Source organism: Phacochoerus africanus, chromosome 2 (assembly GCF_016906955.1).
Source record: "Phacochoerus africanus isolate WHEZ1 chromosome 2, ROS_Pafr_v1, whole genome shotgun sequence".
In the NCBI taxonomy this organism is placed as follows: Eukaryota; Metazoa; Chordata; class Mammalia; order Artiodactyla; family Suidae; genus Phacochoerus; species Phacochoerus africanus.
The window spans coordinates 205,895,153-205,956,100 of NC_062545.1; the positions used below are offsets into that span (position 1 = coordinate 205,895,153).

The 60,948-nt window shown below is 40.9% G+C and overlaps 1 protein-coding gene across 1 annotated transcript; it reads left to right on the forward strand.

The window, feature by feature from the left end:
* Window positions 1-29,440: 29,440 nt before the first annotated feature.
* SAXO1 (stabilizer of axonemal microtubules 1) lies at window positions 29,441-60,416 on the forward strand. The gene is made up of 3 exons (XM_047769537.1): window positions 29,441-29,614; window positions 49,378-49,580; window positions 59,324-60,416. Exons 1-3 carry the CDS (start codon window positions 29,592-29,594, stop codon window positions 60,325-60,327), a joined length of 1,230 nt encoding a protein of 409 aa, XP_047625493.1. The 5' UTR covers window positions 29,441-29,591; the 3' UTR covers window positions 60,328-60,416.
* Window positions 60,417-60,948: the final 532 nt, after the last annotated feature.

Consider the following 60,948-nt stretch of genomic DNA (forward strand, 5'->3'; position numbering starts at 1 on the left):
CTGCTGGTTCAGGCCACAGTGGACACAACTTAGCCACGCATGGTACTTGCCCTGGTTCTTTCATCGATTATTGGATGCCCACCATGTGCCATGCACTGAGGTAGTGGTACCAAAGGCCCACCTGCCAGGATGTCAGGATGAGCAGGGGGCTGTGAGCATTTGGTGTGTGAATAGAGCATGTGGTGTGTGAATAGGGAAAGAGTAGAGTGAAGGTGATCTGTTCAGGGGTCTGGGAAGGCCTCCTGGCAGGAAGGATTTTTGAGCTGAAATCTGAAGGAAGGAAAGCGGGCTGGGTTGGAATAGGGTTCTGGGTAGAGTATCACCAGGGTTGGTGGGGAGCAGACATGAAAAGGTGGAAACTGTCTTTCCCCGGAGGATTGATGGTCTCAGAGATGCAAAGAGAAGGTGCCTTGGTGATTGGCCTGGTTCTTTCTGCATCTCTAAGACTAAATGGCACCATTGCCAGAATGATTGCCCTACCTCTCCTAGAGATGCCTCAATCAACTGCACCTTCTTGAAGAGGATTCCTCAATTCATCTTTTTTTTTTTCATAGAAGAAACCTTGCTTCCTTTTGACTGCTGAGGAGGAGGGGGTGAGGAGAGCCCCTGGGGTGCTGATTCCCAGCTCTGAGCATATTCTCTGTTGCTCCCCAGGTTCTCAGCTTCTCTGAGGACTGTAAGCTCTTGCCCACTTCCCTCCTGTTCACTCATCCTGATTGCTGCACATCCCAACAGCATGCTTCTCATCAGTGCCTGTTGTCTCACTAGTCCCTCAACCTCACTTTCTGCTGAACCAGAGTATCTTTATCCAGAGATGCTGAGCACAAAGTCCCAGTTGTGTCCCTCTTCCTCTATATCACTACACCTTAGAAGTAAGTCTTCACTATTTTTTTTGTTGAACTCAATGACTTTTATTTATTTTTTTAACTCAATGAATTTTATTACATTTATAACTGTATAACAATGATCACAATTCAGTTTTAAAGCATTTCCATCCCAAACCCCAGCCCATCCTTCCACCCTCCAACCATCTCTTTTGAAAACCAAACTGTCTCCTTTGAAAAGTTTTGCACAGTCAGTGAGTCACTATGTGTTCTGCAAAGAAATTCGTCATATCCTTTTTTTAGATTTTACATATAAGTGATAGCATATGTTTGTGTTTCACAGTGTAACGTCACTTAGCATGATAATTTCTAGGTCCATCCATGTTGCTGCAAATGCCATTATTTCTTTCCTTTTAATGGCTGAGTAGTATTCTACTGTGTATATATACCACATCTTTTTTTTTTATTATTCAATGACTTTATTACATTTGTAGTTGTACAATGATCATCACAATCCAATTCTGTAGGTTTTCCCATACCACAACCCCAGTGCATCCCCCCACCCCACAAACTGTCTCCTTTGGAAACCTTAAGTTTTTCAAAGTCTGTGAGTCAGCATCTGTTCTGCAAAGAAGTTCATTGTGTCCTTTTTTCAGATTCCACATGTCAGTGAAAGCATTTGATGTTGGTGTCTCATTGTATGGCTGACTTCACTTAGCATGGTAATTTCTAGGCCCATCCATGTTGCTAAAAATGCCAGTATTTCCGTTCCTTTTAATGGCTGAGTAATATTCCATTGTGTACCGCATCTTCTTGATCCACTCCTCTGTCGATGGACATTTAGGTTGTTTCCATGTCTTGGCTATTGCAAATAGTGTTGTAGTGAACATTAGGGTACACGTGTGTTTGCGAGTCATGGTTTTCTCTGGATAGATGCCTAGGAGTGGGATTGCTGGATCCAATGGTAATTATATTTTTAGTCTTCTGAGGCATCTCCATACTGTTTTCCACAGTGGTTGAGCCAATTTACATTCCCACCAACAGTGTACTAGTGTTCCCCTTTCTCCACGCCCTCTCCAGGATTTATTGTTTATAGACTTTTTGATGAAGGCCACTGTGGCTGGCGTCAGGTGGTACCTCATAGTGGTTTTGATTTGCATTTCTTTAATAAGGAGTGATGTTGAACATCTTTTCATGTGTTTTTTTTTTTTTGGCCATCTGTATGTCTTCTTTGGGGGATTGTCTGTTTGGCTCTTCTTCTCATTTTTTGATGGGGTTGTTTGTTGTTTTTTGGTATTGAGCTGCAGGAGTTGTTTACAAATTTTGGAGATTAATCCCTTGTCAGTTGATTCACTTGCAAAGATTTTCTTCCATTCTGTGGGTTGTCTTTTCGTTTTGTTTAGGGTTTCCTTTGCTGTGCAGAAACTTTGAAGTTTGATTAGGTCCCATTTGTTTGTTTTTGTTTTTATTGTCATTACTCTAAGAGGTGGATCTGAGAAGATGTTGCTGTGGTTTATGTCAGAGAGTGTTTGGCCTATGTTTTCCTCTAGGAGTTTGATAGTATCTGGTCTTTAGTTCTTTAATCCATTTGGAGTTTATTTTTGTGTATGGTGTTAGGGAGTGTTCTAATTTCATTCTTTTACATGTGGCTGTCCAGTTTTCCCAGCACCACTTATTGAACAAGCTGTTTTTTCTCCATTGTGTATTCTTGCCTCCTTTGTCATAGATGAGTTGGCTGTGGGTGTGTGGATTTAATTCCAGGCTTTCTGTCCTGTCTCACTGATCTGTATGTCTGTCTTTGTGCCAGTACCATACTGTTTTGATGATCGTTTCTTTGTAGTATTGTCTGAAGTCCAGGAGCCTGATTCCTCCAGCTCCATTTTTCTTTTTCAGGATGTCTTTGGCTATCCTGGGGCTTTTTTTTTGCTTCCAAGCAAGCTTTAACATATTTAGTTCTAGTTCTGTGAATCTTTCTTCACAGATCTTGTTTATTTGATAGGGATTGTGTTGAATCTGTAGAATACCTTGTGTAGTATAGTCGTTTTGACAACGTTGATTCTTCCAATCCAAGAGTATGGTATGTCTTTCCATCTGTTTTTATCATCTTTGATCTCTTTGATCAGTGTCTTATAGTTTTCAGAGTACAGGTCTTTCGTCTCTTTAGGTAGGTTTATTCCTAGGTATTGTATTCTTTTTGATGTCATGGTAAATGCAATGGTTTCTCTAATTTCTCTTTTTCATTTTTCATTGTTAGCATGTAGAAATGCATTCAATTTCTGTGTATTAATTTTGTTTCCAGAACCTTTAGCAAATGTATGGATGAGCTCTAACAGTTTTCTGGTAGTGTCTTTAGGATATTCTAGATATAGTATCATGACATTTGCAAAGAACGATCATTTTACTTCTTTCTCTCCAATTTAGATTCCTTTTATTTCTTTTTCTTCTCTGATTGCTGTGGCTAGGACTTCCAAAACCATATTGAATAGTAGTGGTGGTAGTGGACATCCTTGTCTTACTACTGATGTTAGCGGGAATTCTTTCAGCTTTTCACCATTGAGAATGATATTCGCTGCGGGTTTGTCATATATAGCCTTTATTATGTTGAGGTAGGTTCCCTCTATGCCCACTTTCTGGAGAGTTTTATCAGAAATGGGTGTTTGGGTGTTCCTGTCGTGACGCAGTGGTTAACGAATCTGACTAGGAACAGTGGTTAACGAATCCGACTAGGAACCATGAGGTTGCGGGTTCGGTCCCTGTCCTTGCTCAGTGGGTTAACGATCCGGCGTTGCCGTGAGCTGTGGTGTAGGTCGCAGACGCGGCTCGAATCCCACGTTGCTGTGGCTCTGGCGTAGGCTGGTGGGTACAGCTCCGATTCGACCCCTAGCCTGGGAACCTCCATATGCCTCAGGAGCGGCCCAAGAAATAGCAAAAAGACAAAAAAAAAAATCCTTGCATCCCTGGGATAAATTCCACTTGATCACATGGTATATGATCCTTTTAGTGTATTGTTGGATGCAGTTGGCTAGTATTTTGTTGAGTTTTGCATCTGTGTTCATCAGTGATATTGGCGTATAATTTTCTCTCTCTCTTTTTTTGGTGGTATATTTATTTGGTTTTGGTATCAGGGTGATGGTGGCATCATAGAATGAGTTTGGGAGTGTTCCTTCCTATGCAATATTTTGAAATAATTTCAGAAGTATAGGTTTTAGTTCATCTCTAAATGTTTGATAAAATTTGCCTGTGAAGCCATCTGGACCTGGACTTTTGTTTGTTGGAAGTTTTTAAATCACAGTTTTAATTTCAGTACTTGTGATTGGTCTGTTCATCTTTTCTATTTTGTCTGGTTTAGTCTTAGTGGATTGTGCTTTTCTAAGAATTTTTCCATTTCTTCTAGGTTTTCCATTTTTTTTGTCTTTTTGCCTTTTCTAGGGCCGCTCCCACATCATATGGAGATTCCCAGGCTAAGGGTCTAATCGGAGCTGTAACCACCAGCCTACTCCAGAGCCACAGCAATGTGGGATCCGAGCCACGTCTGCGACCTACACCACAGCTCACGGCAATGCCTGATCGTTAACCCACTGAGCAAGGCCAGGGATTGAACCCGCAACCTCATGGTTCCTAGTCAGATTTGTTAACCACTGCTCCACTTTGGGAACTCCTAGGTTTTCCATTTTATAGGCATGTAGTTACTTATGGTAGTCTCTTTTTTTTTTGTCTTTTTGTCTTTTTTTTGTTGTTGTTGTTGTTAAAGTCTCTTATGACCCTTTGTATTTCTGTGATGTCCATTGTTACTTCTCCTTTTTCATTTCTAATTTTATGGGTTTGATTCCTCTCTCTTTTTTTTGATGAGTCTGGCTAAGGGGTCATCAATTTTGCTGATCTTTTAAAAAACCAGCTTTTAGTTTCATTGATCTTTTCTATGATTTTCTTCATTTCTATTTCATTTATTTCAGCTCTAATCTTTATGATTTCTTTCCTTCTGCTAACTTTAGGTCTTTTCTGTTCTTCTCTCTCTAGTTTCTTTAGGTGTAAAGTTAGGTTGTTTATTTGAGATTTTGTTTTCTTAGTTTTGATGATGATGTTGAGTCTCCACATGTTTGTGTTTTTGCAGTTTTTTGCTTGTTGTTGATTTCCAGTCACATAGCATTGTGGTTGGAAAATATGCTTGATATGATTTCAATTTTCTTAAATTTACCAAGACTTGATTTGTGGCATAGAATGTGATAAATTCTAGAGAATGTTCCATGTGCACTTGAGAAAAATGTGTATTCTGCTGCTTTTAGATGGAATGTTCTGTAAATATGTATTAAGTCTATCTTGTCTAATGCATCATTTAAAGCCTGTGTTCCCTTGTTGATTTTCTGTCTGGATTATCTGTCTGTTGCTGTAAGTGGGGTATTAAAGTCCCCCACTATTAATGTGTTTTTGTCAATTTCTCCTTTTAAGGTTGTTAGCAGTTGCATTATATGTTGAGGTGATCCTATGTTGGGTGGAATATATTTACATTTGTTATATCTTCTTCTTGGATCGATCCTCTGATCATTATGTAATGTCCTTCCTTATCTAATACTGTTTATTTTAAGATATAAAAAAAAAGAATGATGGAGTTTCCATCATGGCTCAGTGAATAAAAAATTGACTGGCATCCATGAGGATGCAGATTTGATCCCTGGCCTTGCTCAGTGGGTTGGGGATCTGGTGTTGCTGTGAGCTGTGGTGTAGATCACAGATGCAGCTTGGATCCTGCATTGCTGTGGCTGTGGTGTAGGTCAGCGACTACAGCTCTGATTGGAACCCTATCCTTGGAACCTCCATATGCCACATGTACAGCCCTAAAAAGTCAAAAAAAAAAAAAAAAGAGATCTACTTTGTCTGATATGAGTATTGCTTCTCTAGGTTTCTTTTGATTTTCTGTTTAGACTCTAGAGTATTTTCTTCCATCCTCTCATTTTCAGTTTGTATGTGTCTGTAGAACTAAAGTGGGTGTCTTATAGACAGCATATATATGGGTCTTATTTTTGTATCCATTCAGCCACTCTGTCTTTTGGTTGGGGCATTTAGTCCATTTACGTTTGAGGTAATTATTGATATGTACGTTTGTATTGCAATTTTATTAACTGTTTTGGATTTCTTTTCTTCTTTTTTTTTTTTAGGGCCACACGTGTAGTATATGGAAGTTCCTAGGCTAGGAGTTGAATTGGAGCAGCAGCTGCTGGCCTATACCACAGCCACAAAAACACCATATCTGAGCTGCTTCTGTGACCTACACCACAGCTCATGGCAACACAGGATCCTTAACCCACTGAGCACGGCCAGGGATTGAACCTGTGTCCTCATGTCCTCTAGTCAGGTTCGTTACTGTTGAGCCACAACTGGAACTCCCTGGATTTGTTTTTGTTGGTCTTTTTTCTTCCCTTCTCTATTCTCTGTAGTTTGATGACTATCTTGTGTTGTATTTGGATTGGTTTTTCTTATTTGTGTGTCTTATCTATTATGATTGTAATGCTGTAAACTTCCCTCTTAGAACTGCTTTTGCTGCACCCCATAGGTTTTTGATTATTGTGTCTTTGTTGTCATTTGCTTCTAGGTATTTTTAATTTCCTCTTTGATTTATTCAGTGATGCATTGGTTGTTTAGAAGCATGTTGATTTTTGATTTGCAGTTACCATGACATTTTGATATAGGAGTGTATGTGTGTATACACAAGATTGTTTTAAGCTGTTGGTCTCTTAATTTCAAGTGCATCTCCAGTGTCTTGCATTTCTACCCTCCTCTTCTCATGATTTCTGATTTTTGTAGCATATTTGTGTGTAGATGATTTCTTACATTCCTGTACAATATGTATGCCTTTACTGGTGAGGCTTGTCATTTATAATATTTTTATTTCTAGTTGTGGCTTTTTCTTTTCCACCTAGAAAAGTTCTGTTGTTATTTTTTGTAAAACTGGTTTAGTGGTACTGAATTCTCTTAGCTTTTGCTTGTCTGTAAAGCTTTTGATTTCTCCTTCACATCTGAAAGAGAGTCTTGCTGGGTAGAGTAGTCTTGGTTGGAGGTTTTTTCCTTTCATTATTTTAAGCATATCATGCCATTCCCTCTGGCCTGCAGAATTTCTGCTAAAAAGTCTGCTGATCACCTTATTGGGATTCCCTTGTATGTTGTTCATTTCTTTTCAATAGCTGCTTTCAATATTTTCTCTTTGTTTTAATTTTGGTTAGTTCTATTACTATGTGTCTTGGGGCATTACTTCTTGGGTTTATTTTATTATATTTTTTTAAATTATTTTTTTTTTGCTCTTTAGGGCTGCACCTGTGGCATATGGAGGTTCCCAGGCTAAGAGGTTGAACTAGAGCTGTAGCTGCTGGCCTACACTACAACCACAGCAATGCAGGATCTGAGCCACATCTGTGACCTACACCACATCTCATGGCAATGCCAGATCCTTAACCCACTGAGCAAAGCCAGGGCTTGAACCTGCATCCCCATGGATGCTGGTCAGATTCATTAACTGCTGAGCCATGACGGGAATTCCTCTTGGGTTTATTTTATACTGTCCTCATTGTGCTTCCTGGATTTGAGTGAGTGATTCCTCTCCCATGTTAGGGATATTTTTGGCTATTATCTCTTAAAATGTTTTTTTCTGGCCCATTCTTTCTCTCTTCTCCTTCTGGCATCCCTATAATATGGAAGTTGGTGCATTTAACATCCCAAAGTTCTCGTAGACTGTATTTTTTTTCAATATGTTTTACTCTATTCTGTTCCACATCAGTGATTTCCACTAGTCTCTCCTCGACCTCACTTATTCATTCTTCTGTCCCTTTATTCTGCTGTTGGTTGCTTGTAATGATTTTTTTATTTATTGTATTTTACATCTATGCTTGCTTAGTCCTTAAATCTTGCATTTCTTTGCTCAGTATTTTTTAATTTATCAATCTTTTCCTCTTTTTATTTCCAAGGTCTTGAATCATCTTCACTATCATCAATCTAATGTCTTTTTCATGGAGGTTGATAATCTCTAGATCAGTTAGCTGTTTTCTGGGATTTTTTCATGTTCCCTTATCTGAATCATAATTTGCTGCCTTTTCATTTTGTATAGATTTTTGGTGTGGTCTCCTTTTTTCAGACAATAAAGTTGTAGCCTCTCTTCTTTTTTTTTTTCATTTTTTTATTGCTCAAATGAATTTATCACATCTGTAGTTGTATAATGATCATAACAATCTGATTTCACAGGATTTCCATCCAACAGCCCAAGCACATCCCCTCACCCCCCAAACTGTCTCCTCTGGAGACCATAAGTTTTTCAATGTCTGTGAGTCAGCATCTGTTCTGCAAAGAAGTTCTGTCTGTCCTTTTTTCATTTTTTTTCTTTTCTTTTTTCTTCCTTTCCTTCCTTTCTTTTAGGTTTAGAGAAGCCCTTTCAATATTTCCTTTAACCTGGGTTTTGTGTTGCTGTATTCTTTAAGTTTTTGTTTGTTGGAAAAAATTTTTATTTCCCCTTCTACTTTAAATGATATTCTTGCTGGATAGAGTATTCTAGGTTGCATATTTTTTCCTTTTAGCACTTTAAATATCTCTTGCCATTCCCTCCTGGCCTGTAGTGTTTCTGTAGAGAAGTCAGCTGATATTCTTATGGGGGTTCCCTTGTAGGTAACATTCTGTTTTTCTCTTGCTGCCTTTAGGATCCTCTCTTTATCACTAACTTTTACCATTTTTATTATGATGTGTCTTGGTGTGGGTCTGTTTGGGTTCAGTTTGTTTGGGGCCCTCTGTGCTTCTTGTATCTTGAACCCAGTATCCTTTAGATTTGGAAAGTTTCCATCGATAATTTCTTCAAATATATTTTCCATCCCCTTATCTTTTTCTACTCCTTCTAGAATTCCTATTACGCGTAGATTGGCCCGCTTTATATTATCCCATAGGTCTCTTATATTGCTTTCCAGTTTTTTGATTCGGTTTTCTGTCTGTTGACCGGATTGAGTGATTTCCATTATTCTATCTTCCATATCACTGATTCGTTCTTCTGCATTATTCATTCTGGTTTTTACCGCCCTTAGTTCAGTTTGCATCTCTGCAAATGAATGTTGTAGTTTTTCTTGGCTCCTCCTTATATGTTCTAGTTCCTTTCTGAAGGTATCTGCATTACTGTTCATATCTTCTCTTGATTCCTTCAGTATTTTCACTATTTCTCTTTTGAACTCCAGGTCTGTCAGACTGCAGAGATCTGTTTCATTGTTGACTGTTTTAGGTGAGTTCTCCTGTTGGTTTGACTGGGGGTGGTTTCTCAGCTTCTTTATCTTGCTTGTTGTTTTCTTTCTCCTGAGGGAGTTGTACTCTCCGTTATCAGGCAGTGTTTGCCTTGTCACTGCCGTGGAATATTTCCTGAGGGCTGGCATTGTTGGTCAATCTTTTTTGAGGCAGTGTGGCTTTTCTGGAGTGTTGATGGGGCTAACAGTGTTTCTTTGAAGCAAAGGAGGGCTTCCTGAGGGCAGACAGGACTGGGAGGTCCACACCACGATGGTAGCAGATTTCACTTGGTCATGCAGAGCTTGCTCTGGTGTTTTTAGGCTGTGGGGTTCTTGCAGGGGGTTGGCGGTGTTGGGCAGCTGTTCCTCAGGAGTGCAGTACCCCCTGGGGGCTGGAGCAGCTATCTGGGTCACTGAGAACCTAAGAGGCTCTTCCCTAGGGCAGCCCAACTCAGAAGGATGGCCTGAGAATGTAGGCAGATCTTTTCACAGTCTGGCCAAGTTTGTTGCAGCTTTTCTGGGCTGCAGGGGCTCTTCTAGGGGGCTGGTGGTGCTGAGCAGCTATTCCATGGGAGTGGGGCACCCCCTGGGGGCTTGGGCGGGTAGCAGGGCTGCTGGAAACCCGAGAGGCTCCTCCCCAGGGCAGCCCAACTCAGAAAGACCGTCTGAGATCTTTTCCCAGCTTGGCCAGGCTTGTTGCAGCTTTTCTGGGCTGCAGGGGGTCCTTCCTGGAGCTGGCAGTCCTATGCAGCTGATCCACTAGGTCTCAGCACCCCCTGGGGGCTTGGGCGGGTAGCAGGGCTGCTGGAAACCTGAAGAGGCTCCTCCCCAGGGCAGCCCAACTCAGAAAGACCGGCTGAGATCTTTTCCCAGCTTGGCCAGGCTTGTTGCAGCTTTTCTGGGCTGCAGGGGGTCCTGCCTGGAGCTGGCAGTCCTATGCAGCTGATCCACTAGGGCACCCCCTGGGGGCTTGGGCGGGTAGCAGGGCCGTTGGAAACTGAAGAGGCTCCTCCCCGGGGCAGCCTCTAATTCCATCCGGGAATTAGGCAGATCTATTCACTGCCTGGCTAGGCTTGTTCTAGCTTTTCTGGGCTGCAGGCCTTTTCTCGGGGGCTGGTGGTGTTTGGTGCTACTGTGCAGAAGTGTAGCCCCTCCAAAGGGCAAGCAGGCCTCTGCAGGGACAGTCCCTGTGGTGGTAGGCTTCAGGCAATTGTTGAGGCCAGCCCTCCTGGATGGCAGGCAGCCCCAGGTTCAGCGAGAGCATAGGGGGTGGTGGGGGTGGGGGGAGGGGATGCACTGGGAAGCTAGCTAGCGGGCCTGTAAGCTTGCTGTGGAGTGGGGGGTATTCTATGGGGACCCACCCCTTCTTCTCTCCCCTCCCCAGCATGGGCGCAGACCAGGCTCTTCTCCCAGGTTCTCTCTGATGCGGCTTTTCACTTCCCCGCCCCTAAAGTATTGCTCCCTTCCTCTGCAACAGCTTTGTTTTCTAGTCTCCCAGGCAGTCTCTGCCCCGTTAAATGGTTTCTAGACCTCCCAAGCAGTTTCCGCTCTGCCCCGCCCCCCCCAGTCTGGGGACTAACCTCTGGAGCCGAGGTCTCAGTGCCCAGCCCCCACCCAGGCGTCCCAGGGCCCTTTCTCGGGGACTAACCTTCCAAGGCGAGGTCTCGGTGCCCAGCCTCAACCCAGGCGTCTCAATTTTTGGTGACTGTGCCCATAGTTCAGATGGTCCGTTCGGTTCTTGATCGGCTTCTCCGTACTCCAACTTACTGCTACACTCTTCTCTGCATCTGGAGATTCCTCCGGTTCCTTCGATCTTTCCCCCATGTAGGTGACTTTCCAGGGTGTGGGATCCCTTTCTCCTCCGCAGTTCCCTTTTGGGAGCGCCCGTTCCCCTCGGATTCACCTTCTCTCACTCTCCTCTCTTCTCCTGTTCTGCCCAGTAATGTCACGAACTTCTTGCCGTTATTGGAGTTTAGGTTCCTCTGCCAGCAATTGGTTGCTGTTCTGTGCGAGTCATTTATTCTGTAGATGTGCTTTTTTTGTTGTGTTTGTGGGAGAGGGCGAGTGTGTCCCCCTACTCCTCTGCCATCTTGTCCTCTCTGTCCTTTTTTCAAATTCCACATGTCAGTGAAAGCATTGGATGTTGGGGTCTCATTGTATGGCTGACTTCACTTAGCATGGTAGTTTCTAGGTCCATCCATGTTGCTAAAAATGCCAGTATTTCGTTCTTTTAAATGGCTGAGTAATATTCCATTGTGTATATGTACCACATCTTCTTGATCCACTGCTCTGTCGATGGACATTTAGGTTGTTTCAATGTCTTGGCTCTTGTATATAGTGCTGTAGTGAACATTGGAGTACCTGTGTCTTTGCGAGTCGTGGTTTTCTCTGGATAGATGCCCAGGAGTGGGATTGCTGGCTCAAATGGTAGTTCTATGTTTAGTTTTCTGAGGGATCTCCATACTGTTTTCCACAGTGGTTGCACCAATTTACTCTCTTTCTTCTGATGTCTGCCCCTCTTGTGGCTGAAATTGGTATGGGGGCTTCCTGTAGACTTCCTGATGGGAGGGACTGGTGCCTGCCCACTGGTAGGTGGGGCTGATTCCTATCTCTCTGGTGGGTGGGATTTTGTCTCTGGGGGACATTAGAGGCAGCTTTGTGCCTGGGGGGTCTTTAGGCAGCCTGTTTACTGATGGGTGGGGCTGCGATCCCACCTGGATTATTGTTTGGCCTGGGGCTTCTCAGCACTGATGGGTGGGGCCAGATTTTCCCACAATGTTCACCTCTAGAGGCACCCACATTCACGATTATTCCTGAGACCTTTGTCTCCAATGCCCTTCCCCCACAAGGAGCTATCTCCTGTTTTCCCTGGAGATCCTCTAATAACTGCAGTCAGGTCTGACTTAGATTCCTGTGGAGTTTCTTCTTTGCCTTGGGACCCAGTGCACATGAAAGCCTGTGTGCACCTTTCAAAAATGGGTTCTCTGTTTCCCTAGTTCCATGGAGCTTATGTGCACAAGTTCCACTGGCCTTCAGTGCCAAATGCTCTAGGGGCTCCTTCTCTCAATGACAGATCCTCAGGTGTGGGGACCTGATGTGGGTCTCAGAACTCTCATTCCCGTAGGTGAGTCTCTGTGATAAAGTTACTTTCTAGTCTGTGGGCTTCCCACCCATTGTTTATGGGGTTGCTTATATCATGTAATCACTTTTCCTACTGTTTTGATGTGGCCTCCTCTTTGTCTTCTGGAGTAGGGTATCTTTTTTTGATAGTTTGCAGTCTATTTGGTTGGAGGTTGTTCAGCAGTTGGTTGTAATTTTGTTGCTTTTATGAGAGAAAATGAGCTCCTTTCTTTCTACTCCACCATCCTAACCCCATCTTCCCACACTCTTTTCTTTTTTTTTTCATGGTTTCTTTATTTGTAATCCACTTAGTCTCATTGCTTTGCTCTGTCTTTAACTGGGTTCAAGCAAATTTGTCATATCATTTGCATGTTTTGTTATAACACTCCTCTTTGTTTCATATTTTTCTATTGTTTTCCAAATATCTGCCGAGTTGATTGCTTTTCCCCAAAACAACATTATTTAGAAAACTTATCATTCAATTTTTCTCAAGCATGTCACCCATATTTCATGTAAATTATTTCAAATAACTTTTACAACATGCATAAAATAATTCATATGGAATGTTTTTCAAAGAAGATTCTCAGCAAATTGGAGGATAGGGAAAATGAAAGCATGAGCATAAATTACCGATATGACTACAGCTTTATCATTGCATATCATTTAGGGGAAATTCTTGACCAAAAATCAGGGAACAGGGTTGTTCTTCTTCTTCCCAGCCCTAAACTGATTGGTTCATTTTGAAAAGCAGAGAATGAAAAAAACTCCAAGAGATAATAAGCATTAGTCACAGGATTTTTGACAAAGTTTTTCTAAAATTTAAGATAATATTAACTAATAATCAGGTATTAACCACCCTGTTTTCTGAGCCCTCTGCTCACATGTTTTTTTATTTTAGGTATAAAATACATACATTTACAATTACATTCACACAGATTATTATAACATGGATCTTAAGAAACAGATTGACTCCCACTGGAGAAGTGGAATGGAAAATATGCTGAGACAAATAGGAAATTTATTCTATACTTTATCTCAATTTTATGGCTTTCATCTTTACTACTTAGTTTTATCTATTGCAGTTCAATTTTTTTTTAAAAATTAGCATTATATGAAATTGTTATATTATGCAACTAAAATTTATAAAGAAGAAAGCCTTATATACCATTAAAAATTTTATATAGCATAGTAAAAAGAATAACTTAACTGGTAAGCATAACAAAAATAATACACCCTCTGAAAATAAGTAAAATATAAAATGCATAAGTTGGTTAAAAAACATTGTGACTGTATAAATATGTCCTCACAATTTGTTACATCTTATTGATTCTTCAATATAGGCATTACACCACTTTAGGTGATGTGATAAACAAGACATTATAGACCTTACATTGTGCCATGGAGAGAAATGGTTATTAATAATACAATTATAGAACTGTATTATTTAATTGTACAGTGGCATTATTTAACTATAATTATGCATTCTTTGATGGAGAGGAAATCAGAATCAGATGTAAGAAGACTTCAGCATTCCAAGAATGATGTCAAATGACCCCCTTCATGGTGGATTATGCACTTATTTACTATGAGATATATTTCTTCTCCAGAGATTCCTTGTTTGTGTATCGATTGTAGATTTTTGGTTTGCAGTTCTTCTGAAGTTTTGATATACGAGTCTATATGTATATGAGATTGTTTAAAGTTGTTGTTCTCTTAATTGCAAGTTCATCTCCGGTGTCCCGCATTTGTACCCACCTCTTCTCATGATTTCTGATTTTGGTGGTATAATTGTGCATGGATGCTTTCGTATCTTTACTGTATATGAGCCTTTCCTGGTGAGCCTTGTCATTTGTGGCATTTTTGTTTCCTGTTGCTGTCTTTTCTGCCTAGAGAAGTTCCTTTAGTATTTGTTGTAAGGCTGGTTTAGTGTTGCTGAATTCTCTCAGCTTTTGCTTATCTGTGAAGGTTTTGATTTCTCCTTCAAATCTGAATGAGAGCCTTGCTGGGTAGTGTAGTCTTTGTTGGAGGTTTTTTCCTTTCATCACATTAAGTATATCATGCCACTCCCTTCTGGCCTGCAGAGTTGCTGCTGAAAAATCTGCCAATAACCTTATTGGGGTTCCCTTGTATGTTACTTGTTTCTTTTCCCTAGCTGCTTTCAAGATTTTCTCTTTGTCTTTAATTTTGGTCAGTTTGATTAATATGTGTCTCAGGGTGTTCCTCCTTGGGTTTATTTTATATGGTACTCGTTGCACTTGCTGGATTTGAGTGAGTGGTTCCTTTCCTATGTTAGGAAAGTTTTCGGCTATTATCTCTTGGAATATGTTTTCTGTCTCCTTCTCTCTCTCTCCTCCTTCTGGCACCCCTATGATACGGATGTTGGTGCATTTAACATTGTCCCAGAGTTCTCTGAGACTCTCTTCATTTGTTTTCAAACTTTTTTCTCTTTTCTGTTCTGCATCCGTAATTTCTTCTAATCTGTCCTCCACCTCACTTATTCGTTCTTCTGCCTCCTGTATTCTGCTGTTAGCTGCTTCTAGTGAATTTTTTATTTGTTATTGTATTTTGCATCTCTTCTTGTTTAAGTTTTATGTCTTGTATCTCTTTGCTCAGTGTTTCCTGTAAGTTATCCGTCTTTGCCTCCAGTTTATTTCCAATGTCTTGCATCATTTTCAGCATCAAGATTCTAGTGTCTTTTTCCTGGAGGCTGAGAATCTCATTGCTTAGCTGATTTTCTGGGGATTTTCCTTTCTCCCTCATGTGAGTTATAGTTCTCTGTCTTTTCATGTTTGTAGGTTTTTGGTGTAGTGACCTTTTTACAGATAATAGAGTTGTAGCCTCTCTTACTTCTGGTGTCTGCCCCCTTGTGGCTGAAGTTGGTATGGGGGGCTAGCTGTAGGCTTCCTGATGGGAGGGGCTGATGCCTGCCCACTGGTAGGAGGAGCCGATTCTAATCCCTGTGGTGGGTGGGGCATAGTCTCTGGATGGGATTAGGGGCTGCTGTGTGCCTGAGGGGTCTTTAGGTAGCCTGTTTTCTGAGGGGCAGGACTGTGATCCCACCTGGATTGTTGTTTGCCCTGGGGCTTCTCAGCGCTGAGTGACAGGTGGGGCCAGATTTTCCCAAAATGGCCACCTCCAGAGAAAGTCAACTGCTGAATATTCCCAAGAGCTTTGCCTTCAACATCTATCCCTCACAACAAGCCACATTCACCCAGGTTTTCCCAGGATGTCCTCCAAGAACTGCAGTCAGGTTTGACCTAGGTTCCTGTGGAGACCTTGCTCTGCCCTGGGACCTAGTGCATGTGAAAGTCTGTGTGTGCCTTTTAAGAATGGGGTCTCCATTTCCCCCAGTCTGGTGGAGCTCCTTCACACAAGCCCCACTGGCCTTCAATGCCAGATGCTCCAGGGGCTCTTTCTCCCAGTGCCAGATCCCCGCATGTGAGGGTTTGATGTGAGGCTCAGAACTCTCACTCCTGTAAGTGAGTCTCTGTGAACCAGTTAGTTTTCAGTCTGTGGAGCTTCCCACCCCAGAGGTATGGGGTTGTTTATATCACGAAATCACCCCTCCTACCTGTGGATGTGGCCTCCTCTTTTTCTTCTGGAGTAGGGTGTGGGTTTCCGGTCCCTTTGGGTGGAGATTGCTCAGCCTTTAGTTATGAATTTTGTTGTTTTTAGGAGAGAAGTTGAGCTCCAGTCCTTCTATTCCACCATCTTAATCCCGTCCCCCACACTCTTTTCTAATTGCCCTTTCAATCCCCTCCCTAGAGTTCCCCATGAATGCCTTGAACCTCTCCACTTCATCTGCTTTCTTTCTCTTGATGCCTTTGAGCCCTAGGTCAAGGCGATCAGACTGGTGTTGCTCAGATTCCCATCTCTCCTCTCAAATTATTTTCTGTAGCCTCACCTACCTTTCCTCCTTAATCATATCTCCTTTGTAGTCCAGGCTCTGGCCCCATTAATTATTTTTGCTCATCAAAGAATCCTTTTCAGCTACTCTGTTCCTCTACCTCCAATGATGACCTGTTTTCACTTCTTTTATCCATACCCTAGGATGGTAATCATAAAGTTTACAATTCCTGTGAAATCCTGGATATTTTCTTGATCTCCCACTGAACTTTGCTTGGTGGTTTTGTCACCAAATTTTTGGCATGGTCTCTCTTTCCCCTCCACTTCCTCTGCAGCATCTATTCCTTGGTTCTAGCCCAGCCACTGTACTAAAGCTGCTTTCTAGTCACCATAGGAGTCTTTCCTGCTAACTGTAGAACATTTAAAAACCTAGTTTTGACCTGTCACTGAATTTTCTTCTTTTTGTAAGTTTTTTTCCTTCCAAAACTTCTTTATTCTGCTTCTTAAATATGATGTTCTTCAAGATTTTGGCCTTGTTTTTATTTCTCTTTTCTTTCTTTTTTTCTTTCTTTTTTTTTTTCCTTTTTAGCTATTTCTTGGGCCACTTCCGCGGCACATGGAGGTTCCCAGGCTAGGGGTTGAATCGGAGCTGTAGCCACGGGCCTACGCCAGAGCCACAGCAACGCGGGATCCGAGCCGTGTCTGCAACCTACACCACAGCTCATGGCAACGCTGAATCGTCAACCCACTGAGCAAGGGCAGGGACCGAACCCGCAACCTCATGGTTCCTAGTTGGATTCGTTAGCCACTGCACCACGAAGGGAACTCCTTATTCCTCTTTTCTTGTCTTGGCAACTTCATTCGTATTTCTGTGGCTTTGTTATTTCTAGATGTCTTCCAAATGTGTGATTCTTATAAGTCACCATGTTCAACAGTCTGAACATTTCTGTTAGAGTTCCCTGCCCTTTCATTGATGCATTCTTTCATGTATGTATTGCCCATCCCCACTACACTAGCCCAGAACCCTTGACAGACATAGCTCATCACTCAAGATGGTCAATCTCACTAAACTTGGCTGTGACCTATGAATTTTTCAGTGTGGCCCCCAGGCAGCTGCTGCTAGTTGGTATGTCAGTTGCATCTATTTGTCGTATTTGTATTGGTTGGTCTCTAAGATTGTTTGTTCTTCTTCACATATTCAAGGGTTTGTTTCTGCTTTCTGTTACCCAATATCTGGTCCTCTGAAGGATTAGTCACTACCAAAGTGTTTAGTTGATAATCCTTGCTCAGTTCCCTAGCATCATGGGCAGAATATAAACTGGAATTATTCACATCTCACACTGCTGTGTTTCTTTAAAAATCTATGTGCAAAAGGTCAGTAGGGAGAATGTGAGTTGTCTTATCTCAATATTAGTATGAAATATATTCATGTATGTTCAACAGTGGTCTTATTTTACAGTTCACAAAAGCATTCTCACTGTCCCTTTGCCTTGGGGAATATTAGAAATATGAGAGAATAAATTTTAATAACTATTTAAAATTTATAAGCCACTGCAAGTAGATACATGAGCACTGTGGGGAAAGCTCTGGCTTTGTCCATTCCCAGAGGCTAATTTGGTTGGCTTTGTGAGCTTTTGAGGGAGAAGACCATTCCAGAGCCATGGATCCTCTAAGGAGACCCTGCCTCTGGGATCTCACAGTTCTTATTACTCCAAACACCCTGGAACCTTTCTAACCATTGGCATAGAACGGTGGCTCTTTGATTTGAGGTTTGGTGATTGTTGGCACCTTCCAGAATCCTAGACCAGGAATTCATTTTTTCTTTTCTTTCTTTTTTTATTGCCAAACTCATGACATGAGGAAGTTCCTGGGCAGGAGATCGAACCACGTCTCTGCAGTGACCTGAGCCATTGCAGTCAGATTCTTAACCCACTGTGCCACAGTTGGAACTCCCAGGAATGCATTTTCTGTTCTTAAATGTTTTCCTCCCTTGTATACCAGCTGTTACAGGTCACAAATGGTCTGCAAATCCTTTAAGAGTATGTACTTGGAGTTTCAAATCAGGTTGTAAATGAAAGTCAGAATTATGTGGAAGGTGATATTGGGCCTGTGTGGATGGATGCTGCTGGTGACCAGCCATGTAGCACTGGCCAGGACCTTGACATATAGGGTTCAGTGTCCACATCTGCCTGATGAAGCCAAAGTGTTGGCTAATATCAGGGGTCCTTCTAGACAGAGGATTCTGTGTTGTATTCCTGGTTATTACTGATATTACTTTATCTAATGAGCTTGTCTTGTTTAAACAGTAAAGGAGCTTCTGTGGAAAGATCAGTTTTGAAGAGCATTGGGAATTGTATCTGTTTGTTGGTTTATATTAGAATGGTTTTGGGGTCCCTGGGCAAGGGGAGCAAATCTTGTTTTAGAAGACTGAGGGTAGTGAAGAACTGCCCGTTAGGAATTCTCATTGTGGCTCAGCAGGTTAAGAACCTAACTAGTATCCATGAGGATGTGGGTTCAATTCCTGGCCTCGCTCAGGGGGTTAAGGATCCAGCATTGCTGCAAGCTATAGTGTAGGTTGATGTGGCTCGAGTTCTGCAGGTGCAGCTCCGATGCTACCCCTAGCCTGGGAACTTCCATATGCCACAGGTGCAGCCTTAAAAACAAAAACAAAATAAAAAAGAACTGCCTATTAATTGACAGCCCTTGGGTTTATCAGAGCAGCAGGAAACAGGCGTTTGGTATAGGCTGGTCTCCCATTAAGCCACACAGTATATGGTTGTGATTAACAGCACAGGCTTTGGAATGAGGCAGAAAGCCTGTGGTGCTAGTTTTGACTTCATTACTATCTGACTGTGTGACCTCAGTTTTCATGTTTGTAAGAAGGCGGTAATAAGAGAGCTTCCATCAGAGTACTACTATGAGGATCAGATGGGATGATATATGGAACTCAGCCCAGGTGGTGTATAGTAAGTGCTTAATAAAAATAGTCTCTTAATCACAGAGTGCTTGCCTTAGACCAGACTGGGCATTTTTCCTCCAGCATCTGATTTAATCCACACAGTCCTAATAAATAGTAGAAGCTGTATTTCACCAACTACAGAGGAGGCAATTGAAGTTCAGAAGAATTAAGTAATGTTCTCAGTGTTATACATAAGCAGTCAGTGATAGAGTGAGGACTAGGAAACCACATCTTCTTGCCTCCAAAGTCTCTTCCTGCCATACCCTCCTCCCTGCCTATATCAGGCTGGGCTCAGCTGGGGATTCTAAAAGATGAGTTACTGATATCCACTGGATGCTATTCTGCTTGCCAACAGGTTCTAAAGTAGTATTGGAAGTAAATGCTTGAAAAGTCCAAAGTTACATTAGAGTAGCTACTGTTCATGCTGCCTCTTGGCTTTTCTCCTGATGAACAGTTTTGTTTGCAACCATGAAAATTCTTAACCTGGAAATTTATAAGTAGAAGGCCATGTGAGGCAGAACAGAAGATAAAGGGTCCTAAAAGAGGTATATACACAATACCATGCATTCTTGGAGGAGAGTCACAGCCAGTAACAGGGTGCAGCAGGATCATCACTGGCTTCCTGTGGGGATGGTGGCCATGGCAGTCAAATAGGCCTTGAATGAAGGAAGCGTTTTGTAAAAGTGGAGGTGGCAGGAGAGATAACAGCTTCAGGGTGTGTTACAGGAGCAGACAACTGAAGCTCAGTGGCCTGAGGAGATAATGAAAAAATCTTCCAGCTAATTATTCATGTCTCTTAACGCTTTGATTGTGTCACATGAAGGCAGGTCAGAGAGTCTAAAAGGCAAATACTGTATTTGTCCACAGAACTATTTCTAGGTATCTTTGTCTTTCCACTTGTAGAGAGAACTTCAGGCACCCAAGTGCATGCAGTTCCTCTGTTGGTGCCTTCAAATTCTAGACCTATGCTTCCCAATAGTGAAGGCACCACCATACATGCCAGTTGAGTGCTTAAAATGTGGTGGTCCTGACCTGTGCTGTCAATGTGAGACACACTAGATTTTGAAGACTTAGAAAGTAAAGTATCTCATTTTTTCCCCTATTTATTACGTGTTGAAATGGTATATTGGATAGATTGGGTTAAAAGTAAAATATTAAAATTAATTTCACCAGCTTTTTACCTTTTTCATGTGGCTACTGGAATACTTAAAATGACATGTTGTGGTTCTCATTCATGGTTTGCCTTCTGTTTCTCTTGAATGGTGCTGTGTTGTGTTCCATCCTTAAAGTTCTTTTTTTTTGTCTTTTTATGCCTGTACCCACAGCATATGGAAGTTCCCAGGGTAGAGGCCAAATTGGAGTTATATCTGCTGGCGTACATCACAGCCACAGCAACACCAGATCTGAACCATGTCTGAGACCTACTTCTACACCACAGCTCATGGCAACATAGAATCCTTAACCCACTGAGCTAGGCCACGGATCAAACCCATGTCCTCATGAATACTAGTGGGGTTCATTACTGCTGAGCAATGACAGGAACCCCTACATTTAAAGTTCTATCATCCATTCTAGGGCCATCTGCATCCTAGATGGCTTTGAGCTTGGTGCATATGGGGAAACCTACTTGGTCATTCAGATGTGACAGAGACCTAGGTTGTCTGTGGCTCAGTTATATGCATGGTTCTCTTAGCTTCATATTTTTCATCTGCAGAGTGGGGACACTGGATATTTTCCATGCCCCTTTCAATTGAAAAATTCTTCAGGAATTCCCTCATGGCTCAGTGGGTTAAGGATCTGGTGTTGTCACTGCTGTGGTGCAGTTTTGATCCCTGGCCTGGGAACTTCTATATGCTATAGGTGCAGCCAAATTAAAAAACAAACAAACAGACTATGATTCTACTTTGGAGTCAACTATTAACTTTCTTACTCTCTTTCTCTTCTTTGTCTTCTGGCCTCATCTAGGCTTGTTTGAGTGAGCTCCTGAGCAAGGTGGCCGAGGCCACTCCTAAAATGACGCAGTATCAGAGAGCTGGAAGAAGTCTCATTTCTTTGCTTTTTGAATACTCCATGCATGGTGATTCCACAAATTTTATTTAGACACTATCTAGGTCCATTAAAACAGCATCTGATCTGTCTTTGCTTTTTTTTTTTTTTTGCTTTTCAGGGCCACACTCTTGGCATATGGAGGTTCTCAGGCTAGGAGTCTCATTGGAGCTATAGCTGCCAGCCTATGCCAGAGCCATGGCAATGCCAGATTTGAGCAACATCTGTGACCTACACCACAGCTCATGGCAACACCTTATACTTAACTCACTGAGTGAGTTCAGGGATCGAACCTGAAACGTCATGGTTCCTAGTCGGATTTGTTTCCACTGTGCCATGATGGGAATTCCTGTCTTTACTTTTTGGCTCTTCTAAAGTTAGGACAAATCACTTATTTCTTTGTAAATATATTTTTTTCAGCAGTCCATTCAATTCTTAAATAAATACATCAGGCCTGGGGCTAGCTCCAGAACACAGATGTACAAGACTTGGTCTTTAACCTTGAGGAGCTCCTGGATCAAGACCAACAAGGTCTGAGTTCCCATCGTGGCTTAGCAGTAACAAACCTGACTAGTATCCATGAGTATGTGGTTTCGATTCATGGCCTTGCTCAGTGGGTTAAGGATCCAGTGTTGCTGTGAACTGTGGTATAGGTCACAAGTGTGGCTTGGTTCCCCAGTTGCTGTGGTTGTGGCGTAGGCCAGAAACTGTAGCTCCGATTCAACCTATAGCCTGGGAATTTCCGTAGGCTGGTGCAGTTCTGGGAAAAACAAACAAACAAAGATCAACAAGGTCAAGATGTGATGTTTGGTGTCCTAAGGGATATTCAGCCTGGCTTGGGTACAAGTCAGGAAAGATGATGCCATGAGCAAACTCAGGCAACTAAACATTTACTTTCAAATAAGAGTTTTTGATATTTCAAAATGAGACAAGGTATTAGTTAACCACATCAAATAAATGAAATAGGCCCTGTAAATATATATTAGATATGATTCCATTTAATAGAACATTAATGTCTGGATGCAAGTGTGTCGCTACACTGAAATCCCCTCTCATGATACCAATTAACAGTGTAGATTTTTTTTGTCGTTAAATGTATTTTTCTTTTGGAAAAAGCCTTTACAATACGTTGTATTTTTAAAAAGTGACAACATGGAAAGGGGGTTATATAAAAGCAGAGTTTTACTGCTTTAAAAAAACAAGAACTCTGGAGAGAGAAAATATTGCTAGGCCTGTGGAGTCCATTTTATTGCAAGTGCCTGAATCTAAGTTATCCTTAATAAAATCTTGATTTTTTTCTCTTATGTGGATGAAGAAAATATATCTGCAGAGGTATTTTGGGCAGCCAGCACTTCTTGGCTTTTGATTTGAGGTTTGGAGAAATCCTCAAATGACAGGGTACTAATTGGCTCAAATTGAAATCCCAGATAATTGGACTGAACATAGAAATGCTAATAATATCTAACATACGCTATGGGAGATGTGTTTTATAGTAAAGAAAATAATGAACAATTCTCTCTTAAGTGGAAAAATAAAGCACTCATCAATTTGTGTACCTATGCCTAGGAGATACTTTATTAAATACATATAAAATATAAATACATATGCATCTTTGTACATTAAGTATATCAGTAATGTACATTTTAAAAAAGGAAATGAAACTTTTGAGTGTATTTAACACTGAAATTCATTAGGACAGCATGTTGATGGAAGATTGGCTTGTAAATTAGGGAAATCTAAAACATTGGCCATGAACCAATAGTGCTTTTATAATAACAAAATATAAAAAGTAAATATAACAAATTTGTACCTTCTCAAAGCTTTTCAGATATGCAAATCTACAAAGTGAGATGAAAATAGGGATATTTCAATTCTAGCCATGTGGACAATACAGGTGTTGATCATTTTCCCCAGGGCAGGTGGTTGGAGGTTTAAGAGAGGCACACAGTAACAACATTGGTGGCAGCAATATTTATGTAGAGGGTTGAACCTAAGAACCACAGCAGTAGCATTGTTGTCTGGAAACCAGCTTTTGACAGGAGCAGTGGTGAGTTCTCTGTAGGTCTGTTTCTCTTTTTCTTTTTCCTGCTATCCTGCACTAGAATACCATGCATTTTAATTTCTGTAATAAAAATCAGTATACTGTAAAAAAAATTAAAAAAATAATCCCACACCACTTCTTAATATAACTAAATTGGAGATCACTACCGTGGAGTTCTGTGGATGTGCTGGTGTCTGATGATTAGAGGTAGCCCATCTAATTTGTAAGGATTGTATGTGGGCATACAAGCAATTGATACACTATGTAGTTTTTGACAGCTCCAACAGCTGTCCTTTATTCACCTCTAAGTAGAATGTTATTACCATGCATGTAAAATAAAAAAACTTACTACAAATTATAACTTCAAATTATTATTTATCATCTACCTACATATTGAGGTATAATGTTTACATAATCATTCATTTATATATTCAGTATTCATTTAATAAATGTTTATTGAATATCTACTCTGTGGCAGGCAGGATATGAGAGATACTAGGGATGTAGCAGTGAACAATATAGAAAAAGGCTCTGAGCTTGACAGATGACGTGGACAATAAACTCAGCAACAAATGTGCCAAAAACAGATAACCTAAGTGATGAGAGAAACCGTGTGAAGGGAGAGGTGGTGGGTTGACCAGTGGAAGTCTAAAGAGGCTACGGCAGAAGTGAGACCTGAAAGAATAAAGGAGACAGACCTTCAATGTAAAAATGGTTTCATGTAGTCAGTGGTGTTTAGTATTCTCAGAACTGAGGTAGCTCTACTGTGTGTGATGCCACTTGTGTGCAAGGGGGATATTCTAAACTGACTCAGGAACCATTGAGGAAAGACAGTAGCCTGGCTCTAGAGCACAGCCTTGGAGCCCCTTGTTAGATGTTAAGCCCATAATTGCTGGGTGATTGAGTGGTGCTAGGAGTTCTCAAGGAGGGTCTGGGTTAGCGCCCAGAGGGCTTGGGGGGTCACAATAATTTACCTATTATGGCATGAAAGTATTTAAGAATTTCAACAAGTGTGTATCATAGCTAAACATCAGCCATGCTCATGGATAACTTTATGGTGCAAGGAATTTTGACAACCTATTGCAGTTACAGATCATTTAAAAAATTCTGGGAGTTCCTGTAGTGGCTCAGTGGTTAACAAATCTGACTAGGAACCATGAGGTCGCAGGTTCCATCCCTGGCCTTGCTCAGTGGGTTAAGGGTCTGGTGTTGCCATGAGCTGTGGTATAGGTTACAGACATGGCTCAGAGAAAAGGCAAAAAATACACACACAAAAAATAAACAAAATAAAAAAATTCTGGCCACTTCCTGTAGTGTAGTAGAGAAAAGGAAGAGTTAAACTCTTGTTTTCTTTAAAAATTTTTTTTTTTTGTCTTTTGAGGGCTGCACCCATAGCATATGCAGGTTCCCAGGTTAGGGGTCTAATCAGAGCTGTAGCCGTCAGCCTACACCAGAGCCACAGCAATGCCAGATCCGAGATGCGTCTGCAACCTACACCACAGCTCACAGCAATGCCGGATCCCCAACCCACTGAGCGAGGCCAGGGATTGAACCCACAACCCCATGATTCCTAGTTGGATTCGTTTCTGCTGCACCACAATGGGAACTCCCTTTTTAAAAATTTTTATGGGAGTATAGTTGACCAACAATGTTGTGTAGGTTTCAGGTGTACAGAAAGTGAATCAGTTATACATATACATATATCCATTCTTTCTCAGTTTCTTTTCCCATGTAGGTTATTACAGAATATTAAGTAGATTTACCTGTGCTCTGTTATATATAGCAGTGTGTTTATGTCAGTTCCAAACTCCCAATTTATCCCGCCCCCGTGTTTCACCTTTGGAAACCCTAAGTTTGATTATGAAATCAGTGAGTCTATTTTGTAAATAAGTTCTTATGTATTATTTTAAAAATTAAATTCTACATATAAGTGATATCCTTTGATATTTGTCTTTTTCTAACTTATTTCACTCTAGGTCCATCCTTGTGGCTGCAAATGGCATAATTTCATTCTTTTTTATGGCTGAGTAATATTTCATTGTGTATTTGTATACCACATTTTTTAATCCATATCCTCTGTTAATGGATATTTAGGTTACTTCCACATCTTGGCTATTGTGAATAACATTGCAGTGAACAGTGGGGTACATATATATCTTCTTTTTCTTTTTTCTTTTTATTTATTTTATTGTTTTTATTACTCAAATGAATTTATCACATCTCTAGTTGTATAATGACCGTAACAATCTGATTTCACAGGATTTCCATCCCATAACCCAAGCACATTCCCCCACCCCCCAAAACTGTCTCCTCTGGAGACCATAAGTTTTTCAATGTCTGTGAGTCAGCATCTGTTCTGCAAAGAAGTTCCGTCTGTCCTTTTCTCAAATTCCACATGTCAGTGAAAGCATTTGATGTTGGGGTCTCATTGTATGGCTGACTTCACTTAGCATGATAATTTCTAGGTCCATCTGTGTTGCTAAAAATGCTGGTATTTTGTTCCTATTAATGGCTGAGTAATATTCCATTGTGTATATGTACCACTTCTTCTGGATCCACTCCTCTGTTGATGGACATTTAGGTTGTTTCCATGTCTTGGCTATTGTAAATAGTGCTGCAATGAACATCGGAGTCCATGTGTCTTTGCGAGTCATGGTTTTCTCTGGATAGATGCCCAGGAGTGGGATTGCTGGCTCAAATGGGAGTTCTATTTTTAGTTTTCTGAGGCATCTCCATACTGTTTTCCACAGTGGTTGCGCCAATTTACAATCCCACCAACAGTGTACTAGGGTTCCTTTTTCTCCATACCCTCTCCAGCACTTATTGTTTGTAGACTTTTTGTTGAAGGCCATTCTGGCTGGTGTCAGGTGGTACCTCAGAGTGGTTTTGATTTGCATTTCTCTAATAATGAGTGATGTTGAACATCTTTTCATGTGTTTTTTGGCCATGTGTATGTCTTTGAATAACTGTTTGTTTAGATCTTCTGCCCATTTTTTGACGGGGTTGTTTGTTTTTTTGGTTTTGGGCTGCAGGAGGTGTTTACAAATTTTGGAGATTAATCCCTTGTCAGTTGATTCACTTGCAAAGATTTTCTCCCATTCTGTGGGTTGTCTTTTCGTTTTGTTTAGGGTTTCCTTTGCTGTGCAGAAACTTTTCAGTTTGATTAGGTCCCTGTTTTCTTTTAATTTGATGATTATCTTTAGTGTTGTATTTAGATCGCCTTTTATTCTTGTGTATATCTACTGTAGGTTTTCTTTGTTTGTTTTTTTGTTTTTGTTTTTTTTTAGGGCCGCACCCACAGCACATGGAAGCTCCCAGGCTAGGGGTCAAATCAGAGCTGCAGCTGCTGCCCTACACCACATCCCCAGCAAACCAAATCTGAGACTTTTCCATTATCTACACATCAGCTCACAGCCGCACCAGATGATTTAACCCATTGAATGAGGCCAGAAATTGAATCCATGTCCCCATGGATACCAGTCAGGCTCACCACCACTGAGCTATGAAGAGAACACCTATACTGTAGTTGTTTGGTTTGCAGTTACAATGAGATTTTGATGTTGCAGTCTCTATATATACAAGATTCTTTTAAGTTGCTGGCCTCTCAATTTCGAATTCATTTTCAATATCCTGCATTTGTACTCTCTTTTCATGTTTGCTGGTTTTGATGTATTTCATCTGTGGATGTTTCCCTACCTTTACTTTATGTTTGCTTTATCAGTGAGTTTTCTCATTTGTAATTTTCTTATTTCTAGTTGTGGCCTTTTATTTTCCACCTAGAGAAGTTCCTTTAGCATTTGTTATAAAACTGGTGGTGCTGAATTCTCTTACCTTTGATTGTCTGTAAAGCTTTCAATTTCTGTCAAATCTGAATGAGAGCCTTGCTGGGTAGAATATTGTTTGTAAATTTTGCCCTTTAATCACTTTAAATGCATTGTGCCATTCCTTTCTGGCCTGCAGAGTTCCTGCTGAAAAATCAGCTGATAACCTTATGGGGATTCTCTTTTATGTCATCTGTTTGTTTTCCCATGTTGCTTTTAATACTTTCTCTTTTTCTTTATATTTGTCACTTTGATTAATGTGTCTCAGGGTATTCTTCCTTGGGTTTATCATGTATGGGATTCTGTGCTTCCTGGACTTGAGTGAGCATTTCCTTTCCCAGGTTAGGGAGGTTTTTGGCTATAATCTCTTCAAATATTTTCTTGGTTTCTTTTCTTCTATAATGTGAATGTTGGTACAATTAATGTTGTCCCAGAGGTCTCTTAGATTGTCTTCATTTCTTTTTATTCTTTTTTTCTTTATTCTGTTCTGTGGCAGTGATTTGCACCACTCTGTCATTCAGCTCACTTATTCATTCTTTTCTTGAGGTATTCTGGTAATGATTCCTTCTAGTGTATTTTCCATTTCAATTATTTTATTTTTTTCAACTTTGCTTATTTATTCCTTAAATCTTCTAGCGCTTTGTTAAATGTTCTTACAGCTTCTCAGTCTGCACTTCATTTTTTCCCTCTTTATCTTAGATCATCCTTACTATCATTACTGTGAATTCTTTTTTGGGTAGATTGCCTGTCTCCTCTTCATTTAGTTGTGTTTGTGGGTTTTTATCTTGTTCTTCCATCTGAAGCACATTTCTCTGTCATCTCTTTTTTTCTAACTTTCTGTGCTTGTGGTCTCCATTGCAGGCTCAGGATTTTAGTGCTTTTTGCCCTCTGGTGGGTGAAGTTGGTCCAGTGGCTTGTGCAGGTTTTCTGGTGGGAAGAACTGGTACCTGCTGGTTAGTGCCTGGAGCTGGGTCTTACCTGTCTGGTGGGTAGGGCCATGTCAAATGCTGTGTTTAGAGGTGACTATGACCTCAGTACAAATTTTGGCAGCCTGTCTGTTGATGGGTGGGGCTGTGTTCCTATCCTCTTATTTGGCCTGAGATGTCCCAGGACTGGAGCCTATAGTCTGAGGCCACATCTTGGTGCCCAGATGGTGATCTCCAGAAGAGTTCACACTGATCAATATTCCCTGAGGCCTCTGCCAGCTATGTCCTTTCTCCCACAGTAAGAAACAGATGATTCCTGCCCCCCCTCCCCAGGACACCCTCCAAGACTTGTAGGTAGGTCTAGCCCAGGCTCCTCTGGAGTTACTGCTTTCTGTGAGGTCTCAGTGCACATGAAACCTGTGTGTGCTGTCTAAGAGTGGCATCTCTGTTTTTCCTAGTCCTGTGGAAATCCTGCACTCAAGCCCTGCTTGCCTGAAGCCAAATGCTCTGGGGCTTCCTTCTTCTGATGTCAGATCCTCAGGCTGCCCTGGAAGGCTATTTTTATGTGGAAATATCCCTATGTAGCCTGCAGGGGTTTAATATATATATTTTTGATATGAGGGCTGTTTTTAGCATGGTTGCCTGTCACCTCTTTCCCCAATGTATGCTGCCTGTTATCACTTTGATATAGGAGGTATGACCAAAGTTTAGTGATGAGAACCTGCATTGGATATTGAGTAAGGCCTCTATTTGCTCTGCAGTTGTCACTGCTCCATCAGGGGCAGGGTCTGCTCTCTAGATGTTGGAGTAGAAGCCATCAGATGTGTTTCTGAGCTGTTTCTGATCTGTGGTGTGAGGCAGGTGGTATTGGAGTGCTCCTATGGGGAGAGGAGCCACTGAGTATTCCTCCACTGGAGCTGTTCACCTGTGAGTGTGTTCTGTTGTGTCACCTTTCCCTTGTTGTGAAGGTTCACAAAGTACATTGTTGATGGCACTGCTGTCAGCCCCAATTTTACTGTGGGTCTTCCAGCAATTGGCTCTAATGTGTCTCAGGTATTGTTTTCACCAGGCTGTCAGCACAGATCCACTGAAGTCAGGTCCCAAGACTGCAGTAGTTGTGCACCTGGACTAGCTGTGGGAGCTATGGAGGCAGCTGGCCTGGCCCAGTCCCTGTGTATATGTGCCCACAGAGCCTACATCTGCTAAAGCCAGACTCATTGCAGTTGTGAGAACACTTGTCCATTTGAATGATCTACAGGCTCTGAATTTACTAAGCTGGCGATGGAGAAATTTTACCTCTTCCTCCTAAGTTGCATGGCCCCTGGTGCTCACTTGTGATTTTATCCCCACCTCTTTGTGTGGTCAACTCATTGGTGTCTCTTCCCAAGGTGGCTGGAACACATGAGCCTGCCCAGGTGGGAGGGAGTAGGGGCAGGAATTGGGGAACGTGTGTGGGAAAACTAACCTAAATGGGAAAACTCCTGTTTTCAATGCCATCAGTGATGATTTTATACTTTGGAGCACATTTTGAAGAGATAGCATACTGGATATATTTTTCCTGAGAAGTTAACCAACTTAACATTCCTTTTTCTTTCCATTTTTAAAAAATAGGCGACATCATTGTCCACATCTCCCTACCAAAATTTATGATAAAACAGAGAAACCATGTCTTCTCTCCGAATATACAGAGAACTACCCTCTTTATCACTCTTACCTGCCCAGAGAGTCCTTCAAGCCCAAGCTGGAGTACCAGAAAGGGTGCACACCAATGGAAGGCCTGACCACATTGAGGTGAGGGCAATAGGATGAATATATGAATGGACAACATAATGGAGTAATGTACAATATTAACCTAATGTTCAATATTGCATTAATGTGCACTGTTAATACGTGTTCTTAATGCCTTAATGTTAATTTACTAAATCTCTGACAGCAAATCCTATGTTTATTAGCCGGTTTAGTTTTCCACAGCCCCCTCTTAAAGAGAAAGGATTCTGGGTAAGGGGCAGGACTAAATTGATCTGCATGAAAAGAATGGGAGGTTAAGCAAAATAATAAAGGGAAGTAATAACTAGAAAGTAGAAAAATTAGTTTTGGGCTTCTGTACATAAGCTTCAGGTCCGCTTGGGTGGCAATAGGGATGTTGATAGTAGTGAAAGAGAATTGGAGCACTTTTGATATTATGTTGTGGATGTTGCGTTGGGGTCCCCTTGAATGCTCTTTTTAATTTTTTTTTGTCTTTTTGCCTTTCCTAGGGCCTCTCCTGCGGCATGTGGAGGTTCCCAGGCTAGGGGTCTAATTGGAGCTATAGCTACCAGCCTACGCCACAGCCACAGCAACGTGGGATCTGAGCCACTTCTGCGACCTACACCACAGTTCATGGCAATGCCAGATCCTTAACCCACTGAGCAAGGCCAGGGACTGAACCCACAATCTCATGGTTCCTAGTTGGATTCGTTAACCACTGCACCATGACGGGAACTCCTCCATCTTTTTAATTTTTTTAATTAAAATTTTTTTATTATACTTGATTTTCAATTTTGTGCCAATTTCTGCTGTATAACAAAGTGATCTACATACACACACATTCTTTTTTTTTAATACTATCTTCCATCATGTTCTAATCCAAGAGACTGGACACAGTTCCCTGTGCTATACAGTAGAACTCCATTACTTATTCATTCTAAATATAATAGTTTGCATCTACTAACCTCAAACTCAAACTCCCCATTATGTCTGCTCTCCATGTCCATGATCTGTTTCTGTTTTGTAGATAGGATCATTTTGCCACGTTTTAGATTTCACATGTAAATGACATCATATTGTATTTGTCTTTCTCTAACTGACTTCACATAGTATGAGAATCTCTAGTTCCACTCATGTTGCTGCAAATGGTGTTACTTTGTCCTTTTTTATGGCTGAATAGTATTTCACTGTATGCATGTACCACATCTTCTTAATCCATTCATCTATTGAGGGACATTTGGGTTGTTTCCAAGGCTTGGGAATTATGAATAGTGCTGCAATGAATGTAGCAGGGCATGCTTCTTTTTGAATGAAAATTTTGTCCAGATATATACTCAGGAGTGGGATTGCTGGATCATATGGTAGTTCTATATTTAGTTTACTGAGGAACATCCTTAATGTTTTCCATAGTGGTTTTACCAATTTACATTCCCATCAATAGCAGAGGAGGGTTCCTTTTTCACCACATCCTCCCTATCATTTGTTCTTTGTTGATTTTTTTATTACTCAATGAATTTATTACATTTATAGTTGTACAGTGTCATCACAATCCAAATTTATAGGATTTCCATCCCACACCCCCAGCACATCCCCCCACCCCTCAAACTGTCTCCTTTGGAAACCATAAGTTTTTCAAAGTCTGTGAGTCAGTATCTGTTCTGCGAAGAAATTCATTGTGTCCTTTTTTCAGATTCCACATGTCAGTGAAAGCATTTGATGTTGGTGCCTTGGGTAGTATAGTCATTTTGATAATACTGACTCTTCCAATCTAAGAGTATGGTATGTCTTTCCATTTGTTTGTGTCATCTTTGAGTTCTTTCATCAGCATCTTACAGTTTTCACAGTACAGGTCTTTTGTCTCTAGGTAGGTTTTTTCCTAAGTATTTTGTTCTTTTTGAGGTGATGGTTAACGGAATTGCTTCCCTGATTTCTCTGTCTGATCTTTCACTTCTGATACTTTCATTGGTAGTACACAGAGATGCCGTCGATTTCTGTGTATTAATTTTGTATCCTGAGACTTTGCCAAATTCATGGATGAGCTCTAACAGTTTTCTGGTAGAGTCTTTAGGATTCTCTAGGTATAGTATCATGTCATCTGCAAATAGTGATAGTTTTATTTCTTCCTTTCCAATTTGGATTCCTTTTATTTCTTTTACTTCTCTGATTGCCGTGACTAGGACTTCCAAAACGATGCTGAATACTAGTGGCAAGAGTGGACATCCTTGTCTTGTTCCTGATCTCAGTGGGAATTCTTTCAGCTTTTCACCATTGAGAATGATGTTAGCTCTGGGTTTGTCATACATGGCCTTAATTATGTTGAGGTAGGTTCCTGTTATGCCCACTTTCTGAAGGGTTTTTATCAGAAATGGGTGTTGGATTTTGTCAAAGGCTTTTTCTGCATCTATTCTGAGGATCATACGGTTTTTATTCTTCAGTTTGTTAATGTATGTATCACATGGATTGATTTGTGGATATTGAAGAATCCTTGCATTCCTGGGATAAACCCCACTTGATCGTGATTTACAATCCTTTTAATGTATTGTTGGATGCGGTTTGCTAGTATTTTGTTGAGGATTTTTGCATCTATGTTCATCAGTGAAATTGCCTGCAGTTTTCTTTTTTTGTGGTACCTTTGTCTGGTTTTGGTATCAGAGTGATGGTGGCCTCATAGAATGAGTTTGGGAGTCTCCTTTCCTCTGCAATTTTTGAAATAGTTTCAGGAGGATAGGTGTTAACTCTTCTCTAAATGTTTGATAGATTTTGCCTGTGAAGCCATCTGGTCCTGGACTTTTGTTTGTTGAAAGGTTTTTAATCACAGTTTCAATTTCAGTTCTTGTGATTGGTCCATTCATCTTTTCTATTTCTTCTTGCTTTAGTCTTGGAAGATTGTACCTTTCTAAGAATTTGTTCATTTATTCTAGGTTTTCCATGTTATTGGCATATAGTTGCATATAGTAGTCTCTTATGATCCTTTGTATTTCTGTGATGTCCATTGTTATGTCTCCTTTTTCATTTCTAATTTTATTGATTTGAGTCCTCTCTCTTTTTTTCTTGAGAAGTCTGGCTAAGGGTTTATCAATTTTGTTGATCTTTTCAAAGAACCAGTTTTTTGTTTCATTGATCTTTTCTATGGTTTTCCTTGTTTCTATTTCATTGATTTCTGCTCTGATCTTTATGATTTCTTTCCGTCTACTAACTTTGAGTCTTGTCTGTACTTCTCTCTTGAGCTGCTTTAGATGTAAAGTTAGCTTGTTTATTTGAGCTTTTTCTTGTTTCCTGAGGTGGGCTTGTATTGCTCTAAACTTTCCTCTTAGAATGGCTTTTGCTGCATCCCATAGGTTTTGGAGTGTCATATCTTCATTGTCATTTGCTTTTAGGTATTTTTTTAATTTCCTCTTTGATTTCTTCCATGATCCATTGGTTGTTTAGGAGCATGTTGTTGAGTCTCCACATGTTTGTGTTTTTTGCAGTTGTTTTCTTGTTGTTGATGTCCAGTTGTATAGTGTTGTGGTCAGAAAAGATGCTTGATATGATTTCAATTTTCTTAACATTACTGAGGTTGGATTTGTAGCCCAGGATGTGATCAATCTTAGAGAATGTTCCATGTGCACTTGAGAAGAATGTGTATTCTGTTGCTTTTGGATGGAATGTCGTATAAATATCTATTATGTCCTCTGGTCTAATGCTTCATTCAGGGCCTGTGTCCTTATTGATTTTCTATCTGGATGATCTGTCCATTGCTGTAAGTGGGGTGTTAAAGTCCCCCAGTATGAATGTGTTGTCAATTTCTCCTTTTAAGGTGGTTAGCAGTTGCCTTATATATTGTGGTGAATCTATGATGGATGTGTAGATATTTAAAATTGTTATATCTTCTTCTTGGATTGATCCTTTGATCATTATGTAATGACCTTCCTTGTCCCTTAAAACATTCTCCATTTTCAAGTCTATTTTGTCTGATATGAGTATTGCCACTCCAGCTTTCTTTTGATTCCTGTTTGCATGGACTCTTTTCTTCCATCCTCTCACTTTCAATTTGTATGTGTCCCTAGAAGAGAAGTGGGTGTCTTGAAGACAGCATATATATAGATCTTGTTTTTGTATCCATTCAGCCAGTCTCTGTCTTTTGGTTGGGGCATTTGGTCCATTAACATTTAAAGTAAATATTGATATGTATGTTCTTATTTCCATTTTATGAATTGCTTTGGATTTTTTTCGTTGCTCTTTTTTCTTCCCTTCTTCTCTTGTTCTGTCCTGTTGTGGTTTGATGACTGTCTTTCATGTTGTATTTGAGTTGATTTTTCTTATTTGAGTGTGTATCAATTGTAGATTTTTGGCTTGCAGTTCTTCTGAAGTTTTGATATACGAGGCTATATGTATATGAGATTGTTTTAAGTTGTTGTTCTCTTAACTGCAAGTTCATCTCCAATGTCCTGCATTTATACCCTCCTCTTCTCATGATTTCTGATTTTGTTGGTATAATTGTGCATGGATGCTTTTGTATCTTTACTGTGTATATACCTTTCCTGGTGAGCCTTGTCATTTGTGGCATTTTTGTTTCCTGTTGCTGATCTTTTATTTTCTGCCTAGAGAGTTCCTTTAGTATTTGCTGTAAGGCTGGTTTAGTGTTGCTGAATTCTCTCAGCTTTTGCTTATCTGTGAAGGTTTTGATTTCTCCTTCAAATCTGAATGAGAGTCTTGCTGGGTAGAGTATTCTTGGTTGGAGGTTTTTTCCTTTCATCACGTTAAGTATATCATGCCACTCCCTTCTGGCCTGCAGAGTTTCTGCTAAAAAATCTGCCAATAACCTTATTGGGGTTCCCTTGTATGTTACTTGTTTCTTTTTCCTAGCTGCTTTCAAGATTTTCTCTTTGTCTTTAATTTTGGTCAGTTTGATTAATTTGTGTCTCAGGGTGTTCCTCCTTGGGTTTATTTTCTATGGTACTCATTGTGCTTCCTGGATTTGAGTGAATGTTAGGGATATTTTCAGCTATTATCTCTTGGAATATTTTTTCTGTCCCCTTCTCTCTCTCCTCTCCTTCTGGCACCCCTACAATACGGATGTTGGTGCATTTCACCTTGTCCCAGAGTTCTCTGAGACTCTCTTCATTTGTTTTCAAACTTTTTTCTCTTTTCCATTCCACATCCATAATTTCTTCTAATCTGTCTTCCACCTCGCTTATTCGTTCTTCTGCCTCCTGTATTCTGCTGTTAGCTGCTTCTAGTGAATTTTTTATTTGTTATTGTATTTTGCATCTCTTCTTGTTTAAGTTTTATATCTTGTGTCTCTTTGCTCAGTGTTTCCTGTAAGTTATCCATCTTTGCCTCCAGTTTATTTCCAATGTCTTGCATCATCTTCAGCATTAAGATTGTAGTGTCTTTTTCCCGGAGGCTGAGAGTCTCCTCATCACTTAGCTGATGCTGATTTTCTGGGGTTTTTCCTTTCTCCCTCATGTGAGTTATAGTTCTCTGTCTTTTCATGTTTGTAGGTTTTTGGTGTGGTGACCTTTTTACAGATAATAGAGTTATAGCCTCTCTTACTTCTGGTGTCTGCCCCCTTGTGGCTGAAGTTGGTATGGGGGTCTTGCTGTAGGCTTCCTGATGCGAGGGGCTGAAATCTGCTTACTAGTATTTGGAGCTGATTCTAATCCCTGTGGTGGGTGGGGCTTAGTCTCTGGTTGGGATTAGAGGGGCTGTGTGCCTGGGGGGTCTTTAGGTAGCCTGTTTACTGGGGGGCAGGGCTGTGATCCCACCTGGATTGTTGTTTGCCCCTGGTCTTCTCAGCACTGAGTGACTGGTGGGGCCAGATTTTCCCACAATGGCCACTCCCAGAGAATGGCATGCTGCTGAAAATTCCCAAGAGCTCTGCTTTCAATGTCCTTCCCTCACAACAAGTCACATTCACCCCTGTTTTCCCAGGAGGTCCTCTAAGAACTGCAGTCAGGTTTGACCCAGATTCCTATGGAGACTTTGCTTTGCCCCAGGACCCAGAGCACATGAATGTCTCTGTGTGCCTTTTAAGAATGGGGTCTTCATTTCCCCCAGTCCCATGGAGCTCCTGTACAAAAGCCCCACTGGCCTTCAATGCCAGATGCTTAAGGGCTCTTTCTCCTTTTGCCAAATCTCCACCCTTGGGAGTTTGATGTGAGGCTCAGAACTCTCACTCCTGTAGGTGAGTCTCTGTGAACCAGTTAGTTTCCAGTCTGTGGAAACCTCCCACCCAGGAGGTTTGTGGTTGCTTATATCATGTAATCACCCCTCCTACCTCTCGATGTGGCCTCCATCATTGATTTGTTCATGATGGCCATTCTTACTGGTATGAGGTGGTATGCCTCATTCATAGCTTTGATTTGCATTTCTCAAATAATTAGTAATGTTGAGCATTTTTTCATGTGCCTGCTGGCTGTCTGTATGTCTTCTTTGGAGAAATGTCTATTTAGGTCTTCTGCCCCTTTTTCAACTGGGTTGCTTTTTTTGTTGTTGAGCTGTGTGTATGTTTTGGAGATTAAGCCTTTGGCAGTGGCATTATATATAAAGATTTTCTCTCATTCTGTTGGTTGTCTTTTAATCTTTTAAATGGTTTCCTTTGCTGTGCAAGAGCTTTTGAGTTTCATTATGTCCTGTCACTTTTCTTTTAACTATTACTTTTGCTTTTTAAAAAATCTTTATTGTCATTATTCCAGGTGAATTGAATAAGATTTTGCTGTGATTTATGTCAAAGAGCATTTTGCCTATGCTTTCCTTTAGGAGTTTTGTAGTATCCAGCCTTGTATTTAGGTGTTTAATACATTTTGAGTTTAATTTTGTGTATGGTGTTAGAGAATGTTCTAATTTCTTTCTTTTATTTGTAGCTGTACTGTTTTCCCAACATGACTTAATGAAGAGGCTGTCTTTCCTCCACTGTATATTCTTAACCTCCTTTGTCATGGATTAGTTTATCACAGGTGTTTGGATTTATTTCTGGGCTTTATCGCCTGTTCCGTTGAACCATTTTTCTGTTTTTGGTGTCCATGCCATACCATTTTGATGACTCTAGTTTTCCAGTATAATCTGAAGTCAGGGAGCCTGATTCCTCCAGTTCTGTTTTTTATTTTGCATATTGCTTTGGCTATTCAGGGTGTTTTGTGTTTCTATACAAATTTTAAAATATTTTCTATTTCTGTGAAGAATATCATTGGTTATTTGGTAGGGATTGCATTGAATGTGTAGCTTGCTTAGGTAGTATAGTTATTTTGACAATATTGATTCTTCCAATCTACGAGCATGGTATATCTTTCCATCTGTTTGTGTCATTGTTGATTTCATTCATCAGTATCTTACAGTTTTCTGAATTCAGGTCTTCTGTCTCTTTAGGAAGGTTTTTTCCTAGGTTTTTATTCTTTTTGATGGAATGGTAAATCAGATGGTTTCCCTAATTTCTATTTCTGATCTTTCATTGTCAGTATATAGAAATGCAATTGATTTCTGTGTATTAATTTGTTTCCTGCAACTTCACCAAATTCATTAATGAGCTCTGTTTTCTAGTAGTTTCTTTAGGATTTTTCTACGCATAATATCATGTTATCTGCAACCAGTGATAGTTTTACTTCTTTTCCAATTTAGATTCCTTTTACCTCTTTTTCTTCTCACACTGCCATGGCTAGGACTTCCAAAACTATATTGAGTAATAATGATGAAAGTGGACATCCTTGTGTTGTTCCTGATCTTATTAGAAATGCTTCTAGATTTTCACCATTGAGAATGATGTTAGCTGTGGGTTTGCCATATATGGCTTTTATTATGTTGAGGTGGTTACCCTCTATGCCTACTCCCTGGAGATTTTTTTTTTAAATCAAAAATGGGTACTAAATTTTGTCAAAAGCTTTTTCTTCATCTATTGAGAGCATCATATGGTTTTATCACAGTGATTGCTTTAGGGATATTGAAAAATTCCTGCATCCCTGGGATAAATCCCACTTGATCATGGTGTACATTTTTGTATTGTTGGATTCAGTTTGCTAGTATTTTGTTGAGGATCTTTGCATCTATGGTCATTGGTGATATTGGCCTGTGACATCCTTATTGGGGTTCCCTTTTATGTTATTTATTTCTTTTCCCTAGCTGTTTCAATATTTTATCTTTGTCCTTAATTTTGGTGAGTTTGATTAATATGTGTCTTGGGGTGTTCCTCCTTGGGTTTATCTATGTGGTATTCATTGTCCTTCCTGGGTTTGAGTGAGTGATTCCTTTCCCATGTTAGGGACGTTTGGGGTTATTATCTCTTCAAATGTTTTTCTCTAGCCCCTTCTCTCTATCTTCTCCTTCTAGTACTCCTACAATGTAAATGTTGGTGTATTTAAGGTTGTCCCAGAGTTCTCTTAGACACGCCTCATTTCTTTTCTTTTTTCTTTATTCTTTTCTGCATCAATGATTTATACAGTCTGCCTTCCCCCCAACTTATTTGTTCTTATGCCTCCTATAATCTTCTACTAGTTTCTTCTAGTGAATTTATTTATTTATTTATTTATTTGTGTGTTTTGGATATCTGCTTATTAAATCTTTAAATCTATTTCTTTGTTCAAAGTTTCTACTAATTGAGCAATCCTTGCCTCCGTTTTTTTCTTTTTCTTTTTTTTCCCTAAGATCTTGAATCATCTTTACTATCATTATTCTGAAGTCTTTTTCATGGAGGTTGCTAATCTCCAGTTCATTTAGCTGTTTTTCTGGGGTTTTGTCTTTTCCTCTCCCATGGCTTATATTTCTCTGCCTTTTCACTTTGTATAACTTTTTGTCTGGTCTCATTTTTGCAGGCTACAGGGTTATAGCCTCTCCTGCTTCTGGTGTCTGCCCCCTTGTGGGAGAAGTTGATACGGGGGCTTGTTACAAGCTTCCTGATGGGAAGGACTGGTGCCTGCCTACTGGTAGGTGGACCTGAGTCTTCTCCATGGGCAGGGTTTTGTCTCTGGGTGTGATTAGAGGCAGTTGTGTGTCTAAGAGGACTTTAGGCAGTCTATTTGCTGATGGATGGGGTTGTGTTCCCACACTTTTTGTTGTTCAGCCTGGGGTTTCTCAGCTCTAATGGGTGGTGCCAGATTTTTCCAAAATGTCAACCTCCATGGGAGCTCACACCAGTGAATATTTCTGGGGCCTCTTCCTCCAATGTCCTGCCCCCACAATGAGCCAAAGCTGCCCCTGCTCTCCCAGGATACCCTCCACAACCCACAAGTAGGCCTGACCCAGATTATTATGGAGTTCCTGCTTTTCGATGGGACCCTGTGCATGTGGAATCCTATGTGCGTCCTCCAAGAGTGGAGTCTGTTTATCCCAGTCCTGTGGAGTTCCTGTGCACATACCCTGCTGGCTTTCAATGCCCAATGCTCTGGAGGCTCCTTCTCTCAATGCCAGACACCTGTGCTGGGGAACCTAATGTGGGGTTTAGAACTCTCACTCTTGTGGTAGAACCTGTGTGATATAGTATTTTTTGTCTGTGGGTTGCCCGCCTGGGATTGCTCATATTGTGAAAGCATCCCTCCTACCATTTGGATGTGGCTTCTTCTTTGTCTGTAACATATCTTTTTTGGTAGTTTCTAGTCTATTTTATTGATGATTGTTCATAAATTAATCATAATTTTGTAGTTTTTGTGTCAGAAGATGAGCCTAAGTCCTTCTATTCTACTGAATGTCCCATTCTCTTCTGAATGTTCTTTGAGAATACGAACAAGGAATCTTTAAAAAAAATTACTATGACTTAAAAACTCTGATTCTTGAGATCTAGCTCTGTGAAGAGACCTCTGGACCATGTAGTTCAGTGTGCCAGGGTTGCAGAGGTATCTCTATTGATGAGATGGGGTGACATGATTACTCTCAGGATTGTTCCACATGTTGCAAAGGCTCTAACAGAATCTGCTAGTAACAACTCATTTAGCGACTTCCAGTTGGTGACCTGTGACTGGTTACCCAAAGGAGTAGAAACATCTTTGAGTGCACTTGGGCAGCATTTTAGATTGTATAGCTTTGTCCGCATAAGAGATTTGAGAGATGGATATATTCTCTACCTGTGACTTTCCTCATACCCACAAGGCAGAGTTTCTGTGAGGTGGACATGAAATTATTCTAGCACAATGCCTGCTCATGACAGGTTTTCAGACCTGGTAAATTTTTTTCCTATTACTCTTCCTTTGCCTCATAATTTTGTGCTTTTCTAGTAAAGGTCCCAGATAGCCCAGACTAAGCAGAATATTAATGTATTCTGCCTAAATTAAATTAGCAGAACATTAATTTATCCTAGGATAGACCTGGAAACATCTTTTGGAGACTGTGGGTTGGAGACATGAAGTTTTCCTACTAAAAATCTGATAGCCTTTAGATACAAAGGAAGAAGTCCACATCTGGGTTATGGGGCAGAAAAGACCCACAAGGGAAGGATAGAAGGCAAGGGTTTGTGGGCTTGGTACACAGGGACAGCCTGAGAATGGGAGGGATTCCAGGGTCTTATCTGACTTTGTAAAAAAAAAAATCTTTCTTAATGTAGTTGATTTACAATGTTCTGTCAATTTCTGCTGTACCTTATCTGACTCTTAACCTCAATCAGGTTATCTTTATGCTGATAGTTGTCTTAAGTGATTCAATTTCAGCACAAGGTTCTGGGTCCTGATTCATGAAAAAAAATTCCAATCTATGCAAACTGATTTTCAACCCATGACTTACTACACACTTACAAGCCTTAGCTTGGGCTTCATTTTATCATGAAAACAGCATCCTTTGTTGCTTAGAGTCTAAAGACAGCAGCAAGAGAAGTAGACCATTCTGGAGCATTGCTTTTCATTTTAAGAAACCATGGTCAGTGCTAACAAAAAGAACTAGGCTTATATACAAGAAACATGTAGTCAGTAGGAAAGGATAAGAGCAGTGTTGAGGAATGGCTTGCAGATATCAAGGTTGGCTTCCAGATGCTGGCCTTCAGTTCTCTCTATACCCAATTTTCAGGAAATGAAGAGTGCCTTGTAGAATGTAAAGTTCGGATGGCTTCAAATACTATCCTGGAAATATTTGGAAATTGAGGGTTGGGTGTTGAGGGATGCTTTCTGCTTGTCACCCACCAGCTCAGGAGAATGGGGACATATCCTTTCTCTGGAGCAGGAGTCCTGCCCCATCCCTGATTCTGAGGCCCCCAGTGGTGCCCCACATGCCCTTCCTCTTCCCTATGTTGTTTTCAAAACAAAAACTTGCCCTTTGACCTTCCCTATATTATCCTTGCCTTGTGTCAGTTACCGCAATAAATATATCACCCAGAAGGTACCTCTCTCCCTCCCAGGGCCAGAATAACAAAGTCGTTCATGTTAAGATGTGGCCAAAGTGGAGGCCAAAGTGGAGGAAGGCAGATACCAGAAGAATTTCCAAAACAAGTTGTTAATGATCATAAGGGAAAAAGTGGCAGGATCGAGTTTACCCACAGGAAGGAAAAAGAACAGATGCTTCTTGCTCCTTTATTTCCTTCCTAAGAAAGAGGATGAAGGGGAAGATGAGTAGAGGTATCTCTTTGTTCACCTGAACCTCAATTTCATCATTTCTCAGCCTCATGCTTGCCCTGTTGAGCAGGGGTTTTCATTGACTGGAAATAAAACTATGCTCCTATCAGGATGTCTTTTTTGATCTTCAGTGGGATTTTATTGAGATAAATTAACAAAAGTCAATATTTTACCAACTGTCTTTTCTGAACCTTATAAATTCTGCAGAGACTCTGGTTCATATCTGAATAAATACAACAAAACTATTCCCCATTGGGGAATGTAGAGATGCTGTCATCTGGGTGCTTTGCCAGAGGGTGCTGGGAGGAAGGGATGGGTCAGCCCCATGTCTGCACACCTTTGTGTCTGCACAGATTGTCATCTTTATGCCTGTAGAACTCTGATTATTACGATGTTCAACCCACTTCTTTAACTGAAGGCTGACCTGGCTTACTTTCTGAGATTGCACATGGGGCTGCCACCTGCTGCATGAAAAAGCCACATGGCCCAGGGCTTGGCTGGGTTTGGTGATTAAACCCAGACACTAAAAACACCTGGTTTCTGGAAAGGTTATCAGCCCAGCATGAGGCATGATTATAGCTGCACACAACTCTCACTCGCTGTAAATCTTGGGGATTTACAGCAGGTGCCATGAGGAGAATGCTGGTGATTTTCACCCTTCTTAATATTGAACTATTTCTTGCAGCCCTTGGTAATCCTCTCACAGAGGATCTGCCTTTGTTTCTGATAGACCTGAGGTCAATTTACGAATAAGAAGTTTGCACTTCAAGCCTCATTTCCCCTTAGGCATGTTACCATGTAAAACAGTTGGGCCCTATTAGGGGACATTATTTTGTTAGCTAAGCGAGATCCCTAAAGATAGGTAAAGCAAATAGCCTCAGAATAAGGTGGTGAGTCTTCAAGATGGTGTTAGACCTTTATTCTAAAGGGAGTGGGGCCATGGGTAGGGTGAAAGGGAGGTGCCCAGGGGGAGGATTAAACTGGGTTCACACTTGGTGGCTTTGGCTGCAGAGGAAGCAGAAAGTTGGTGGCACAGATTCCTTCACTACTGACAGGACTTTTTGGCAAATAGAAGAGTGAGGAGGAAGAGCTAGAAGGGAAAGGGCTTTTATAGTCTTTCCCAAAAGCCAAGAAATAAGCAAGAAAATTGATAGTAGGCTTGAGTCTTTTTTTGAATATTACACATTTTCTATTGAAAGACATATTTCTCTACTCACAGCTCTACTCCTAGGGATACACTTTCTCACTTCTATTGACTGGCCCTGAGAATTAATTAAGACTTGCCGTAAAGGGAATCAGTAGTAGACTTGCTTGTAGTAAAAGAGCCTTTGAAATGTGTCTTTGATGAAATTTGGGACAGTTTTGACCATTCTTTCCTCTAGTATTTAGCCTTGAGGCTCTGTTCATTTCTTCTCCCAGTCATTTCTTTTCCCTCTCCTTCAGATTGGAGAGTGTCAATTCGTTTATTTTCAAGTTCACTGAGTCTTTCTTTTTTCCTCTATCTCCATGTTGTTATTAAGCCCACTCAGTGAATGTTTTATTTTATTTTTTATTATTTTTATTATTTTTGTTTTTTTGTCTTTTTAGGGCTGCACCCCTGGCATATGGAGGTTCCCAGGTTAGGGGTCTAATCGGAGCTGTAGCTGCTGGCCTATGCCAAAGCCACAGCCACGCCAGATCTGAGCCACTTCTGAGACCTACACCACAGCTCACAGCAACGCCAGATCCTTAACCCACTGAACAAGGCCAGGGATTGAACCTGCAACCTCATGGTGTTTCCTAGTCAGATTCGTTTCCACTGCACCACGACAGAAACTCCGAATGTTTTATTTTAGATATTGTGTCTTTCATTCAGCTTTCAGATTTACATGTGGTTCTTTTTCCATATAATTTCTATTTCTCTTCTGTGATTTCCTGTCTTTTAATTCATTGCAACTTTATTTTCCATTAGTTGCCATAATTAAAATAGCTGCTTATAATCCTTGCCCACTAATGGAAACATATGGGTCTGACTGGGGTTGGTCTTCATATGATTATCCCTTTTTCCCCCTTGAGAGTGGGTTATATTTTCTGTATGTATAATTGTGGGTTGATCTTGTGTATTGTTACTGTACATTGTGGAGACTGGATTTTTTTTACATTCCTCTGAAGAGTGCATTTTTAAAAGCAGGTAGTAAGTTGATTGGACTCAAAATGCAAACTCAGTGTCCTGGGTGGCAGTTTTTATCTCAGTTCACTTCTTTATCTTTAGCACAATTGCATGAAGTCCTGTCTCATGCAGGCAAGGTCAGCTGGTGATTTGAGGCCAGTTTATAAGCAGAATTTGTCTTTTCAGGATTCCTTCCTCACTTTCCAGCATCTGTGCTTGCCTCAAACTTTCATCCTATGGTTCTTCAGTCAAGGATGGAAGGTTTTCTCTTGACATTTTAGCTGCCCTGCCTGGCACAGACTAGAGCCTGCTTTCAGACTGAAAGCACTGAAAAAAAATGGAAACTTAGCATAGAGACTCACCCAATACCATTCCCTTCTTCCACCTGTTGGTTCTGCTCCAGAATCTGCCTATCTTGGTTGCTCTTTAGTGCTCACAGGTAGTTGTTTTTCATATTTTGTTCAGAGTTTGTTTAAAGCAATGACAGATGTTATCCTCAGCTTTAGTGGAGTTGGAGCAGATGAAAGAGTAGACAGGTACAGTCATCTCTCCATATATGTGTGCTCCACATCTGTGCACTGAGAGTATTTTTTAAACTTCCAGAAAGTTTCCGTAAGTTAATTGAATTTGCTACACACTAGCAACTGTTTACATAGCATTTGCATTGTATTGGATGTTGTAAATCATCTAGAAATGATTTAAAGTATATAAAAGGATTTCTGTAGGTTATATGCAAATTCTACAACATTTCACAGAAGGGGCTTGAGCATCTGTGGATTTTGCTATCCACAGGAGGTCCAGGAACCAATCCTCCATGGATACTGGTTACCAAGGGATGTCCGTATTGTTTAACTCAGATCCTGGAGACATATCCTTGAAATCCTGTCTGTCACAGTGAAGATAAGGAGGACTCATTGTGTCCTTATCAGGTCAGGGGCATGAATCAAACCCTGTGAATCAGCCTAGACATCTTTCTCAGTGCTGGAATGGTTCCCAATCTGCCTACAGTAACATAATGGTTTCCTTAGATGATTCCTGTACTCCAGGAATTTCAGAATTATGGCAGAAGTAATGAAATCAAATCAACTATAAAGAACAAAACCCCAGAGAAGGGATTAGGTGGACAAATCCTAAGGAGGAGTATCAAAGAAGTTAGGGGAGAGAGTATTACAGAAAAGAGAGAGTGGACACTATGGAGATGGGGCCTGAGGATAAAGACCTGGGGACCAGTGACTGGATTTGAAAATAAGGTAGTACTTTGGAGACCTTTGCCTGAGCAAGGAGTGAGTAGAGTCAGATTTGATGGGTGGAGCATGAGTAGGAGTTGAGGAAGGCAAGTCTGTAGCCCTTTCTAGAGGAGAGAAGGGGAGGGGAGAGAATGGAGGGGAGTGGACTCCAGTGAGTTTTGCTGATTGTTTTCCGTTTAAAAATGGGAAAGATTGGAGCATGTTTAAATAGTGACAGAAAGGAGCCAGTGGAAGGGAAAGGTTAAACCAATGATGGGCTCCACAGAAGGGGTCCTTGAGAAAAAAGGAGGAGATTTAGGGCAGGGGGTGAAGGGATTGGCTTTGAGCCAAGAGGAGGAACTCTTTTTTTTTTTTTTTAAACTTAAGTGCAGGTGATATACAATATTATATGTTACAGATGTACAATATAGTGATTCATAATTTTAAAGGTTATACTCCATTTATAGTTATTATAAAATATTGGCTGTATTCCCATTTATAGTTATTATAAAATATTGGCTGTATTGTTTAATATATCTTGTAGCTTATTTTGTGTGTAGTAGTTTATACCTCTTAATCCCCCTTCTCTATATGGCCCTTCCCCCTTCCCTCTCCTCACTGATAACCACTAGTTTGTTCTCTGTATCTGTGAGTTTACTTCTTTTTTGTTCACTAGTTGTATTTTTTAGATTCCACATATAAGTGATAGCATACAGTATTTGTCTTTTTCGGTCTGACTTATTTCTTAGAACGATAGCCTCCAAATCTATCTGTGTTGTTGCAAATGGGAAATTTTTATTCTTTTTTATGGCTGAGTAGTATTCCATTCTATAAATACACCATATCTTCTTTATTTATGTGTTGATGGGCACTCAGTTTGCTTCCATAGCTTGGCAATTGTAAATACTGCTGCTGTGAACCTTGTTTTCTTTCAAATGTGTGCCCAGGAGGAGAAATTCTGTCTCCTATCATTATTCTATTTTTAGTTTTTTGAGAAACTTCCATACTGTTTTTCGCAGTGGCAGCACCAGCCTACATTCCCACCTACAGTGTACAAGGGTTCCTTTTTCTTCACATCCTCTTCTCTAAGAACATTTGTTATTTGTGTTCTTTTTGATGATGGCTATTCCGACAGGTTTGAGGTAATATCTCATTGTGGCTTTGATATTCACTTTCCTGATGACTAGTAGTGCTGAGCATGTTTTTCATGTGCCTGTTGGCCATCTGTACATCTTCTTTGGAAAAATGTCTATTCAAGTTTTCTGCCCATATGATTGGTTGTTTTTTGATGTTATATGGGCTCTTTATATATGTTTGATATTAACCCCTTATAGGTCATATCATTTACAAATATTTCCTCCCATTCAGTAGGTTTTGTCTTATCATTTGTCAGTGGTTTCCTTTTCTGTGTAAAGGCTTTTGAGTTTAATCAGGTCCCCTTTGTTTATTTTTGCTCTTACTCCTTTTGCTTTAGGATACAGATACCCCCAAATTATTGCTACGATTTATGTCAAAGAGTATTTTGCCTATGTTTACTTCTAGGAGTTTTATGATTCTGCTTTTACATTTAGGTCTTCAATCCATTTTCAATTTATTATTGTATATGTCATTAGAGAATATTCTAATTTCGTTCTTTGGCATGTAGCTGTCCAGTTTTCCCAGCACTGCTTTGTGTAGAGACTGTCTTTTCTCCATTGTATGTTCTGGTCTCCTTTGGTATAGATAAATAGGCTGTAAGGGCATAGGCTTATTTCTGGGCAGGAGTTCTTAAAGTGGATTCCATTTAATAGGTCTTAACTATTTGGGTATACTCACAAATTTAAAGTTTTCTTTAGATAAACATTAAAATAGATTTTTAAAGTATTGTGCAGCTCCTTTATCATAGTGAAAATATCCTTTTCCCTCTTTTCAGGCTCATGACCCTAGTTAGCTATTATGTCCCTCTTTCAGGCTCATGACCCTTGTTAGCTATTATGTTCTAGTTTCTTTTCTTTGGCTAGACTCTTGTCAAACACCTTCCTTTAGCTTTGCCTAATGATTGTTATGGCTTCACAGCAGGTTCTCGTCAACCTGTACTTAGAGTTTAACTCAGGGGACCTCCATACTAGATAACTTTTATGGCTACCCACCTAAAAGTAGCTTAACATCCATGACCAATTTTTTTCTTGGTTCATATCATAGTCAGAATGGGCACAGGGATGAGGAAGTGTACCACAGGAAGAGAAGGGAGTGTTTTTTTAAAAAAGGAAAAGCTACTTAATTTGAACAGTTTCTGGGAAGGATAAAAGACTTTTCTCTAATGAGAACTTAAAGGCTGTAAGAGTATGTGAGGTTGGGGACATGCAGTTATGTTGTGGTTAATGATAGGTTTCAGTAAATGTTCTCAGCATAAAGATGTAATGAGGAAACACATAAATTCAGATTAAATTCACTCTTGAGCCACAGTAAATATTTTTAGGTGGAGGAGAAATGAATTAAACTCTCAACTATTTCCTCTCTTCAGAGGTAGACCACCCCTCTTACCATCCCCCCCACATCAAGAGCATTTGCTTTAATTATAGTTGATTAATAAATTTAACCGTAGTTGTACTTTCACAAAATAACTTAAATTTTGTACTGAAGAAGGAGATTCCATGAACAGTTTCTTTCTCTAAACATGGTGAAGAAGAATTTTGCTGCATCATCTTTTGCTTTTGAGAAACCAGCTTCAGGAAAGTCCATGAATTGATGAGTTTGATTGTGGACATTTATCTGTTGTTTTCCTGTGGAAACAGCAGGAACGGGGGCATTAAGCACATTGTAGTTGCCAGAGAGTTTGACAGCACATGTAGGACAGTCACATCACAGCATCTTTGAGGGGAAGTTGGTTCCCTCAGTAGAAGTAATAGCAGAAGAGGATGTGGGTGCCTGTGTGCAGGGTTCCAGGGTGGGAGGCCAGTGACAGGAAAGTGCTCCTAGCAGCTCTGGGGTTGAGAGGGCTCCATGAGGGAGCCTGGGCATTCAGTTTTGTTCCTCATCCTCCGCCTCTGCTTTTTCCAGATAATTTCTTGGAAGTGAGAGGGCTGAACCCATGGGCAGCCATCAGTGAATGTAGGATTTCAAAGTGCTCTGTGGTCTCAGCCTGCCTCTGACTCTGCTCCATCCCTTTGGGGAGTGAGGAGAGCCACTTCCCCTTGGGAGCCCTCCCCTGAGAACGCAGACTATCTGAAGACAGCGGCTTTACTACTAACTGGTTTGCAGCCAGCTTTCTCTGGGCATTTCCATTTCTCTCTGCAGCCTGGGGTTTGGTGTTGCTTTAGCACCAGACAGACACTAGCGTGCAGTGCTTGCACACTAGGAAGGGTAGGAGCGGGGAGCTGCTTCTTGGGTTCTTGCTAGCCAGTTCCTTCCATAAACCCAGACCTACACAGTCAGCTCCCAGCCACCTCGGGTCACTCAGCTTCCTCTTGCTGTTTGCCAGCATGGGGCCTGACCCGGCTAACTGCTGCCGATATGTATTTTTAAACCTACCCAGAGGGTGTTACAGGGAATTCAACTGGAGCATCTTCCGTTTCCCGCTTCAAGCCCCAGAGAGACTAATTCTCTAGCTTCCTAACCCCCTCCTCCCATCCTGCCAAGCATTTTCAGGCCCCAGTTTGGGTTTATTGACAACCATGTGTATAATTCATGCAAGACAGGTTACAGTGGAGCGTGTTACCTCTGCTAGTCAAGCATGGCTCTGTAATTCTGCTCCAGATTTCAGCTGGGAAGTCGGTTTTATTGGTGTTTGGGCCTGATGTTTTCCTGTCCGGAAGCCTTCCCCTTCCCCTGGCGGGGCTGTTTCGGCGAGTGCCAACAGGGAAAAACTACCTTCTCCTTGTCCAGTTGGATAAATGGGTTCCAGGCAAAAACAAGCTGTTATGTGAAGCAGAAGCTAGCTGGAGCAGGGGTGGAGGAGGGGATGTTTGCTGAAGAGAATTTGCACTGGGCAGTGGGAGACTGAGACCAGCCTAATGAGCAATGTGTGCCCAGGCTGAGCCCTGGTACCACAGGGTGCTTCGTCGTGGTGCACAAGCTTCTTGACCTTTTTGGACCTGTGAGCTGCTTCCAGGAGAGAGTGCACCATAATCTCTGTTTAGGAAAGACCATCCTACTCTTCTCTATCCCATTGTTTTCATATACCCTGCTGTGCCAATGCCAGGGAACGAGAAAGATGTATTGTCTATTTTCCTTTTCTGCTGGGTTTTCTGTAAGATCAGTTAGAGGAAGGCGATAGATACTAGCAGGAGCACAGAGAAGAAAGTGGTGGGATCTAAAAAATAGACATTGGTTCCATAGCGAACAGTTTGGGGGAGGAGGTGGAGAGAGCAGGTACTGAAAGTCCTCAGGGTCCAGGGTGGCTGCAGTGTGATGGGGGCAGGTGGTGGAGGACGGGAGGTGTGGTTGAGGGGGGAAGGCTATGGCAGGTCCAGGAATGCTTACATACTATGCTAGAAAGTTGGGCTTTATCTGGAAGATTTTTAAGTTGGGGAGTAAAATGGTGTGGTTTTGGTTTTAGAACGTTAATTCTGGCCTCACTCTGAGGTTTGAAGTAGGAGTTGTGGGAATGATGCAGGAATCCAGGGTGATGGGTTGTCACATGATCCATGTAGGAAATGGTCAGAGTCTGAGCTGGGGGGAGAAGGATAAACCTATAAGGTGCGGGGACGGTGCGCTTGGTGAATGACTGTCTGGAGCCATGAGGGGCAGAAACAGGATGCCGTCCAGGGGCCTGACTTGGGTGTGAAGTGAATGGTGGTGTCTTTCTTGAAAGTGGGGAACAGAGGAGGAAGAGCAGTTAAGGGACAGAGGAGAGGATGCAAGTATTTGTAGAACTGAATGAGATGGAAACTATGGCTTTGTTGCAGGTGCAATAAATAAGCACATGGCATGTGCTAATTTCCCTTACAGGAGAGATTTTGGGCCTCACAAAGTGTTACCAGTGAAGATCCATCAGCCTGACCAGTTCGTCTCAAGTGGAGAGACTATGGATCTGCTCACAACATATAAGCAAGATTACAACCCCTACCCTGTCTGCCGAGTGGACCCCATCAAACCTCGGGACAGTAAATATCCATGTGGTGACAAGATGGAATGTCTGCCTACTTATAAAGGTGGGGGAGAGCTTGAAGGGCAGGCTGGGGGGAAGGTTGCCTGTACTTGTGTGTGCTGGCCAGGAAATGGGTTTTGTCTACACACCCAGGTAATGTAGATGTTGGGCAGAGTATTTTCAGTGGCCAAATCTGGCCTGCAGCCTGTTTCTCTATAGCTGGAGAGCTAAGAATGCTTTTTAAGTTTTTGAATGATGTAAAAAAAATGAGAAAGAGACTATTATCTTAGGGCATGTGAATATTATGTGAAATTCTAAGTTCAGTGTTCTTAAGTATGTTTTGTTGGAACACAGCCACACCATTTATTTTATGTATTATCTGTGGCTACTTTTGTGCTACAGCAGCAAGATTGAATAGCCGTGCCATAGACCATACAGCGTGCAAAGTCCAAGACAGTTAATATCTGGCCTCTTACAGAAAATATTTGCCAAAGCCTGTCTCAGCTTGTTGTTCCCATCTTATAGTGGGGAAGCATTCCTTGTTTAAACTAAGTTGGGTTCCATCACTGATTGATTGATTCATTTAAAAAATTATGGAAAGGTAGCATATGGAAAAATGTGCAAATACATAGCTATAAAGACCAGTGAACTTTGAATGAATACCATGTAAACAGGACCTAGATCAAGAAATACAGCATTGATACCCCCATCCACTTACCATCCCCACCCAGGATAGAACTATCATGCTGACTTTTAATGTCAGGGGTTAGTTTTGCTTGTTTTGAACTTAATATAAATGGGATGGGTTCGTTCTTTATTGAGCATCTGCTACATTCCAGTCATGGCTTTAGGAGCTGTGAAGGAGGCACAATGGTCTGCCCTCTACTTTCTAGTCTAGTAAGAGAGAGAGGATATGGAGTGATGGATGCTGTGGTTGCAGGGTACAGTTACTCTGTGGAGCATGGGCCACAAGGCTGAGACCATGGAGATGGAGGCCAGTTTTGTGATCAGTAACTGGGCTGATTATGATGCTTAGGTTTCCCTAAGAATACATGCTGAGCCGTTCCTATCCCATGTCTGTGGACTGATAAATGACTGTGATGATGGTGGCTTTTTTTTTAGCCAAGCCAGACACTTAACTAAGGGGAGATGGGGAGGCTTGAGGGGATGTAGGAATCCTCCTAAAGTCCTTCCAGGATCTCTAACTCTATCATTCTGGAAGATTTTGCATGTGATTGAGCTTCTCTGCCTTTTTGCCTTTTTACCTTATCTTTAGTGTCACCCTCTTCTACTCTGCCATAGCCACATCAGCCAAGCCACATTCTGGAGGTTGTCATGCCACTAAATGGCTCCCCCTTCATGTACTCCAATATCTGGTCCTCCTGGCTTGTTTTGTTACTCTCACCATAACAGTCCTTGACCTCCTTGGGACCTCAGCCCACTGGTACCTGAACCTTCCCTCTCACCATTGGCCTCTCTTGTGTCTTTTTCCATGTGGCCTATTCCATGTTGTATCAGGGCTGCCCATCATTTATGTTCTCTCTTCTGTCCTTTTGCTGCTGCGTCCAGGCAACAACCTAACCCTGCCTTCCCCATGTCTGCACCTAGACTCACCCCACCTGAACATCTCTCCAGTCTTGTCGACTCACATATATTGTCCACAGAAAAGTCTTTTGAAAATGGCAATCTTCTCTGCTTAAAACCCCTCAAATAATTGTTATGGTTCTTAGGATAAAACCCCAAACCTTTACCAACTCCTCTGTGCCTTGCAGATTTGATCTCCTCCGCCCTGAGCTCCTCTGCCCCGGCCACCGGAATGTCTTTCAGATCCTTTCCTCCATTTCTTTTCTGTCTTGTGGCATTTTGCACTGCTCTCCCCCCTTGAGAGAGCCGTCCTCCCTTCCCTGTCTGGCATTCATCCTTCAGTGAGTGCTGAAACTATTACACTTTACAGGGCTTCCCAGACTTTCCTCCATGCCAGACTAGACACACCCTGTCAGATGCAGTAAGAGTGACTTGTGATCCCTCATTTTGTAATTCATTGTATAAATTTAATGTGTGTCTCTTTGGCTAGACTGCAAGCTCCAAGAGGGCAGGGATCTTTTTCTTTGCCTGTTAGCCTCAAGAAGGCAGATACCGCAGTAGGTGATTTACAAAGGAGTCAGCACATCCAGGTGTGTGGTGAGGTGGCACACAGGCCTCTGCAGGGCTCATTGGTCTCCCTATTTATCCAGTGTTTATAGGAGGGCAAAAATGGACACTGAGCAGCCAGGAAAAAGGGACAAAGCCAGTGCGAGCCCTTACCTTTTATGGGGGAGGGTGCAGGGACTCCAGTAGGGCATGTCCAGCTCCATCCTCTCCTTTCCACATCTTCCCTATGGGCCACCTGGATTTACAGATCTTGACATAGTTAATGGCTCTTCAGAGCACCTGCCTCCTCAGCTTAGTTTCCGCTCCCCACCTGGCCCTAGGGTGTAAGGAAATGTCTCCCCAGACAGAGAAAGGCTCCTTGCTTTCCTGAGGGGTGGCAAGGATGGAAAAGTCCAGTGGTGTTATTTAAAGGAAAGGTTCCCTATGCCTCCCACAAAATACTCCCCAAAATCAACAAACAGAAAAAAACCCCAATCTAATACCTAAGCTTTAATCCCACCTCTAGTTCTCCCATATTCCTCCCCTTCTCCAGTTACATCTCACATTGCCCTCCGCAAACCAGGGAATAGCCTTCCACCGCTAAAACTGAATCATGGCTGACTTTCCCCTACTGAGAAAAGTTAACACTGAGAAAATTCTATTTCCTTCTCATTTATTTTTTTTAAACTTCTGGCATCTGTGTACTGGTTATCTACTTACACAGACTTAATGTACACATATCAGTCAAGTATCAACAGGACTGCTCTGAACCAGGCATGCTTAGAACCTTCAGTTTTGTTCTGGCTACACATGTACTGAAGGGTAGATTTCATAGTTCCTCTCTGAAATTCATATTTGAAAACAAACAAATTGGTTTTGTAGCCAAAGGAAACATATTTGTAGTTAGAATTGTGTCATAATTGTAGTTAGAATAGGTGTCAGTTTGCAACCTGTGTGTCTTACTAGTTTTTTTAATAATAGTTACCATATCATATTAATGCCAATGGCTTATTTTTTCCATCACTCCTTTATAATATAATGGTTTCTAAAACTTGCCCTTGAACGCCCCTCCCCTTTATTGTCAGATTTTAGCACAGGGGATGCTGCAGCAAGGATGCATTTAGTGAGGGAATAAATGAATGAATGGTTCCAGATCATTGTTTATAAGGGATCCAGGTGACACAGTTTGACATTAGATTTATACCATTCCCCACTAAGCCTGTTACTCTGTGGATACAGGCCAAGAGTAGAAGTGAAGCTTGGTGAAGACCCATGATATTTACTTTGCCCTTCGGTTGGTCCTGTACATCCTCATGCATATCTGAAGGGCCACATCATTGCCATATCTCTTGGTCTATCACCCATTTGATGACTTGTTTCTCTTGTGGAAATTTGCTTTCATAAGTCTTTTCCATAGTACCCTTCATGGTTTTGTGGCTATACATTGATTCTCCTTCCAAAGCATGAGGAGAAAGAAATCAAAGACCAAAGTCATTAAATATATGTATTTCAATGTGTGCATCTATATTATGTCTATAGGCTCTGCTTACTGTGGTTCCATAGGAAAAATATGCAAACTTTCCTCTTTGTACTCTTAGGGCCAGTGCCTTTACTGGGCCCCAGAAAACCACCAGTAAAATATGCTCCAACAGCATTTGGTTGTAATTTTGACATTTTCAAAACACTGTGCAATTGGAAAGATTGAGAGTAGGGTAATTACTTGATGCTCAGCTTTAGGTTTAGCTCAGTTTTTTTTTTTTTTTTAAAGACACATTATTGAATGCAATCTCTTTTAAAAGAGGTTCTTGCCAATTACCCACATGACACCCTGGCCCTGAAGGGATTTTACTGATGGCTTTTAAGGCATGTGAATAGTTTGTCATGTGGAATTCTGAGATTTTCAGCATCCTGTGGAGGGTTATTGGTAATATGCACTGGGTGGAGGAAGCTAGGAGGTTGGATAATAGTGTGGTTTCAACTGTATTGTTGGGTAGCAGATATCACCTGAGGCACCTTTCAGTTTAGGAACCTGTTTTCTTAACACTTCATCCATCACAGAAGAGGGCCGGAAAACCCTGTTCTACCCACCCCCATACACCTTGAGGTAGTGTGTAGGCAGCTACAGGTAGGTGCCCCCATTTCAGTGAGGCTTGAAGTCTGAGGGGGAAACATGTGGTTTATATTCAGCAAGATGGTTCCCTCTGAGCCCCCTAATGCTTTCAAGATGCTGATAGAGCCATTAATGGTTCTTGGAGAAAGATTAGATTTTCAATTAAAATGAAGCCAATTTAAAATAAATAGTTGGTAGTATTATTAGCCTAAAATAAACTTAAGAGTGTGCCTGGGGGTGGGGATGTCAGGACTTATAGAGTGGTAGAGTGAGGAGCTTGACAAATTCTCTTCCCAAAAAAGCAACAATAAAACTGGACAAAATAATAAAAAACCAACCATTTTAGGACTCTGGAAATCAACCAAAGGCATACAGCAAATTGAAAACCATTTACTCCAGAAAAACTACTAAGCCTTTGTTATGAACAGTGGGATTGTGTGGTGTTATATCCTGAGGCTGCTTCCATCACCCCTCCCCCCAAGTTCCATCTGTGTGGTAGTTCTGCCTGGGCAGGCTAGGCTGTGAAAACCAGCTCTGCTGCCATCAGGGGCTGATTGAAATAAAGTGCATTCCCAGGCATTTCAATAAAACCAATAGTGATCTCAATGGCAAAAAATCAGGGGAGACAACTTCTGCAGTTAGTCAGAGGTTGCAGTACTACCTGGAGCAAGCAAAAGACCAGTAGACCTGTCAGAAAGTTAACAAGGAGATCCAGATGAGACAGACACTTAGTAGATCTTGATAAACTCACATATTTTCTGGTGGTCTTGAAGAGTTGGCATATAGACAAAGCAGTGTTCATGCTCAAGAGAGATCAGAGAAAGGGCCTAGTTATTTACTTACCTTTCCTGGGTGAATATGATGCCTAGTGCAGTGCAGAGGAGATATGAGACAGCCCATCAGAAAAATAAAAACCAAGAAAGACTTGTAAACTGCCTGTGTTTGACTCTGTTCTGCAATCCATACACAGATCCACTGGCAACTGGTGAAAGAAAGCCTTAGTGGCTTAAGGTGCTCAAGTATAACTTCTGTATAACTTAAGTATAACTATAATCATAGGCTGATTACTAAACTATGATGATATAGGACAAATCTTAGGAATCTAGGCTTAAAAATAAAATTAGTTTAAAAAAGAAAAAATTGAGCAAAAACATCAGTGGCCATACATTGCAGGGGAGATAAGACTATATAGAATTGGTACAGTTAGGTCCCTAAGCACACAACACAAACAATTCCCAGTGGGAGATCAGAATCCAGAGTTGTTTCAGCATATTATGTACAATGTGTTTTTAACAAAAATTATGAGCCATAAAAAGTAATAGGTCAGTGTGCGGTAAGTAGGAAAAAAGCAGTTAATAGAAACTATCTCTGAAAAGGACCAGATGTCAGACCTAAATATTTCAAAGTATTGTTACAAATATGTTCAGGAAATCATTCTTAAAGAAATAAAGGAAAGTATGACAACAATTTCTCATCAAATAGAGAATATTATAAAGGGAAATCATAAAAAAGAATTGAATGAAAGCTTTGCAGTTGAAAGGACAGTAATCAAAATAAAAAAGTTATTAGAAGTGTTTAATAGCACATTTGAGCTGGCAGAAGAAAGAATCAGTGAGAATGTAAATATCAATAGACATTATCCAATCTGAAGAACAGTAAAAAATTGAGAAAAATGAACAGAATCTCTGGGACTTGTAAGATAACATTAAATGTACCAACAGATAATGGGGGCCTCAGGAGGAAAAGAAAATGGAGAAAAAGAGTTAATTGTCAAAATTCCTAAATTTCATGAAAAATATTAGCCTGAACATCAAAGTAGCACCACAAAAAAAAAAAAAAATGCAAAGAGATCCACACCTAGTCACGTAATAGTCAAACTATTGAAAGCCAAAGATTTGGAAAGAAGCAACAGAGAAACAACTCATCACATGCAGGGAAATGACAATAACAACTGAATTCACATCAGAAACAGCAGAGGACTAAAAGCAGTAGGATGACATATTCAAAGTATTGAAAGGGAAAAAAAATCTGTCAACCAAGAATTTTCTCTTAATTAAAAGGCAATTGCAGAACCAGTGATTATAAAGCTATGGGGTTTATACCAGGAATGCAAGAATTATTTAACATCAGTATATCATTTAATATGATATTCCACTTTAATAAAGTAAAAGACAAACACATGATTGAAAGCTATGGAGAAAGTGTTTGACAAGATCTGATACCCATTAAAAACTCTCCTCAGCTTGGTAAAGGGCTTCCATGAAAACCCTTATAGCTAATATCATTCTTAATGTGGAAAGACTGCTTTCCCCCTAAGATTGGGAACAAGGCTAGGAATTCAGCTCTCACCACTTTCATTCAACATTGTATTAGAGGGTCTAGCCAGTGCAGTAATGCAAGAAAAAAATGCATCTAAGTTAGAAAGGGAAAAGTAAAACTCTCTATTTTCAGTCAAAAGAATCCAAGAAAAACTACTAAAATGAACATATGAATTCATCAGGGTGTCAGTGTTGAAGAACAATGTATAAAAATTGTAGTTCTTTTTATTAGCATTGAAAATCTGAAAACAAAATTAAGACAGTTTTCTTCACAGGAGCCTCAAAATGAATAAAATATTTGGGTTAAATTAAAAAAAAAGCAATGTAAGACTTGTACACTGAAAAGTACAAAATAGTGCTGAGAGAAATTAAGTAAACAGATGGTGAGTCCATGTTCATAGATTGGAAGATTCAATACAGTTAAGATGGAGTTTGAACCAAATTGATTATAGATTCAATGCTATTTCCTATCAGAATTCTAGCAGGCATTTTTTGTTGTTGTTGTAGAAATTGTTAGCTGCTCCTAAATTTTATACGTGAAAATCAAACCAGAATAGCTGAAAATTTGTCTTTTTGACAGATGGTGCTGAGACAAGTAGATATTCACATGTAGAAAAAGGAACTTAGACCCTGCTTTACACTATATAAAAAATTAACTCAAAAAAGATGAGAGACCTAAATGTAAGAGCTAAAATGTTTAATCTTTTTGACTAGAGATAGAAAAAAAATTGGACTTCATAAAAATTCAAAACATCTGTGTGCCTCAAAAGACTCCAGTAAGAAGATGAAAAGATAAGTGATAGACTGGGAAAAATATTTACAAATCACACATCTGGTATTGGACATGTATCTAGAATATGCAGATAACTCTCATAACTCCAAAATAAGACAAACAACTGTATTAAAAAGTGGGTTAAATATTTGAGTAGATATTTTACCAAAAAAGACACATGAATGGATAATAAGCCCATTCAGAGATACTCAGCATTTTTAGTCATCAGGAAATATAAATTAAAAAATGATATGATACCACTAAACGAATGTCTGTAATTAAAAAAAAGTCCATAATCACGAGTGTTGATGATGTGGAGAAATGAGAACCTTCATACATTGCTGGTAGTAATGTAAAATAGCACATCCACTTTGGAAAAGTTTGAGGTATCCTGAAAAGTTAAACATTGATTGAACATATAACCTATCAGTTCTGTGTCTTGGTATTTACCTCAGAGAAATGAAAAGATATATCAATACAAATATTTGTATATAAATGTCCATGGCAGAAATTTTCATAACAGCCCAAAGGTGAAAACCTAAATGTCCGTTGGTTGATGAATGGATAAAAAATTTTTGGTATATCCATGTACTCCGGTAATATTCAACAATAAGAGGAGTGAACTGATACTTGGGTTGAACCTCCATTACATTATGCTTAGTGATGGAAGACAGTCCAAGACACTATATATTGTTCAATTCTATTTTTAAGAAATGTCTAGAGCAGGGCACATTTATAGAGACCAAGAACAGATTAATCGTTGCCCAGGGTTGGAAATGAAGATAGCAGATAGGCTTGATGGGTATTTTTTGGGGGGTGATGGAAAGGTTCTATAACTAGATTTTGATTTTTGATAGTTGACCAATAACGTATCTGTAAAAATTATTGAACACATATGTAAGATGGTACATTTTATAGAAATTAAGTCTCAGTAAAGCTATTTAAAAATAGGCATGCTTATAGACTCCACTGGTGTTGGCTAAATACATCAAAGACTCCTGGAAATGTGCTTTTGTTCTGATCCTTTGTAAAGTTGTAGGGAGGAGAATTCCCTGTGGATTCAGTTCCCTAGGGTTCCGTATTGGCTACTTTGGATCTAATAATTGATGGATCTGTGTGGTGAAGCTACTTTGAAAGCCTCTGTGCTTCTGGCTGAGGATAACATCTGCTCCTCACTTTGCATAGGGGCCATATTGAGGGCAGATTCCTTTGGGTGCAGTGCTTCTGTTACTCTGGCCATTCCAGTCCTGCAGAAGAAGTTCTTGACAGAGACAGACACCCCCTAAATATAACCGGCAAAGCCTTTTCATTTTTCAAACATTCTGAGATTCTCCTCCTAAAAAATCTTCCTTGGTTATTTGTCCTTGGTCTTTTTTTTTTTTATTCCAACTTTTGCTCTATGGAGAAATAGTTTTTCTAACTGATAAGGGCTGTCAGAAGGGCACAACTTCAGAGTAAATTATGTAATTTAAATTACAGCTCTTAGCTCCATAGCCATGTAAATTTTGGGTATCTTTCTGAGCTTTCCTTTTGAAAATCTGTAAAATGGAGATAATCCACCACACAGGGTTATAGTGAAGATGAAATAAGATTGTGTATGGAAAGCCCCGAGCCTAATTGGCTGACATGATAGTTGGTATTCCTTAATTGTCAAAACTAGATGCTAGAGTGGATCAGAGCAGGGATTCTGGATCTGAATTTACATCCAGGCTTTTCTTCTTCTGGCAAAGTGACCTAGGGAAGATTCCCTAATTTTTCTGTGGGCTATTTCTGCATCTGTAAAATGGACATTTTGCTAGTACCCACCTTATTAGGGCTGTCTGAAGATTAGAAGAGTTAGTATAGAAAGTGTTTAGAACATTACCTATCATGTAATAAGCTCTCTACAGGTGGCAGCTGCTTCCTTTCTCTCACTAGCCAACAAATCTTGGCGTGCCAGATTTGATTTATGTGGATCATGTGTGTGGATTATGGGGCCATGATAGTGGTCACCCCACAGATGACTAGGAAGTCCTGGTTGGTCTGGCTGGTGGCCCAGCAGTGGTAGGTCATGAATTCCCTGTCTCACTGCCCCGCATGCACCTTCCCAGTCACTCTGCGCTGATGTGGAGAAGGCCTCTTCTCCCTCAAGGAATGAAACTGTTCTTGGGTCTAGGTAAGCCGGTGGTTGGACTTCTCTGTTGGAATAGATTCCCTGGGTCCTCCTGTGACCATGGACACTCTAAAATACTTGCATGCAGCATTGTGGGTATGGTAAGAGTCCTGAAAACATGTCTCTTCTGCACAATAGCATGTAAAACCCATCAAGTTGAAACACCAAGCCCTTGGTTGAGGTGGTGGCAGGTATCTATTCTGTTCTAGCTTCATCTCAAGGAACATCTCCCTGGAGACTGTCTTGTGGCTCTGGGGCTTTTTGGACTATGTGCAGTTTGAATGACTTTATTGATGAGTAATTACCACTTTTGATATCTTTTCAGCTGATTATTTACCCTGGAACCAACCAAGACGAGAACTGCTTTGTCCACCACACAACTACCGGCCGACATCAACCAAGTTTGATAGTCGAACCACACACCAGGATGACTACTCCATGAAGGGCCCAGTGAATACCACGAGCTGTAAGCCTCTGGCCATGCCCAAACTCTGTAACATCCCCCTGGAGGATCTGACTAACTACAAGATGAGCTACATAGCCCACCCTATGGAGAAACGCTTTGTGTATGAGCCGGAGAAGTTCAGACCCTGTGAAATCCCCCTTGAAAACCTCACCACCCACAAAGAGTCATACAGGGGCCTGATGGGAGAGCCAGCCAAGAGCTTGAAACCTCCAGTCAGGCCTGGTGGGCTAGACATACCTTTCTCTACCACCACCGAGTTTCGAGATAAATACCAAGCTTGGCCAACACCCCAGATGTTCTCCAAAGCTCCTGCCACCTATGTCCCTCCTGAAGAAAAGATGGACCTTATGACAACAGCGCAGGCCCATTACACGTACCCTAAGGGTGGCCCAGCTCAGTCCTGCAGACCGGTGCTCTCCGTCAAGAAGGGTGGCCGCTTCGAAAGCTCCACCACGACCAAAGATGACTACAAGCAGTGGGTCAGCATGCGCACAGAGCCACTCAGGCCCATCCCCCAGCTGAACATTCCCACTGAGCCCTTGGACTGCCTGACCACCACTCGAGCCCACTATGTGCCCCACCCACCCATGGCTACCAAAAGTTTTAAGCCCTCCTTGTCTGGCCCCCGAGGAAATATCCCTGTGGAGGGCCAGACCACATACACCATCAGCTTCACGCCCAAGGAAATGAGCAGGTGCCTGGCTTCATACCCTGAACCCCCTGGCTACGTCTTTGAGGAAACAGATGCTTTGGGGCATAGAATATACAGGCCAGTTTCCCAGATAGGCTCTCAGGGAAGCAGCCGTCTTTCTCTAGGAGATCCGGAAAATCCCAACCATCAAGAGTTGGCTGTGTCAGCTTGATTTTTAACAGTTGTACTTTCAAAATTGCACAATACTTTTAAAAGCAGATGATTGAATTATTCATTGGACAAAAAAAGAATTCCCCAAAATGAAAAAAAACCCTTTCATCATCATTTCCAGGACACTTGAATAAAATGAGAATCACTTGACTCAAGGAAAATGACTTTTAATCACTGGCTAATTAGTCCCCTTACCCCTCCCTCTGCTGTCGGTCCCTCTTGGGTCCTTTACCTTGTGCTCATGGAATCAAAGCTGGTCTCTGAGGTTTTGCCCCATCTGGATGTATTTTATTAATTTAATCATTGTATGCATTGACATTATGATTAACCCTTGCCAAGCCTGAAGTGCCACAGAATAAACTTTATTCTGGTGGGATTGAATCTACAGGTCTGTATGTTTACCCTACATGCTCTATATACAGAGAGCAGGCTGTGTTCCTTGTGACCTTTGGGGAAATTTCAGGCTAAACCTCTCTTTGCCTTCCCATACTGGTGGGAGTAACTTGGGCTTTTGTTTTGGGTTCTCTATGCCCAGGGCTGCTTCACAGGGCACGTTTCTACCTCTTCACATCATGACATGTCAGTAAGAACAGAGTAGTCTGATGGGGTGTGGGTCTGGTCA

Excerpts from the sequence above, each read along its gene's own strand:
- SAXO1 (XM_047769537.1), top strand. The coding sequence starts at position 29,592 with ATGGAAGGCCTGACCACATTGAG. Across the intron at positions 29,615-49,377 it reads GAAGGCCTGACCACATTGAG|GAGAGATTTTGGGCCTCACA; the intron begins GTGAGGGCAATA and ends TTTCCCTTACAG. Across the intron at positions 49,581-59,323 it reads ATGTCTGCCTACTTATAAAG|CTGATTATTTACCCTGGAAC; the intron begins GTGGGGGAGAGC and ends ATATCTTTTCAG.